This window comes from Phalacrocorax carbo, unplaced genomic scaffold (assembly GCF_963921805.1).
Source record: "Phalacrocorax carbo unplaced genomic scaffold, bPhaCar2.1 SCAFFOLD_38, whole genome shotgun sequence".
Classification (NCBI taxonomy): Eukaryota; Metazoa; Chordata; class Aves; order Suliformes; family Phalacrocoracidae; genus Phalacrocorax; species Phalacrocorax carbo.
Genome location: NW_026990518.1, coordinates 1,845,157 through 1,917,245, shown reverse-complemented (window position 1 = coordinate 1,917,245; position 72,089 = coordinate 1,845,157).

The following is a 72,089-nucleotide window of genomic DNA, read 5'->3' as shown; positions in this document are numbered from 1 at the left end:
AGGTTTCCAACGGACCGCTCATCCGCCCGCCGTGTCTATCGCCCCTTCCTCTCCACCGAGCCGCTCCGCCACCTGTCACCCTGCTCCTCCGGCGCTCCCTGGGAACTCCGCTCCCAGGCGCCTCAAAAAAGTGCCCTGCCTGCCAAAACCCCGTCCCAGAGCCTGACCTCCGCCCAAACGTTGGCGATGAACATCGCCTCGCAGAGCAGCCGGGACCGGGGGAAAAAAACCCCAGCTGGGGGAGAAAAAAAAAAAATCCCCCAGCTGGGGTTTTTTTATTCTAATTTTTTTTTTTAATCCTGTGAAAAAAGCTTGCTGTTAGCTACCACCACCAAACCCAACCCTCAAAACACCGTGAACACCCCACGCCGCACAACGTTATCAAAGGAGGTAGATGCAAAGGACTGCAACGTACCAGGGACGCACGTAGTCCCATACCTACGTTCACCCACACAACCCACGGCCTCAAAAAAGGGCCCTGCCTGCAAAAACCCCGTACCGCCAAGCCTCACGACCCTACCGAAGCACGCATTCAACCCGGCAACCTCACAAAGGTTTCCAACGGACCGCTCATCCGCCCGCCGTGTCTATCGCCCCTTCCTCTCCACCGAGCCGCTCCGCCACCTGTCACCCTGCTCCTCCGGCGCTCCCTGGGAACTCCGCTCCCAGGCGCCTCAAAAAAGTGCCCTGCCTGCCAAAACCCCGTCCCAGAGCCTGACCTCCGCCCAAACGTTGGCGATGAACATCGCCTCGCAGAGCGGCCGGGACCGGGGGAAAAAAACCCCAGCTGGGGGAGAAAAAAAAAAATCCCCCAGCTGGGGTTTTTTTATTCTAATTTTTTTTTTAATCCTGTGGAAAAAGCTTGCTGTTAGCTACCACCACCAAACCCAACCCTCAAAACACCGTGAACACCCCACGCTGCACAACGTTATCAAAGACGGTTTATACAAAATATATGTCGCTACCCGTGTCCCTGGTTTATTTCAAACTACATTCACCCATAGAACACAGGCAGCCAATATTGACTTCTGCATTCACTCAACCTCACTACACAAGGATGCGTCAATGTACATCCGACGATACCACACCGGCTCTAATCGATCGCACGCAGCAATGATGTACACGGGCGGACACTTCCGCCACACCGCAGTGGTAGATTAACTATGGACATTCACTCACCTACAACAGGCAAACAGGGTACAACAAGCACTAGATATGGGCAACCGTACAAGACAGCGGAGGTAACTGCCTAGGTACACGCACTCAACCACACGAGTCACACAGGACAGCTATACAGATACACAACGATAAAGAACTGCACGATAGAAACTACATAGATATGTTCCAACAAACAAGAGCTGGAGGAATGTGTGCAGGCATATACATACACCGATACAACAGTATGTGCACTCAACCGTACAAGTGTCGGAGGAAATTTAGTAGCGTGCAGGCACCCAAAGATGATGGTTACCAAAGGGAGGAACGTATATGCCTTCACCTAAAAAAAAAACCCACACTCGATAGCGTTGTCACCACCACATCGCTCCACGAGGACCTACCCCGCAATATCCCCCACCTCACATGCACCTGGCTTCTCCTCTCACCTGCTCCTTACCCGTGCTGGACTTGGACGATCACCATCCTTTGCGGCCCCTAGAGATAAAAGCACATAGAGTTGCCATTGCAGTTCCTAAAAAAAAACACCAGCTGCACACCCCTCTTCTCTGCAACCCAATTCACCTCAAACGCTCCTTTGCCACCTTGCCCTGACTCGAGACCCCCGGGCAGGGCGGCTCCAAGCCAAGACACCACAACCACAGACGAACCCTACACGTAACACCAACAACAACACGCCTCAAAAAACAAGGCAAGTCACTCGGCGAGACCGACGATGCACGTACAGAAAACCTCCATCCGGGAAGAGCACGCGCAGAACCCTAGCGTGCTCCTAGCGCCACGCCAGAAAACGACGAGACCTTTGTGGGCGGGGACAAGCGCTTCCTCTCAAAACTGACGAGATGGATGCGCAAGCAAGCAGCCCGCCTTCAAGACCTCAGCCCCTGAAGACGCACGGAAGAAGAGCCAGTCCCTAAAAGCGACAGCTAGCTAACAGAGCCGCTCACGCGGCCGGGAACGACACCGCCCAAGACGACCGTCCGAGACGCCAAAACGATCCACGCCTGAAGCTTGCGACGCCAAAAGAGAGGCGCCCGATGGGCGCCGAGCCCACGACTAGGGCCTCGCCGGGCACTACCAACGCTGCCGAGGCACCTGCCCGGCTCCTAAAGAACAAACAGAGCAACCGAGACCCGAGGAAGGTCGGAGACACCCAACACAAAACACAGACACGCTGCACAATAACGCACACAGCCTGGAACCGCCCTGCCCGCCACACGTTCCCGTCACGTTGAAGAGGAACCTGCTCCTTTTCCCTGCTCCCAAAGGGGACCGCTTCCCAGACAGCCCGCTCCGCCGCGCCATCCTTAAAACCCCTCCCTCCCGCAACCCCTTCCTCAGCACCGTTGCCTCAGCTTAGCTTTCAAGGGGCCCAGAGTCCCGGTCCACCCATCCTTCAGAAGAACAAGCGCACAGGCAGCCCACTGCATCGGTCCTCCAAGTCCCAGCTGCCTTTTCATCATCTAAACAAAAACAACAAAAATACACACACCGCCCCGTCAGTCAGCATCCCGTCACTCAACAAGGACCTACCCCCGCAACGTCCCCCACCTCACGCGCACCCGGCTGATCCGTGCCCATTCCGGACGAGGACGAACGCCACCCCCTGCGGCCCCTAGAGATACCACAGGACACACAAAGTTGCCGTCGCTCTGCCAAAAAAGGAAGAACGAACCACACCAGCCCCGCGCCCCTCCCCTCTGCGACCCAGCTCACCTCAAACGCGCATCCAGGCCCAAAGGCAGCCGGCGCACAACCTGCAGAACCAGAGACAAACGCTTCCATTGAGCGGCCGTACGACAGACACCTTGCTCTCAAACAACAGCCTGGCCTTCAACCCCCTCACCTCTCGGACCTCTCGTCGGCACGCGGCGTCTCCCCTCCGAAGCCTGCGGGCGGCACCTGCAAGAACCCAAGCAAAAAAGGACCCGCTCAGGTGCTGCGGGACTCTCAGGACACCCGCACCAACCCCCCCCATCTCAGACACGCACCTTTCCCTCGACAGCTCACCTGCCTGGCCTCCATCAGATACGGTCGCCACCTTGAGGCTCGCCCACCACCTGCAAGAGCCAAACGCACGTTGCTCACAACCACCTGCAACGCGGCACCTCAGGACGAATCGCTACGCTTCAGCCCACCCGTCACCGCTCACCCTGTGCGATTCCCCTCCGGTGCCCAGATCCCGCTCGGCTCCTCGCATGCGCCCAAAGAAAAATTACCACAATGGGCTCGTAGAGCCAACAGCCACACCTTCCCTCTAGCTACACCACACACCAACTCACCTGCTGACAGCGCCGCCCTCCATCACCCTGCACGACTCCTCCCTCGGCACCTGCCAAACCGATGTCAAACAAGTCACCTGCATGCACGGCCACAGCTGAACCACGACACGGGTCTCGATCGCATGTAGGAACACCCCCTTGAGAGCCCAACTAGGGCGGCTCCTAAACATAAGCACAATACATCAAACATTAAGCCCAGCACACAGACAAACCACAACACCCTTGACATGCTACCTGCTCAGCTAAGACTCCAGCTCCCTCTCCCAGACACCTACGGTTCTTCCCTGGGGGCCCAGCCCACAAAACCCAACAGGAATTACTTCCCTCACCCACCGACAACAGCCACTTGATCCAAGACGGCTGCAAAACTCCTCCCCGCTCAAAGCCTGGGCGCATCCCTAGATGCCAGCACCACCCACCTTGCCCTGACTCTACATCCCCGGGCAGGGCGGCTCCAAGACACACACAGAACAACGCTACACAGAACGCTACAAGCAACGCACCCCGAAGGATGAGAGGCAGCTCTCGGAGAGAACGACGACACCCAGACGGAAACCCCCGTCCGGCAAGACCGCCTGCGGGACCCCGACGGTGACGTCGGCAGGCCCTACGGCAACACCAGAGAACGCCGACAGCTTCGCGGCCCGTGACAAGAGCTTCCTCTCACAACCGAGACGACAGACGCGCAACCAGCCCAGCTTCAAGACCTAACCGCCTACGGATGCAAGGAAGAAACGCCAGTCCCCAAAAAACCCACAGCCACAGAGCGGCGCCGCTCACGCGGCCGGGAACGACGACGCCCAAGACGGCCGTCCGAGACGCCAAAACGATCCACGCCTGAAGCTTGCGACGCCAAAAGAGAGGCGCCCGATGGGCGCCGAGCCCACGACTAGGGCCTCGCCGGGCACTACCAACGCTGCCGAGGCACCTGCCCGGCTCCTAAAGAACAAACAGAGCAACCGAGACCCGAGGAAGGTCGGAGACACCCAACACAAAACACAGACACGCTGCACAATAACGCACACAGCCTGGAACCGCCCTGCCCGCCACACGTTCCCGTCACGTTGAAGAGGAACCTGCTCCTTTTCCCTGCTCCCAAAGGGGACCGCTTCCCAGACAGCCCGCTCCGCCGCGCCATCCTTAAAACCCCTCCCTCCCCCAACCCCTTCCTCAGCACCGTTGCCTCAGCTTAGCTTTCAAGGGGCCCAGAGTCCCGGTCCACCCATCCTTCAGAAGAACAAGCGCACAGGCAGCCCACTGCATCGGTCCTCCAAGTCCCAGGTGCCTTTTCATCATCTAAACAAAAACAACAAAAATACACACACCGCCCTGGCAGTCAGCATCCCGTCACTCAACAAGGACCTACCCCCGCAACGTCCCCCACCTCACGTGCACCCGGCTGATCCGTGCCCATTCCGGACGAGGACGAACGCCACCCCCTGCGGCCCCTAGAGATACCACAGGACACACAAAGTTGCCGTCGCTCTGCCAAAAAAGGAAGAACGAACCACACCAGCCCCGCGCCCCTCCCCTCTGCGACCCAGCTCACCTCAAACGCGCATCCAGGCCCAAGGGCAGCCGCCGCACAACCTGCAGAACCAGAGACAAACGCTTCCATTGAGTGGCCGTACGACAGACACCTTGCTCTCAAACAACAGCCTGGCCTTCAACCCCCTCACCTCTCGGACCTCTCGTCGGCACGCGGCGTCTCCCCTCCGAAGCCTGCGGGCGGCACCTGCAAGAACCCAAGCAAAAAAGGACCCGCTCAGGTGCTGCGGGACTCTCAGGACACCCGCACCAACCGCCCCCATCTCAGACACGCACCTTTCCCTCGACAGCTCACCTGCCTGGCCTCCAGCAGATACGGTCGCCACCTTGAGGCTCGCCCACCACCTGCAAGAGCCAAACGCACGTTGCTCACAACCACCTGCAACGCGGCACCTCAGGACGAATCGCTACGCTTCAGCCCACCCGTCACCGCTCACCCTGTGCGATTCCCCTCCGGTGCCCAGATCCCGCTCGGCTCCTCGCATGCGCCCAAAGAAAAATTACCACAATGGGCTCGTAGAGCCAACAGCCACATCTTCCCTCTAGCTACACCACACACCCACTCACCTGCTGACAGCGCCGCCCTCCATCACCCTGCACGACTCCTCCCTCGGCACCTGCCAAACCGATGTCAAACAAGTCACCTGCATGCACGGCCACAGCTGAACCACGACACGGGTCTCGATCGCATGTAGGAACACCCCCTTGAGAGCCCAACTAGGGCGGCTCCTAAACATAAGCACAATACATCAAACATTAGGCCCAGCACACAGACAAACCACAACACCCTTGACATGCTACCTGCTCAGCTAAGACTCCAGCTCCCTCTCCCAGACACCTACGGTTCTTCCCTGGGGGCCCAGCCCACAAAACCCAACAGGAATTACTTCCCTCACCCACCGACAACAGCCACTTGATCCAAGACGGCTGCAAAACTCCTCCCCGCTCAAAGCCTGGGCGCATCCCTAGATGCCAGCACCACCCACCTTGCCCTGACTCTCCATCCCCGGGCAGGGCGGCTCCAAGACACACACAGAACAACGCTACACAGAACGCTACAAGCAATGCACCCCGAAGGATGAGAGGCAGCTCTCGGAGAGAACGACGACACCCAGACGGAAACCCCCGTCCGGCAAGACCGCCTGCGGGACCCCGACGGTGACGTCGGCAGGCCCTACGGCAACACCAGAGAACGCCGACAGCTTCGCGGCCCGTGACAAGAGCTTCCTCTCACAACCGAGACGACAGACGCGCAACCAGCCCAGCTTCAAGACCTAACCGCCTACGGATGCAAGGAAGAAACGCCAGTCCCCAAAAAACCCACAGCCACAGAGCGGCGCCGCTCACGCGGCCGGGAACGACGCCGCCCAAGACGGCCGTCCGAGACGCCAAAACGATCCACGCCTGAAGCTTGCGACGCCAAAAGAGAGGCGCCCGATGGGCGCCGAGCCCACGACTAGGGCCTCGCCGGGCACTACCAACGCTGCCGAGGCACCTGCCCGGCTCCTAAAGAACAAACAGAGCAACCGAGACCCGAGGAAGGTCGGAGACACCCAACACAAAACACAGACACGCTGCACAATAACGCACACAGCCTGGAACCGCCCTGCCCGCCACACGTTCCCGTCACGTTGAAGAGGAACCTGCTCCTTTTCCCTGCTCCCAAAGGGGACCGCTTCCCAGACAGCCCGCTCCGCCGCGCCATCCTTAAAACCCCTCCCTCCCCCAACCCCTTCCTCAGCACCGTTGCCTCAGCTTAGCTTTCAAGGGGCCCAGAGTCCCGGTCCACCCATCCTTCAGAAGAACAAGCGCACAGGCAGCCCACTGCATCGGTCCTCCAAGTCCCAGGTGCCTTTTCATCATCTAAACAAAAACAACAAAAATACACACACCGCCCTGGCAGTCAGCATCCCGTCACTCAACAAGGACCTACCCCCGCAACGTCCCCCACCTCACGCGCACCCGGCTGATCCGTGCCCATTCCGGACGAGGACGAACGCCACCCCCTGCGGCCCCTAGAGATACCACAGGACACACGAAGTTGCCGTCGCTCTGCCAAAAAAGGAAGAACGAACCACACCAGCCCCGCGCCCCTCCCCTCTGCGACCCAGCTCACCTCAAACGCGCATCCAGGCCCAAAGGCAGCCGGCGCACAACCTGCAGAACCAGAGACAAACGCTTCCATTGAGCGGCCGTACGACAGACACCTTGCTCTCAAACAACAGCCTGGCCTTCAACCCCCTCACCTCTCGGACCTCTCGTCGGCACGCGGCGTCTCCCCTCCGAAGCCTGCGGGCGGCACCTGCAAGAACCCAAGCAAAAAAGGACCCGCTCAGGTGCTGCGGGACTCTCAGGACACCCGCACCAACCCCCCCCATCTCAGACACGCACCTTTCCCTCGACAGCTCACCTGCCTGGCCTCCATCAGATACGGTCGCCACCTTGAGGCTCGCCCACCACCTGCAAGAGCCAAACGCACGTTGCTCACAACCACCTGCAACGCGACACCTCAGGACGAATCGCTACGCTTCAGCCCACCCGTCACCGCTCACCCTGTGCGATTCCCCTCCTGTGCCCAGATCCCGCTCGGCTCCTCGCATGCGCCCAAAGAAAAATTACCACAATGGGCTCGTAGAGCCAACAGCCACATCTTCCCTCTAGCTACACCACACACCCACTCACCTGCTGACAGCGCCGCCCTCCATCACCCTGCACGACTCCTCCCTCGGCACCTGCCAAACCGATGTCAAACAAGTCACCTGCATGCACGGCCACAGCTGAACCATGACACGGGTCTCGATCGCATGTAGGAACACCCCCTTGAGAGCCCAACTAGGGCGGCTCCTAAACATAAGCACAATACATCAAACATTAGGCCCAGCACACAGACAAACCACAACACCCTTGACATGCTACCTGCTCAGCTAAGACTCCAGCTCCCTCTCCCAGACACCTACGGTTCTTCCCTGGGGGCCCAGCCCACAAAACCCAACAGGAATTACTTCCCTCACCCACCGACAACAGCCACTTGATCCAAGACGGCTGCAAAACTCCTCCCCGCTCAAAGCCTGGGCGCATCCCTAGATGCCAGCACCACCCACCTTGCCCTGACTCTACATCCCCGGGCAGGGCGGCTCCAAGACAAACACAGAACAACGCTACGCAGAACGCTACAGGCAACGCACCCCGAAGGATGAGAGGCAGCTCTCGGAGAGAACGGCGACACCCAGACGGAAACCCCCGTCCGGCAAGACCGCCTGCGGGACCCCGACGGTGACGTCGGCAGGCCCTACGGCAACACCAGAGAACGCCAACAGCTTCGTGGCCCGTGACAAGAGCTTCCTCTCACAACCGAGACGACAGAGGCGCAACCAGCCCAGCTTCAAGACCTAACCGCCTACGGATGCAAGGAAGAAACGCCAGTCCCCAAAAAACTCACAGCCACAGAGCGGCGCCGCTCACGCAGCCGGGAACGACGACGCCCAAGACGACCGTCCGAGACGCCAAAACGATCCACGCCTGAAGCTTGCGACGCCAAAAGAGAAGCGCCCGATGGGCGCCGAGCCCACGACTAGGGCCTCGCCGGGCACTACCAACGCTGCCGAGGCACCTGCCCGGCTCCTAAAGAACAAAGAGAGCAACCGAGACCCGAGGAAGGTCGGAGACACCCAACACAAAACAGACACGCTGCACAGTAACACACACAGCCTGGAGCCGCCCTGCCCGCCACACGTTCCCGTCACGTTGAAGAGGAACCTGCTCCTTTTCCCCGCTCCCAAAGGGGACCACTTCCCGGACAGCCCGCTCCGCTGCACCATCTTTAAAACCCCTCCCTCCCGCAACCCCTTCCTCAGCACCGTTGCCTCAACCTAGCTTTCAAGGGGCCGAGAGTTACAGTCCACCCATCCTTCAGAAGAATACGGCTCGCCCACCACCTGCAAGAGCCAAACGCACGTTGCTCACAACCACCTGCAACGCGACCCCTCAGGACGAATCGCTACACTTCAGCCCACCCATCACCACTCACCGTAGCCTTCGCTGAGGTCTCATCACCACACTGTGTCTCTCCCACAAAGCCTACATGGAGCATGTGCAAGAACTTAAGGAAGAAGATACATGCTACGATATTACCCACAACAGCAACCTACCCATGCCGAATACCGTTCTCACACATCTTTTCTTTGACAGCTTGCCTGCCCAGCCTCTGTCAGTTCCAGCTGCCACTTTGAGGCTCACCCATCACCTGTAACACACAAGTAACACAGGTCACTTTTACCTTCGCTATCAGCACAACACCTCAGAAAGAACCGCTACTTCAGCACACCAATCACCTCTCACCTTGATCCACTCCCCTCCCGTGTCCAGCTCACACTTGGCTCATTCCTTACTGCCTTCTAACCCCCCAAAACACACTGCAGAGTCATTCAGCCATCAGTCACATCTTCCTTCTATATACCACACACCGTCCTACCTTCTTACAGCATTTCCCCAGCTTTCCTCTGTCACCCTGAAGAACTCCTCCGCCGCCTCTGGAAAAAAAGGACATGGTGGAAGTCACCTGGATGCACAGCAATAGCTTAAACGATCCATAGGTCTTGCTCCCATGTAGGAATACCATGTAGAGCCCAACTACCACCTGCCATTAAAGGACATACGTTAACTCAAGCATTACACCCTATACACGTACAAACCTGAAGACCGTTAGGATGTACTCTCAGCTAGCACTCTAGCTGCCAGCTACAGTCATCCCCTTAACATCTACAAAATACTACTAAAGTTACTGACCGTTCCCATTGCTTTTGGCTCTCGGCTCTGCACAAGCCTACAGAGGGTTTTACAGAAGTCTATGGATATTAACTATCCACTTGTATTGCTCTTCTTTTCTTAAAGAAACAGCATATATAAATTCCCATACATAAATGCATACAGAACACTCACCCTAACCCCTACCGCATCTTATCAATACCCTTAACAGTTAATGTCAACACCTTCTAGATTACACAAGAGCGTTAATGAAAATAATTTTAAGATTCAATAAAGTTGAGAATACCAATAATAAAAAGAAACATACTCAAAACTAAAAAGAAAAAAATAACAGAACAACATACTATCAAGCCATCTTACCACACCTGAACCTCCAATGCAGTATTAGATAAGGAAAAACATATAAGTTTAGACACAAATGATCTTTCAAATTTAAATGCCACCAACCCTTATTGAGTTCTAAAAGCCTTACCTCTCACAAGCATCTGCATGTCTTTAAATATCAAAACATACCTATCCAAAAATATTTAAACAGCTCAAAACTTACAATTAAGTGCAGGAACACTAAAGCACCCACACTGGAGAAACCCAGGAGGAAAGTGAGCTCCCTCACCAGAGGCTGTGGCTCATATACCCCGGGCCCTGCCCACCACCCTTCCCACAATCACCTGGGAAAGGGGAGGGGTGAACCACCACAGGGTATAAAGGCAGCTGAAGGAACAGCAGGGAGTTTTCTCGAGTGCTTTATGTTAACAGCATGGAAGAAGACAAAAAGAGTGGTTCTTACTGTAATTGTACTACTATTTGTTTTTCTTCACCTACGTGTATTGCATCAGCAATGTGGCCAGGTAAGAAATTAAACTTCATTTTCCTGGGATGTATACAGGGAAAAACCATGTCTGTCTTAATAATTTATATAGAAGAGCAGCTCCTGGATTATAACAGCACTATTATGACCATTAGTTGTATGTTTTACTTTTCTGTAAAACAGAAGAGTTATACAATTATGGTTCATTTCTAGCAAAACCACACATACTATCTATATACTAGCAGAGCTATAGTCTAGATATGACTGAATGGCAAAGTGAATTAAATCTCTGGCTCAAATGAGATTATTTTCTATAAATCACTGATAATTCAGAGTAATTTTGACACTCTGATTTCCTTAAGACACTGATAGCAGTCTCAAAGGACAAAAATTACAAAAGGGAAATACAGGAATGGTATCAAAAGTTATATGAAGTGTCCTAATGAGCATATAAGCAGCTAAATAAAGAATAAATGGGGAAGTGCAATAAAAACTCATTGAGACGTGTGTTGCTAAAAATAGATCCAGGCTATTGATTCTCCAAGAACCTCGAGAGAAGGTCAGAGCCACCCGTAGACGTTTTTGGGGTACCAGATACCAAAGAGAAACATACTATAAGACAGAAAACAAATTAATTACTGTGGAGTACAAAGATGGCTTTAGGAAAGGTCCTGGCAGAACAAGAGGCGTTGTCACAGGGATAGGAATAGTTTCTAATGGACCAGAGAAACTAAAGCAGTGGTGAGAATGCAGGAAGCTCAAAAGGGAATTGACCAAACTAACAGATATTCTCGGGGGAGCCGGAACAGGGGGGCGGCAAAGAATTAAGAAAAAAGTGATCGGGGTAACAGATACCGACTCAGGAATAGAGCTGGAGGGTAAAGAGGGGTGAAAAGTGCCCTTCTGAGCTAGAACAGGGTCCTGGGCTATCTCTATGAGGGGATGTCTCGTGGGAACTCAGCAAACGGAGCAGAGGAGTCCCGAGGGAGCCCAAGACACCAAAGCAGCCTTGGAGCTGGAGCCTGAGGAGAGTCTAGGAAAGGACTGTGACTAGGATAGAAGATGTCCTGAGGAAGGCAGAGAGACAGAAAAGTATTTGGGGATGTGACAATTACATCCAGAGGGCATCTGAGCTCAGTAAACGCAACGTGAGAAAGCCAGGGAACAAATGGAGGCACAAACAGAAGGAAGAAAGGACAGAATGACTGCTGTGCGCAGCATATACAGACTCGGGAAATCTTCAGATGGTGAGAGAGGGGCGCGAGTACCGCGGCAAAGCTAAAAGTGCGCAGAATGCGACCTCAAAGGGACCGATAGGTGTGGCGGCACCCTGAGGGGTCGTGGATGAGGCGCAGAGACAAAAGAATGCTCTGGGAAATGAGGATACGGTCTGGAGGGGTGTGACCAAATTACAGATCTCCTCAGGAGCCGGGGACCGGCTGGAGGTACCGTAGTCAGCAGACGGTATGCTAAGAGTGCTCCGAGGCACAAGCAAACCCAACGACTGGGTTCAGAGATAACAAGGGAAGACCAAAGTCCGCTACTGAGCTAAAACAGGGTTGTGGGACGCAAAGGGGCTCTCTGGACGCACGGTGACTGGGAGCAGAAGGGTCACGAAAGGCTTGCGGGGTAAGAGATTGAAAAGGAGAGTAAATGCTACCAAAATGCTGTGGAGCACAGGGAAGGTCTCGGGAGGCATCCTAGATGGCATAGAAAAGAAAAAGATTGCTCTTTTTTGGGAACAGATGTCTTGGAGAGGTGCGATTGCGACAACAATGTGCTGCTGGGGAACGTCTAAGACGGTGAGGTAAAAGGCCTATGAGGTAAAAGAAGACATTTTAAAAGCTGCGACACTATCAAAAGACAAGAAATTATTCAAGTGTTAATACAGCCAATGGATAACATTAGGCAGAGGAGTTAAAAACTGATAGTAAAGAAATAGGGAAAAACATAAAACACCAAAGGCCAAGTGACTTGGAGATGTAGGGGAAAAAAAAAATCAAGTGCGGGATGTTAGAAAAACAAAGAGAAAAATGAAAAGACGGACAGGAAACTGAAACGGGAGCGGAAAGAAAGTTAAAATGCAGCGGTACTAATGAAAGACAAGAAATAATTCTGAGAAACAGCAAAGGGAATAAAAGTAGACAGAACATTTAGGAAGCAAGAGATTAGGAAAAGGAAGGGCAAAAATAGATAGGGACAGCCATCTAAAAGAGACAGCAAATTTTAAAAGCTGTGACACTAAGGGAAGAGAAGAAATAATTTTAAAAAGACAGCAAAGGGAGAAAAATTGGCACAGAAAAGGTTTAAAAAGCAAGGGGGATTATGGAAATAAAGATAAAATTTAAAACATAGGGACAGCAAACGGATGAAGAAAACTGGTGAAGTGATGGTGTTAAGGGAAGACATATACTTGAAAGAAAACAGAGCAAAATAAGCACAGGAAACTGGCTAAAGAAGGAATCTAAAAAGTGACAGGGATTAGGGAAACCTAGAGCAAACTATTAATAATAGGGATGGAAAATAGAAAAATATTATAAAAGCAAAGGTACTGCTACTAAGGACAAGAAATAACTAAAACATAAAGACACCAGATAAAATTGTACAAAATTTTAGAGGAAAATACGATTCAAGAAATGAGGGAAAAAAATTACTAGCAGCAACGGTCAAGTAAAATGGAAATGTAGAAAGTAAGTGGAAAAAGCAAGGTCATTAGTGAAATAGAAGAAATAACTTTTTTTAAACTTCCAAAGGAATGAGAGTTAACTTATAAATAACATTTAAAAAGGAAGGACTTATAGGAAAATACAAGAAAAAATTAAAATTAAAACAGAGACGGTAACCTAGAAGGGAGGTAGAAAGGAAATGGAAAAAGCCAGGGCGCTAAAGAGAGATGAGAAATAATTTTGCAAAGACAGCAAAGAGAACTGAGGTTGCTGTAGAAAGAAAGCCTAGGCAGCAGTGCGTATTAGGAAATAAAGACAATCTTATGCAATAAGGACAGTGACCCAAAACAGACGTGCAAAGGAAATGTAAAAAGCGAGAGCGCTATGAAAAACAATTGAGAAGTAACACCGGCGAACGAGACAAAAGTAGGAAAGTTTAAAAGCCGAGGGATTAAGAGACAATAACAACTAAAAAATAGTAATAGAAATAAAAGACAGACATAAAATTTTAAAAGCGATGGTGCTAAGGAAAGAGCTGAAAATGAACAAATGACCACAGTAAAGGTGATAATAGTACACAAAAAGAACAAAAAGAACAAAAAGGGTGGTTAGGGTACCACTGGAAAAAAATTAAAAGGGATTGAATAAGGAGTTCAGCTATCTCAAAGGGGGAAAAGCATTCTTCCTTGGGAATTTGCAGGGCTCGGGGAGGCGGCTTTAAGGGAGACTTGGAGGGGAAGGGATATAGCCAGGCTCACTAAAGAAGAGCCTAGGGGCGGCGTGCCGAGCTCGAGGGTGAAATCAATATCCCACCTTGAGCAGGTCTACCCCGATGCACGCAGCATAGATGCCGTAAGGCGGGAGATAGAAGCTGTTGTGCAGCGGGATAGCTTTGGTTTTCTTGCCGTCGCAGACATCGCAGAATCATAGAACGTTCTGGGTCAGAAGGGACCCACGAGGATTAGAGTCCAACTCCTTTCCCTGCACAGGACAACCCCAAATTCACCCCATGCCTCTGATGGTGTTGCCCTAGTGCTACTTGATTATTGTCAGGCTTGGCGCTGTGCCTGCTTCCCTGGGGAGCCTGTTCCGTGGCCCTCTGAGTGAAAAACCTTTTCCTGATACCCACCCTAAACCTCCCCTGGACCATCCTCCTGCCGTTCCCTCAGGTCCTATTGTTGGTCACCAGAGAAAAATGATCGGCACCTGCGCCTCCTCCACCCCTTGTGAGGAAGCTGCAGAGGGAGATGAGGTCTCCCTGTCTCTAGGCTTAATAAACCAAGTGACTTTAGCTGCTCCTAGTACGGTTTCTCACCAGATGCGGTGGGATGCCTCGTACAATTCGAGTGCTGCGATGGATGGCTCTAATCTCTTACGAAGGGTTAGGCAAGGAAGGAGATGTGGTGGGGTGGCTCTGTATGTTAGGTAGTGTTTTGGCTGTAGAGAGCTCAATGATTGGGAGGATGAGGTTGACGGCTTATGGGTAAGGATGAGGGGAAAGGCCAACGAGGCAGGTATCCAGCTGGGGGTCTGCTGTAGACCACCTGACTGCAATGAAGAAGTAGCTGAAGAATTCTACAGGCAGCTGGCAGAACTCTCCCAGTTGCTACCCCTTATTCTCATGGGGCACTTGAACTTACCAGATGTCTGCTGGAAAGAAAACGCAGCAGAGGAAACTGTCTAGGAGGTTCATGGAGCACGTGGAAGGTAACTTCCTGATGCAGCTGGTAAATGAGCCTACTGGGGAGGTGCCTCGACTGACCTGCTCTTTAGAAACAGAAGGACTGGTGGGAGATGGGGGGGTTGGAAGCCATTTTGCGCCTAGCGACTGCACCCTGATGGAATTCCTGATGCCTGGCAAAATAAGGAAGGGGGGCTGGCAAAATCTATACCGTGGACTTGTGGAGGGCAGGCTTTGGACTCTTCGGGACACTGGTTGAAAGGGTTGCTTGGGAAGAAGTCCTGAAGGGCTAAGGGGTCCTGGAAGGCTGGACGTTGAAGAAGGAAATCTGGAAGGTGCAGAACCAGGTTGTCCCCGTGTGCAGTAAGACAAACGGGCAGGAAGATGACAGGCCTGGCTGAACAGAGAGCTTTTGCGGTGGCTCGGGGGCGGGGGCGAAAGGAGAGTTTACTGCTTTTGAAGAATGGGTAGGCAAGTCAAGAACAGAACACAGAGCTTGTTATGCCAATCGGAGAGCAAACCAGGAAGGCAAAAGCCCAGCTAGAACTCAACTGGCCACTGTTATTAGAGATGACAAAACATGCTTTTACATATATGCTAACAGAAAGAGAGCCAAAGAGAATCTCCAGCCTCTACTGGGGCCGGGGTGGGGAATGCTGCCACTGAGGACTAGACTGAGGTACTTGATGCCTTCTTGGCCTCAGTCTCTAGTAGACTGGCTGTTTATCACCAGGGTAGTAATGGTTCACCTTCAGTGTGCTCACCAGGCATATACAGGATGAGCAGGGGATCAGGCCCAGACACTGCAGGTTCTGCCTGACCAACCCAGTCTCCTTCTATGACCAGGTGACCCACCTAGTGGATGAGGGAAGGGCCGTGGATGTTAGCTACCTGTACTTCAGTAAAGCCTTTGACACTGTCTCCCACAGCATTATCCTGGAGAAGCTGGTGGTTCCTAGCTTGGACAGGTGTACTCCTTGAGTACAAAACCAGCTGGATGGCTGAGCCCAAAGAGTAGTGGTGACAGAGGTTAAACCAAATTTGTGGCTGGTCATGAGCGCTGTTCCCCAGGGGTCACCTTTAGGACTAGCCTTGTTCCATGTCTTTATCAATGACCTGAATGAGGGGACAGTGTGCCTTCAGTAAGTTTGCAGATGATACCAAGTTGGGCGGGAGTGTTCATCTGCTTGAGGGTAGGAAGGCTCTGCAGAGGGATCTGGACAGGCTGGACCCATGGCCTGACGTCAACTCTATGAGAATTAACAAGGCTGAGTGCCGGGTCCTGTGCTCGGGTCACAACGACGCCATGCAATGCTACAGGCTTGGGGAAGAGCGGCTGGAAAACTGTGCGGCAGAGAAGGACCCGGGGGTGCTGGTTGACAGCCGGCTGAACGTGAGGCGGTGGTCTGCCTGGGTTGGCAGGGAGGCCGATGGGGTCCTGCCTTGTATCAGAAATAGCGTGGCCAGCAGGAGTAGGGAAGTGATCCTACCCCCGACTTGGCACTGGTGAGGCCGTACCTTGAGTATCGTGTTCCCTTTCAGGCCCTTCAGTACAAAAAGGACATTGAGTAGTTGGAGTATGTCCAGAGAAGGGCAACAAAGCTTGGGGAAGGGTCTGGAAAACAAGCCTTATGAAGAGCGGCTGAGGGAACTGGGGTGGTTTAAGTCTGCAGAAGAGAAGGCTCAAAGGAGGTTGTAGTGAACTGGGTGTAGGTTCCTTTTCCCAATGAGCTGGCGATTGGACAAGAGGAAATGGTGTCGAGTTCCATCAGGGATTGATCAGATAGGGTATTAGGAAAAATTTCTTTACCTGAAGAGTCACCAGGTATTGGAACAGGCTGTCCAGAGAGGTGGGGCAGTTGCCCTCCCTGGAGGTGTTCAAAAGATGCGTATACGTGGCACTTTAGGATGTGCTGTAGGAGGCACGGTAGTGTTGGGTTGATGATTGGACTCGATACCACAGGCCTTTTCCAACCTTATTAACTCTATTAAAAAAAGTCACCTTGATAAAATATTTTAAAAGCAATGGGGTGCATGACCAACAAATGACCCTTAAAATTAGGGATTGGCAGCTTCGTAAAACTAAACCTAGAAAGAGAATTTTAAAAGCAACGGAGTAAGGGTCAGACAGGAAAAAGTAAGAAATAGGGTCCGCAAACTAAATCAAAATTGAAAAAGTGATTTAGTTGAGGACAGGCAGGAAGAAACAAACATGGATGCGGAACTGAACGTAGACAGACAGCGCAAATGTAAAAATCAACGGGGTTCTGGCCATGTGGGTAGAAGTTAAATATCAAGAGAGGGAGATGGATAGATGGCCACAGAGAAAGGATGTAGGAAGAGCAAGCCGGGGCAGAGCAGAGGGAGTCACTGAAATGGAGATAGGTCGCTGGGTAGAGGCAGACTAAGAAATGCAATTTTTACAAGTAATAGGGAAGAAAGAAATAATAGCAGGTGTGGAGCCAGAAAAGGAGAGGTATAGAAAGGACACTTAGAAGGTGATGGGGTGCAGGGCAGTGTTGGCAGAGGACCAAAAAGCTTTGGTGAGCTGTGCAGCCTGAGAAGGAGACAGAGGCAGGGACAGGCAAGGAGGCAGACAGACACTGGGAAAAGCATAGCAGGGATAGGCCCAGATGCATGGGAGGAGCTGTGCGACTCACTGCAGCTCCTGTCGTGGGCAGGACACCTTCACAGCCCTGAGGTTTCTCTCTCTCCCTCTGCCCCTTCCCCCTCCACAGTGCTGGCTGCCCAAACCATGCCCCTCCCGGAGCAGGAGGCGGGTGCCCCGACACTCCTCTCCGACCATGTTTCCTGGACACACGGGGGCCAACGCACATAGCCAACAGAGCTGCTGATATCCTGTTACCTTGTGCTGGTGGCGTGCTCTGGCTGGGATGGATCCTTCCTTGCTCAACGACACGCTGTTCCTGGCTGGAGGCACCTGCCTGTGGAACACCCTTCCTTTCACTCCTCAGCCAGCTCCTGCAGGCAGGAGTGTCCAGGCAGCCCTCTCCCCAGCTAGAGCCCCTTGGCACAGCAGGGCCAGCCCTGTCCTCGGACTCACCGGCTGCATCCAACAGCACATCATCTTCTCCCTTGGACCCAGCTGCAGCCACTCACCCCAAAGCCCAGGGGCTGCAAACGCATCTGGGAATGCGCAGGAGGCAGCGAAGCCTCGTCCCTTCACGCGCGTCAGATATGGCTGCAGTGAGCTGGCTACCAGGGTCTGCACCCAAAAGCAGTGTGACAGAGGAAAAAGAATAAATAGGGAGGAAGGACAGAGGAAGGAGCTGGAACAAGGCACATGGGAACAAGAAACAACGAGGTGAAGCGTACAGGGCAGAACTGGCAAAAGAGCAACAACTTTTGGGGCACCAGAGAGGTAGGTGGACCAGAATCGGGGATTTGGGGGTGCATTAGTGCTGTGGCAGCAGCTCTCGCTCTGCGAGCGCAGCCCTGCAGGAGCAAGTCACCAACTGGGAGGATGGGCCCTGACTTGGAGAGGAAAAGGAAAAGGGATAAGGGGCAGCTTTAGAAAGCGCTTTTATAACTTCAGTACGTATGAAGGGGGGTTGAGCTTCTGAAACCATTCTATAAATAGTGTTGTAAAAACCCTATATAGCAGAGATATTTACACTGAAGTATCTACTTAAATAGATATTAAGTTATCAAACATCTATGTATTCCCTAAATATACATATGTTTACACTATCCATTGTGACTATATCTATATACATCTATAGAACATTTATACATCTATTTAGACATACCGATCAACACTTTAAACAGATAGCTAAATAGAAGTTCTGATAAAACTTACATATATTATCACTAATTTTACACTTCTCTATTTAGACTGAGATATCTACTTATCTCTATACCTGTTTACGCTTATTTTATTATCTTTATTTAGATTACATAGGATATCTAACAGAAGGGTTGGACTAGATGATCCCTGAGAACCTTCCAACCTGTGACCCTGCGGTAGGCTTATTATAGAACACACACTAAATTCAGATAGCTTTATCCAGGCAGACGACTTCTTATAAATAAAGAAAAAACTTATATATTTTGAAAACCAATATTAACTTTAAAAGTTCTTTGTACTATGCAGTAGGTAAAAGGTTTTTTTAAATTTTTTATATTCCAATTAGAAACGTGTACAGGCTCTTAAAATATAAAAAACTTGTATAGACATAAATTAATTTTTTTGTGCATTTTAAAATCTATATAGAGGAAGGAATTCAAAACAGGAAAAAAACCCTTTTCCTTTATTGCAATGTCACACACCCATACTTATAGTTTATAATATTTAATAATCCCCCCATTAGCAGGATTCCTACGCACAAAATTCACCCAACACATGATATTTCAAAAGCACAACAGTATTTATTGCTCTGTTAGAGCCTTGCAGAAGCAGTTACTAGCATATTGTTTTCCCCTCAGAGTCTGACCAACCCGACTATGCCCGAGACACCGCCGAGCAGGAGGGTGACCGTGAGCAAGGTCATCGCGGAGAAGGGAGGTAGGCGTGGCACCTTCAGGGTGTCCCCTGTGGTTCCCAGAGTGTGCTCTGTCTCCCCCCCCTCTCTGCTTTGAGACGCCCCTTTTTATACCCTCAGCAGATTCAAGGCAAAAGAACTGCCTAGACGTTGCCGCACGCGTGGCCGGCACATGCAACAAGGCCTGCCGGGTACGTGCTCTGCCAGCTAACGGCGGTTCTGGGGTTGCAACAACATATTGTGCAATGACAATCCTCCGCTTCCCCCCTTCGAGGTTGCGTTCTCACAGCTGTGTTCAGCTTGTGATTCTTCCACTGTGGCCCTACACTGACCACCATCTAAAATCCCTCACGCACCATCCCCCCTCACCTGCTCCTCTGCTGCATCATTTCCCCCACACATAGTTGACATTAGTGTGCCCCAAGTAACAGGAAGCAAGCATGGGTGGGGACGTATTTACTGAGCATACCGAGATGCTTTCATCAAGATGTTGGAAAAACAAAAATCTAACTATATGTCACCATATTAAAAAAATTGGAGCAGATGAAAATACAAACTGTTGTCAGCCTAAGGCATAGTATATCAGTTCAGTCAAAGGAGGTTTCTAAGTAAATGGATCAGCTTGAAACACAACATATCCTTTACAGCTTAAGTGAGTAGAACACTTGAAAACACTATTAACAGCTATTGATACTAAAAATCTGATCAAAATGGTACCACACTAAACATTCTTGCTGGTGTTAGAAAAAGCCTCATCCCTTCCTTATGGCACTGCTGCAGGGAGATAACCCTATGAGACTGCAGGGCAATGCTATAGCGTAACAAGAATCTATGCTTACCGATTCACCACCACAGCTACAGCCCTTTCGCTGCTGCTGCACATCATGCTTACGCAATGAAGCCCAAAGTGTCAAACCTAAAGGAATAAAATCAGGGGAACACAGCTGCCCTTCTGAAGGCAGGCTGCCCGGGGTGAGGGGGGCAGCTGTGCGTCGGGGCACAGGGCAGCCAGGCAGACCAGATGCCAGCGGCTGCCCTGCAAAGGAGTTGTGCGCTGCTGAGCCTTGGGCTTCGTTGGCTTGGCAGCGCCTCGCCTCTGCACTGCCAGGACCCTGCTCTGCTCATCCTGCACAAGCACAAGGCTTCAGCGAGCACGCAACAGGAGAGCAGGGTAAGTGAGGGCATGTCACCAAGAAAAAACCCACACAGGAGAAAACCTCATGCAGGAGGCCCATTTCAGTGGAAGGGAGGTCACAGACACACGCAGAGGGAGGGCGGGGGAGGAGGCGGACACTGCCGGACAGGGGCATGTCTGGGCAGACATGCCATGGGGAACGTGCATGGGGATGACTGACACCAGGGGGTCCCCCCAGGATAATCCACAACAGGCAACTCACCTGGGATAACCTGCAGATGATGATCTGCTCCAGATAACTGACGCACTGCAGAAAACCCGTTCCAGACAAGCCCCAGAAATGCCCTTCCAAATGCAGGTGTTTCACACCTAGTAATCTCCAAATTAGGATTTTCATGTTTTTTTTTTTTTAATAGGGTTGGGTTGGTCAATTATTGCTTTGGGTTTTTTTTTTTTTTGTTATCTTTGGGTTGTGTTGTTTTCCATTTTGCTGGGTTTCTTGGGGATTTCTGTTTTGGGTCCTTTTTTTTTTCCCCATAATATAAAACTTGGGGTTGTTCTTCAAAAATACTGTATAAAGTGGGGGGGGGGGTGTTTTTGAACCACAAAAATAGGTGATTTTCAGTTTGTTTTGTCGATGAGAGTGGCTGGTCCATGGGTTTCTTCATGTGGAGTCCGCTTTCCGCACATCAGGTAGGGGGCTGGGGAGTGACAAAACAATCTGTAAGATTGTGAAGTAGGTATGTTTGTTCAGCACGGGGGGTAGTCCCACCAAAGTCATGCATGCCTGTGTGATAGTTTGTCTTCCATTTCTATAGTAAAGCATTACAGATACATACAATTTCCCAATACGCCTATAGATATGCATGACCTTTCCCCACGTCATATTAAAATTAGCCAAAAAAGTAGTTTCCATAAATCTTTCCCAACTGAGCTTGCACAGTGCCTCCTCGTGGTGGTGATCGGGGGTAGTAAAGATGAAGGCTGCTGGCTCCTCTTCATCACCGCTAGTAACCTTTTGGTTTTGCGCAGACTCAGTTATCTCTTGACACTTGTCCAAACTACTGTTTTATCTGGTTCTTTAGACAATTTTCTATCCTTGTCAGGAATTTGTCCTTCGCAGGTGGATTCCAGGCCTCCTTGCTAATTATTTTACACAGCGGCTAGATAAGCGTTCCGCAACAATTAACTTTCAGCTGGATAAGCATTCAGAGATAGAACAGTTAACTTCTGGTTTTGCATCTTAAGAGCCCCTTCCCCCTTTCATACCCCCCAGCCATTTTCTTGCTTTCCAGCTGCACAAATCCACCTGGAGTTGACTCTTCCAGTTTTCTTTCCCCCAAAACTGTTTGGGTTTTTGTTTAGTGTTTTTCTCTTTGCTTTGGTTCCACCACCCCCCCACCACTGCAGACCCAGACTCAAAAGGTTTGGGATTCTTTTGTGCCCTGGCAGCAGCTCCCACTCCGCATATGCGGCCCCATAGGGGAAAATCCCCATTTGGGCGAATCAGGCCCACACTGGGATAGGAAAAGGCGAAGGCGAGAGGGGCAGCATTTGAAAGCGCATTTGTATCTTCACTTGATGGGGGGAGTTGAGGGGGGTTGTCAAATTTATAAATCCTGTGTATAAATAGGGTTTCTTTGCATTTTAAAAACCTTATATAGCATAGACATTTACTTTTCTGACACTTTCATCTTTTTCAACTTCTCTATTTAGACATCTACTTACAATTACATGTATTTAGACTTATTTATTTCACTATATATATATAGTCTAAGTAGATGTCTAATCTAAATAGAGATTATGTAACACACAGTAAGTGTAGATGCTCACTCTAGTCAGACTTCCTTCTATTTTTAATTCCTTCATAAAGGAGTTTAAAATAAAAAATAAATCCTTTTTCTTCATTTTAAATATATGTAGACAGGCGAGTTACGTTTGTATTTTAAAATCCTGTATCTCAATGTAGAATTCTTTCTATCCTAAAATCCCTTTATACATCTATAAAGTAATAATACTTTTCAATATATATAAAATAAGAAAAATATTTTAAGCCAACGTGGGTGTGAGGCACTGAATTAGAGAAAACCTCTTAATAGACCCCTGAATTTTCAGGCGTTTTTGGGCTGCAACCCCCCTTTTTGAGGGGGGAACCCCTAGATGACCCACACACACTGACCTGCTCCTCTGATGCATTATCAGCTCCCCCAGTGACACTGGGGTGCCCTGCATGACATCATCACCCCCCCAGGACTCCCCCTATTTTATGATAGTAAGGTTGGACTAGGGGATCCCTGAGGTCCCCTCCAACCTGAGATTCTGTGATTCACCCCCAAGAAGGGCACTAAACAAGGGAATCTGCTCCAACCTGCAGCTCATTAATAGTGTCATTTACAAAGGTACACACACCCACCCCCCAGAAAAGGGGGAGCTCTGCTAAAATCTAAAAGGTGGGGCAGCCCCCCAAACAGCTGCAGCCCCACCAGCCCCTGTCCGCAGGCTAGCGGCCGCCCCACGGCGGAGCGGGAGCGTGCCAGAGGACGGTGTCACGTCTCTCTCGGGCTCTGCTCGGACATGTTCCCGCGCTGGGACGGGCTCCCCGGGGCGACAAACAGCCCCGGCCCCTGGGGGCCCCGACTCTCCCCACCAGGCAGCCCTCGCGGCCGCACCTGCGGGGCACCCGCTGGAGACAGAGCCGGGAGCCCCCAGGCAGAGGGATGGCCCCTTACCTTCACCACGCTTAACGACCGGCAGGCAAACCCGGGCCGGGGGGCATCTCTTGAGCATCACGAGACACTGAGAAGACATCTGAAAAACAGAAATCCCAAACTATATTTCAGCACGTGAATAAAATAGCACAGAAGAAAATGGAGGAACTCAGTCAGCACAAGGGATAGGAAGGAAATTGAGCCGCAGCAAGATTCTGGGCAAACGGGTCATGTCAAAACACAACACCTCCTTTAAAAGCTAGAGGGACTGGAACACTTGAAAACGGTATTAAGACTAACCGATACCATTTTGAACAGATTCTTCGCGTAACACTGAACGCTCTGGCTGGTGCTGGAAAACGTCTCATCCCTTCCTTACGGCACCGCTGCGGGGAGATAACCCCGTGAGGCTGCGGGGCAAAGTTGTACCGGAACCGGAACCTCCGCTTACAGATGACCGCAGCAGCTACAGCCCTCGCCCTGCCGCCGCACGTCTTGCTGCCTGGCTCCATGAAGCCTGAAGCGAAGCGTGTCAAACTTGAAAGAGTAACGTAAAAAATTAAGAATAAATCTCAGTAATTCACTTTGTGCTGAGAAGGCGGGCGCGTGTTTACGCACATCCAATATGAGCGTCTACGCTATAAAAGCTTTCCATTTTCCTTCTGCGTTCATTTAACTCACACAGCCGTTCACACCCGCCATAAGATTATCTATCTCCAAAATACACAGCAGCAACGTGACTGGGGGGTTTTGGCGTGTTATGGAGTCGGGAGGGATGTCCGCCCAGCTGTCCTGCCCAAGAGATGCTGCTGAACTGCCAGGGAAACGCGCATCGAAAGCGAGACTGAAATAAAATACTTAAGAGCGCTCCCTCAAAATACCGGCAGGAAACCACCACCCCCCCAACATTCATTCGCCCCTCACTAAATATTTACAACAAATACCTACCTGCTTAAGTACACCTAATAAATCGTACCCTACATCTGCTTGGCAGTTACAGCTGAAACAGCGCAAGTCACATTGTCTGATTTACGATGTTAGCTTTTTTTAAACTTTCATTTATGATAGAAGAATCAGTGAGTGAAGAGATCCCAGATACAGTTTTACTTTTTTGGGGAAAAAAATAATACCACAACAAAAAACCACGCAAATCAAATCCCCAGTGTTGCAATACATGGGGCTACCAAGAAGGACCGGCAGATATGCTAATGCGTTTGGCTGTACCGAAGCATGCAGGGGAACCGTATTTTTATGGTATCTCGACTGTTACAACTGAGAACCCAAGCACTACCAATGCCATCAACATTTGGAGTATGTGGTGTGCTTGGACCTCCGCAAGGACCATTGATTTTTTTATCTTAAAAAAAAAAAAAAGCAGTACTTCGCAAGTCTTGTGCTGATGAGTTCTACTGACAAAGACATTGTCTCTAAGATGCACTCTGAGATATTTCTTATTCAGTGAGGTTGCATTCTATGAACTTGCCATCAATTTTTCAAAATCTCTTCCTAACAAAAGTCACACTGTGGGGCTTTCAGATGGGCCAGATTATGAATCCTTTCACAACAAGAAACACACCAGCTAACCAGGATATTCTTGCAGTGTCCAGGTGCCTCTTCATCATGTGAAAAAGAAAAAAACCCAGAGCCAGCAATAAGTATCACACGGGTCAACACAGATCTCTTCCAGAGCACCCCCCTCATCAAAACGAACATGCCCATCGGCTCACCTGCTCTGCACAGATTCCAGCATCACCCCCCGCTTCCGTCATCGCTTGTGGCACCAAATGTATCAACACACAGTAAACTACCGTTACGCTCGTGAGAAATCACCGCCCCGTGACTTCCTCGTTACTACCCAGCTCGCTTCTAATGCTCATACGCCGTTCCAAAGACGGCCCACGTGTTACCTACAAAACTGAAGAGCTCGACGACGGACCACAGCATTCTCTGATCTTAGATGCTGGCTACTGCCCCACCTTCTCAGACCTCTCATACGCATGCGGCACCTGCAAAAAGCCAAGTGAAAAGGCACCTCCCGAGATGCTGCCCGATGCCACAGCCTGCCCGCACCAATCCCCGTCTTGCACTCCTTTCCCTCGACAGCCTCCCACCCGGCCTACGTCACTTCCAGGTGCCGTGTCCAGCTCGCCCGCCGTCCGTAACACCCATATGACACGCGTTGCTTATAACTTCCCCAGCAACACAACACCTCAGAAAAGAGCTGCTACTTCAGCCCACCAATCACCACTTGCCTTGCTCGACTTGCCTCCTTTGCTCATTGCTACGCTACTTCAAACCCAAAACAAAAGACAAACGCAAGGAGCAACGGAGTCATAGAGCCATCGGTCACACCTTCCCTCTAGCTACACCGCACACCAACTCACCTGCTGACAGCGCCGCCCTCCATCACCCTGCACGACTCCTCCCTCGGCACCTGCCAAACCGATGTCAAACAAGTCACCTGCATGCACGGCCACAGCTGAACCACGACACGGGTCTCGATCGCATGTAGGAACACCCCCTTGAGAGCCCAACTAGGGCGGCTCCTAAACATAAGCACAATACATCAAACATTAAGCCCAGCACACAGACAAACCACAACACCCTTGACATGCTACCTGCTCAGCTAAGACTCCAGCTCCCTCTCCCAGACACCTACGGTTCTTCCCTGGGGGCCCAGCCCACAAAACCCAACAGGAATTACTTCCCTCACCCACCGACAACAGCCACTTGATCCAAGACGGCTGCAAAACTCCTCCCCGCTCAAAGCCTGGGCGCATCCCTAGATGCCAGCACCACCCACCTTGCCCTGACTCTCCATCCCCGGGCAGGGCGGCTCCAAGACACACACAGAACAACGCTACACAGAACGCTACAGGCAACGCACCCCGAAGGATGAGAGGCAGCTCTCGGAGAGAACGACGACACCCAGATGGAACCCCCCGTCCGGCAAGACCGCCTGCGGGACCCCGACGGTGACGTCGGCAGGCCCTACGGCAACACCAGAGAACGCCAACAGCTTCGTGGCCCGTGACAAGAGCTTCCTCTCACAACCGAGACGACAGACGCGCAACCAGCCCAGCTTCAAGACCTAACCGCCTACGGATGCAAGGAAGAAACGCCAGTCCCCAAAAAACCCACAGCGACAGAGCGGCGCCGCTCACGCGGCCGGGAACGACGCCGCCCAAGACGGCCGTCCGAGACGCCAAAACGATCCACGCCTGAAGCTTGCGACGCCAAAAGAGAAGCGCCCGATGGGCGCCGAGCCCACGACTAGGGCCTCGCCGAGCCCTAGTAACGCTGCCGAGGCACCTGCCCGGCTCCTAAAGAACAAACAGAGCAACCGAGACCCGAGGAAGGTCGGAGACACCCAACACAAAACACAGACACGCTGCACAATAACGCACACAGCCTGGAACCGCCCTGCCCGCCACACGTTCCCGTCACGTTGAAGAGGAACCTGCTCCTTTTCCCTGCTCCCAAAGGGGACCGCTTCCCAGACAGCCCGCTCCGCTGCACCATCCTTAAAACCCCTCCCTCCCCCAACCCCTTCCTCAGCACCGTTGCCTCAACTTAGCTTTCAAGGGGCCCAGAGTCCCGGTCCACCCATCCTTCAGAAGAACAAGCGCACAGGCAGCCCACTGCATCGGTCCTCCAAGTCCCAGGTGCCTTTTCATCATCTAAACAAAAACAACAAAAATACACACACCGCCCCGTCAGTCAGCATCCCGTCACTCAACAAGGACCTACCCCCGCAACGTCCCCCCACCTCACGCGCACCCGGCTGATCCGTGCCCATTCCGGACGAGGACGAACGCCATCCCCTGCGGCCCCTAGAGATACCACAGGATACACAAAGTTACCGTCGCTCTGCCAAAAAAGGAAGAACGAACCACACCAGCCCCGCGCCCCTCCCCTCTGCGACCCAGCTCACCTCAAACGCGCATCCAGGCCCAAGGGCAGCCGCCGCACAACCTGCAGAACCAGAGACAAACGCTTCCATTGAGTGGCCGTACGACAGACACCTTGCTCTCAAACAACAGCCTGGCCTTCAACCCCCTCACCTCTCGGACCTCTCGTCGGCACGCGGCGTCTCCCCTCCGAAGCCTGCGGGCGGCACCTGCAAGAACCCAAGCAAAAAAGGACCCGCTCAGGTGCTGCGGGACTCTCAGGACACCCGCACCAACCGCCCCCATCTCAGACACGCACCTTTCCCTCGACAGCTCACCTGCCTGGCCTCCAGCAGATACGGTTGCCATCTTGAGGCTCGCCCACCACCTGCAAGAGCCAAACGCACGTTGCTCACAACCACCTGCAACGCGGCACCTCAGGACGAATCGCTACGCTTCAGCCCACCCATCACCGCTCACCCTGTGCGATTCCCGTCCGGTGCCCAGATCCCGCTCGGCTCCTCGCATGCGCCCAAAGAAAAATTACCACAATGGGCTCGTAGAGCCAACAGCCACATCTTCCCTCTAGCTACACCGCACACCAACTCACCTGCTGACAGCGCCGCCCTCCATCACCCTGCACGACTCCTCCCTCGGCACCTGCCAAACCGATGTCAAACAAGTCACCTGCATGCACGGCCACAGCTGAACCACGACACAGGTCTCGATCGCATGTAGGAACACCCCCTTGAGAGCCCAACTAGGGCGGCTCCTAAACATAAGCACAATACATCAAACATTAAGCCCAGCACACAGACAAACCACAACACCCTTGACATGCTACCTGCTCAGCTAAGACTCCAGCTCCCTCTCCCAGACACCTACGGTTCTTCCCTGGGGGCCCAGCCCACAAAACCCAACAGGAATTACTTCCCTCACCCACCGACAACAGCCACTTGATCCAAGACGGCTGCAAAACTCCTCCCCGCTCAAAGCCTGGGCGCATCCCTAGATGCCAGCACCACCCACCTTGCCCTGACTCTACATCCCCGGGCAGGGCGGCTCCAAGACACACACAGAACAACGCTACACAGAACGCTACAAGCAATGCACCCCGAAGGATGAGAGGCAGCTCTCGGAGAGAACGACGACACCCAGATGGAACCCCCCGTCCGGCAAGACCGCCTGCGGGACCCTGACGGTGACGTCGGCAGGCCCTACGGCAACGCCAGAGAACGCCAACAGCTTCGCGGCCCGTGACAAGAGCTTCCTCTCACAACCGAGACGACAGACGCGCAACCAGCCCAGCTTCAAGACCTAACCGCCTACGGATGCAAGGAAGAAACGCCAGTCCCCAAAAAACTCACAGCCACAGAGCGGCGCCGCTCACGCGGCCGGGAACGACGCCGCCCAAGACGACCGTCCGAGACGCCAAAACGATCCACGCCTGAAGCTTGCGACGCCAAAAGAGAAGCGCCCGATGGGCGCCGAGCCCACGACTAGGGCCTCGCCGAGCCCTAGTAACGCTGCCGAGGCACCTGCCCGGCTCCTAAAGAACAAAGAGAGCAACCGAGACCCGAGGAAGGTCGGAGACACCCAACACAAAACACACACGCTGCACAATAACGCACACAGCCTGGAACCCCCCTGCCCGCCACACGTTCCCGTCACGTTGAAGAGGAACCTGCTCCTTTTCCCTGCTCCCAAAGGGGACCGCTTCCCAGACAGCCCGCTCCGCTGCACCATCCTTAAAACCCCTCCCTCCCCCAACCCCTTCCTCAGCACCGTTGCCTCAACTTAGCTTTCAAGGGGCCCAGAGTCCCGGTCCACCCATCCTTCAGAAGAACAAGCGCACAGGCAGCCCACTGCATCGGTCCTCCAAGTCCCAGGTGCCTTTTCATCATCTAAACAAAAACAACAAAAATACACACACCGCCCCGTCAGTCAGCATCCCGTCACTCAACAAGGACCTACCCCCGCAACGTCCCCCACCTCACGCGCACCCGGCTGATCCGTGCCCATTCCGGACGAGGACGAACGCCATCCCCTGCGGCCCCTAGAGATACCACAGGATACACAAAGTTACCGTCGCTCTGCCAAAAAAGGAAGAACGAACCACACCAGCCCCGCGCCCCTCCCCTCTGCGACCCAGCTCACCTCAAACGCGCATCCAGGCCCAAAGGCAGCCGGCGCACAACCTGCAGAACCAGAGACAAACGCTTCCATTGAGTGGCCGTACGACAGACACCTTGCTCTCAAACAACAGCTTGGCCTTCAACCCCCTCACCTCTCGGACCTCTCGTCGGCACGCGGCGTCTCCCCTCCGAAGCCTGCGGGCGGCACCTGCAAGAACCCAAGCAAGAAAGGACCTGCTCAGGTGCTGCGGGACTCTCAGGACACCCGCACCAACCGCCCCCATCTCAGACACGCACCTTTCCCTCGACAGCTCACCTGCCTGGCCTCCAGCAGATACGGTCGCCACCTTGAGGCTCGCCCACCACCTGCAAGAGCCAAACGCACGTTGCTCACAACCACCTGCAACGCGACACCTCAGGACGAATCGCTACGCTTCAGCCCACCCGTCACCGCTCACCCTGTGCGATTCCCCTCCGGTGCCCAGATCCCACTCGGCTCCTCGCATGCGCCCAAAGAAAAATTACCACAATGGGCTCATAGAGCCAACAGCCACATCTTCCCTCTAGCTACACCACACACCAACTCACCTGCTGACAGCGCCGCCCTCCATCACCCTGCACGACTCCTCCCTCGGCACCTGCCAAACCGATGTCAAACAAGTCACCTGCACGCACGGCCACAGCTGAACCACGACACAGGTCTCGATCGCATGTAGGAACACCCCCTTGAGAGCCCAACTAGGGCGGCTCCTAAACATAAGCACAATACATCAAACATTAAGCCCAGCACACAGACAAGCCAGAACACCCTTGACATGCTACCTGCTCAGCTAAGACTCCAGCTCCCTCCCCCAGACACCTACGGTTCTTCCCTGGGGGCCCAGCCCACAAAACCCAACAGGATTTCCTCCCCTCACCCACCGACAACAGCCAGTCGATCCAAGACGGCTGCAAAATTCCTTCCCCCCCTCCACCCCCCCCAAAAGCCTGGGCGCATCCCTAGATGCCAGCACCACCCACCTTGCCCTGACTCTCCATCCCCGGGCAGGGCGGCTCCAAGACACACACAGAACAACGCTACGCAGAACGCTACGGGCAACGCACCCCGAAGGATGAGAGGCAGCTCTCGGAGAGAACGGCGACACCCAGACGGAAACCCCCGTCCGGCAAGACCGCCTGCGGGACCCCGACGGTGACGTCGGCAGGCCCTACGGCAACACCAGAGAACGCCAACAGCTTCGTGGCCCGTGACAAGAGCTTCCTCTCACAACCGAGACGACAGACGCGCAACCAGCCCAGCTTCAAGACCTAACCGCCTACGGATGCAAGGAAGAAACGCCAGTCCCCAAAAAACCCACAGCGACAGAGCGGCGCCGCTCACGCGGCCGGGAACGACGCCGCCCAAGACGGCCGTCCGAGACGCCAAAACGATCCACGCCTGAAGCTTGCGACGCCAAAAGAGAAGCGCCCGATGGGCGCCGAGCCCACGACTAGGGCCTCGCCGGGCACTACCAACGCTGCCGAGGCACCTGCCCGGCTCCTAAAGAACAAACAGAGCAACCGAGACCCGAGGAAGGTCGGAGACACCCAACACAAAACACAGACACGCTGCACAATAACGCACACAGCCTGGAACCGCCCTGCCCGCCACACGTTCCCGTCACGTTGAAGAGGAACCTGCTCCTTTTCCCTGCTCCCAAAGGGGACCGCTTCCCAGACAGCCCGCTCCGCTGCACCATCCTTAAAACCCCTCCCTCCCCCAACCCCTTCCTCAGCACCGTTGCCTCAGCTTAGCTTTCAAGGGGCCCAGAGTCCCGGTCCACCCATCCTTCAGAAGAACAAGCGCACAGGCAGCCCACTGCATCGGTCCTCCAAGTCCCAGGTGCCTTTTCATCATCTAAACAAAAACAACAAAAATACACACACCGCCCCGTCAGTCAGCATCCCATCACTCAACAAGGACCTACCCCCGCAACGTCCCCCACCTCACGCGCACCCGGCTGATCCGTGCCCATTCCGGACGAGGACGAACGCCATCCCCTGCGGCCCCTAGAGATACCACAGGATACACAAAGTTACCGTCACTCTGCCAAAAAAGGAAGAACGAACCACACCAGCCCCGCGCCCCTCCCCTCTGCGACCCAGCTCACCTCAAACGCGCATCCAGGCCCAAAGGCAGCCGCCGCACAACCTGCAGAACCAGAGACAAACGCTTCCATTGAGTGGCCGTACGACAGACACCTTGCTCTCAAACAACAGCCTGGCCTTCAACCCCCTCACCTCTCGGACCTCTCGTCGGCATGCGGCGTCTCCCCTCCGAAGCCTGCGGGCGGCACCTGCAAGAACCCAAGCAAAAAAGGACCCGCTCAGGTGCTGCGGGAGTCTCAGGACACCCGCACCAACCGCCCCCATCTCAGACACGCACCTTTCCCTCGACAGCTCACCTGCCTGGCCTCCAGCAGATACGGTCGCCACCTTGAGGCTCGCCCACCACCTGCAAGAGCCAAACGCATGTTGCTCACAACCACCTGCAACGCGGCACCTCAGGACGAATCGCTACGCTTCAGCCCACCCGTCACCGCTCACCCTGTGCGATTCCCCTCCGGTGCCCAGATCCCGCTCGGCTCCTCGCATGCGCCCAAAGAAAAATTACCACAATGGGCTCATAGAGCCAACAGCCACATCTTCCCTCTAGCTACACCACACACCAACTCACCTGCTGACAGCGCCGCCCTCCATCACCCTGCACGACTCCTCCCTCGGCACCTGCCAAACCGATGTCAAACAAGTCACCTGCACGCACGGCCACAGCTGAACCACGACACAGGTCTCGATCGCATGTAGGAACACCCCCTTGAGAGCCCAACTAGGGCAGCTCCTAAACATAAGCACAATACATCAAACATTAAGCCCAGCACACAGACAAGCCAGAACACCCTTGACATGCTACCTGCTCAGCTAAGACTCCAGCTCCCTCCCCCAGACACCTACGGTTCTTCCCTGGGGGCCCACAAAACCCAACAGGATTTCCTCCCCTCACCCACCGACAACAGCCAGTCGATCCAAGACGGCTGCAAAATTCCTTCCCCCCCTCCACCCCCCCCAAAAGCCTGGGCGCATCCCTAGATGCCAGCACCACCCACCTTGCCCTGACTCTCCATCCCCGGGCAGGGCGGCTCCAAGACAAACACAGAACAACGCTACACAGAACGCTACAAGCAATGCACCCCGAAGGATGAGAGGCAGCTCTCGGAGAGAACGACGACACCCAGATGGAACCCCCCGTCCGGCAAGACCGCCTGCGGGACCCCGACGGTGACGTCGGCAGGCCCTACGGCAACACCAGAGAACGCCAACAGCTTCGCGGCCCGTTACAAGAGCTTCCTCTCACAACCGAGACGACAGACGCACAACCAGCCCAGCTTCAAGACCTAACCGCCTACGGATGCAAGGAAGAAACGCCAGTCCCCAAAAAACTCACAGCCACAGAGCGGCGCCGCTCACGCGGCCGGGAACGACGACGCCCAAGACGCCAAAACGATCCACGCCTGAAGCTTGCGACGCCAAAAGAGAAGCGCCCGATGGGCGCCGAGCCCATGACTAGGGCCTCGCCGGGCACTACCAACGCTGCCGAGGCACCTACCCGGCTCCTAAAGAACAAAGAGAACAACCGAGACCCGAGGAAGGTCGGAGACACCCAACACAAAACACACACACGCTGCACAATAACGCACACAGCCTGGAACCCCCCTGCCCGCCACACGTTCCCGTCACGTTGAAGAGGAACCTGCTCCTTTTCCCTGCTCCCAAAGGGGACCGCTTCCCAGACAGCCCGCTCCGCTGCACCATCCTTAAAACCCCTCCCTCCCCCAACCCCTTCCTCAGCACCGTTGCCTCAACTTAGCTTTCAAGGGGCCCAGAGTCCCGGTCCACCCATCCTTCAGAAGAACAAGCGCACAGGCAGCCCACTGCATCGGTCCTCCAAGTCCCAGGTGCCTTTTCATCATCTAAACAAAAACAACAAAAATACACACACCGCCCCGTCAGTCAGCATCCCATCACTCAACAAGGACCTACCCCCGCAACGTCCCCCACCTCACGCGCACCCGGCTGATCCGTGCCCATTCCGGACGAGGACGAACGCCACCCCCTGCGGCCCCTAGAGATACCACAGGATACACAAAGTTACCGTCACTCTGCCAAAAAAGGAAGAACGAACCACACCAGCCCCGCGCCCCTCCCCTCTGCGACCCAGCTCACCTCAAACGCGCATCCAGGCCCAAGGGCAGCCGCCGCACAACCTGCAGAACCAGAGACAAACGCTTCCATTGAGTGGCCGTACGACAGACACCTTGCTCTCAAACAACAGCCTGGCCTTCAACCCCCTCACCTCTCGGACCTCTCGTCGGCACGTGGCGTCTCCCCTCCGAAGCCTGCGGGCGGCACCTGCAAGAACCCAAGCAAAAAAGGACCCGCTCAGGTGCTGCGGGACTCTCAGGACACCCGCACCAACCCCCCCCATCTCAGACACGCACCTTTCCCTCGACAGCTCACCTGCCTGGCCCCCATCAGATACGGTTGCCATCTTGAGGCTCGCCCACCACCTGCAAGAGCCAAACGCACGTTGCTCACAACCACCTGCAACGCGGCACCTCAGGACGAATCGCTACGCTTCAGCCCACCCGTCACCGCTCACCCTGTGCGATTCCCCTCCGGTGCCCAGATCCCGCTCGGCTCCTCGCACGCGCCCAAAGAAAAATTACCACAATGGGCTCGTAGAGCCAACAGCCACATCTTCCCTCTAGCTACACCACACACCCACTCACCTGCTGACAGCGCCGCCCTCCATCACCCTGCACGACTCCTCCCTCGGCACCTGCCAAACCGATGTCAAACAAGTCACCTGCACGCACGGCCACAGCTGAACCACGACACGGGTCTCGATCGCATGTAGGAACACCCCCTTGAGAGCCCAACTAGGGCGGCTCCTAAACATAAGCACAATACATCAAACATTAAGCCCAGCACACAGACAAACCACAACACCCTTGACATGCTACCTGCTCAGCTAAGACTCCAGCTCCCTCTCCCAGACACCTACGGTTCTTCCCTGGGGGCCCAGCCCACAAAACCCAACAGGAATTACTTCCCTCACCCACCGACAACAGCCACTTGATCCAAGACGGCTGCAAAACTCCTCCCCGCTCAAAGCCTGGGCGCATCCCTAGATGCCAGCACCACCCACCTTGCCCTGACTCTACATCCCCGGGCAGGGCGGCTCCAAGACAAACACAGAACAACGCTACAAGCAATGCACCCCGAAGGATGAGAGGCAGCTCTCGGAGAGAACGGCGACACCCAGACGGAAACCCCCGTCCGGCAAGACCGCCTGCGGGACCCCGACGGTGACGTCGGCAGGCCCTACGGCAACACCAGAGAACGCCAACAGCTTCGTGGCCCGTGACAAGAGCTTCCTCTCACAACCGAGACGACAGACGCGCAACCAGCCCAGCTTCAAGACCTAACCGCCTACGGATGCAAGGAAGAAACGCCAGTCCCCAAAAAACTCACAGCCACAGAGCGGCGCCGCTCACGCGGCCGGGAACGACGACGCCCAAGACGACCGTCCGAGACGCCAAAACGATCCACGCCTGAAGCTTGCGACGCCAAAAGAGAAGCGCCCGATGGGCGCCGAGCCCACGACTAGGGCCTCGCCGAGCCCTAGTAACGCTGCCGAGGCACCTGCCCGGCTCCTAAAGAACAAAGAGAGCAACCGAGACCCGAGGAAGGTCGGAGACACCCAACACAAAACACACACGCTGCACAATAACGCACACAGCCTGGAACCGCCCTGCCCGCCACACGTTCCCGTCACGTTGAAGAGGAACCTGCTCCTTTTCCCTGCTCCCAAAGGGGACCGCTTCCCAGACAGCCCGCTCCGCTGCACCATCCTTAAAACCCCTCCCTCCCCCAACCCCTTCCTCAGCACCGTTGCCTCAACTTAGCTTTCAAGGGGCCCAGAGTCCCGGTCCACCCATCCTTCAGAAGAACAAGCGCACAGGCAGCCCACTGCATCGGTCCTCCAAGTCCCAGGTGCCTTTTCATCATCTAAACAAAAACAACAAAAATACACACACCGCCCTGTCAGTCAGCATCCCATCACTCAACAAGGACCTACCCCCGCAACGTCCCCCACCTCACGCGCACCCGGCTGATCCGTGCCCATTCCGGACGAGGACGAACGCCACCCCCTGCGGCCCCTAGAGATACCACAGGATACACAAAGTTACCGTCACTCTGCCAAAAAAGGAAGAACGAACCACACCAGCCCCGCGCCCCTCCCCTCTGCGACCCAGCTCACCTCAAACGCGCATCCAGGCCCAAGGGCAGCCGCCGCACAACCTGCAGAACCAGAGACAAACGCTTCCATTGAGTGGCCGTACGACAGACACCTTGCTCTCAAACAACAGCCTGGCCTTCAACCCCCTCACCTCTCGGACCTCTCGTCGGCACGCGGCGTCTCCCCTCCGAAGCCTGCGGGCGGCACCTGCAAGAACCCAAGCAAAAAAGGACCCGCTCAGGTGCTGCGGGACTCTCAGGACACCCGCACCAACCCCCCCCATCTCAGACACGCACCTTTCCCTCGACAGCTCACCTGCCTGGCCCCCATCAGATACGGTTGCCATCTTGAGGCTCGCCCACCACCTGCAAGAGCCAAACGCACGTTGCTCACAACCACCTGCAACGCGGCACCTCAGGACGAATCGCTACGCTTCAGCCCACCCGTCACCGCTCACCCTGTGCGATTCCCCTCCGGTGCCCAGATCCCGCTCGGCTCCTCGCACGCGCCCAAAGAAAAATTACCACAATGGGCTCGTAGAGCCAACAGCCACATCTTCCCTCTAGCTACACCACACACCAACTCACCTGCTGACAGCGCCGCCCTCCATCACCCTGCACGACTCCTCCCTCGGCACCTGCCAAACCGATGTCAAACAAGTCACCTGCACGCACGGCCACAGCTGAACCACGACACGGGTCTCGATCGCATGTAGGAACACCCCCTTGAGAGCCCAACTAGGGCGGCTCCTAAACATAAGCACAATACATCAAACATTAAGCCCAGCACACAGACAAACCACAACACCCTTGACATGCTACCTGCTCAGCTAAGACTCCAGCTCCCTCTCCCAGACACCTACGGTTCTTCCCTGGGGGCCCAGCCCACAAAACCCAACAGGAATTACTTCCCTCACCCACCGACAACAGCCACTTGATCCAAGACGGCTGCAAAACTCCTCCCCGCTCAAAGCCTGGGCGCATCCCTAGATGCCAGCACCACCCACCTTGCCCTGACTCTACATCCCCGGGCAGGGCGGCTCCAAGACACACACAGAACAACGCTACAAGCAATGCACCCCGAAGGATGAGAGGCAGCTCTCGGAGAGAACGGCGACACCCAGACGGAAACCCCCGTCCGGCAAGACCGCCTGCGGGACCCCGACGGTGACGTCGGCAGGCCCTACGGCAACACCAGAGAACGCCAACAGCTTCGTGGCCCGTGACAAGAGCTTCCTCTCACAACCGAGACGACAGACGCGCAACCAGCCCAGCTTCAAGACCTAACCGCCTACGGATGCAAGGAAGAAACGCCAGTCCCCAAAAAACTCACAGCCACAGAGCAGTGCCGCTCACGCGGCCGGGAACGACGCCGCCCAAGACGACCGTCCGAGACGCCAAAACGATCCACGCCTGAAGCTTGCGACGCCAAAAGAGAAGCGCCCGATGGGCGCCGAGCCCACGACTAGGGCCTCGCCGGGCACTACCAACGCTGCCGAGGCACCTGCCCGGCTCCTAAGGAACAAAGAGAGCAACCGAGACCCGAGGAAGGTCGGAGACACCCAACACAAAACACACACGCTGCACAATAACGCACACAGCCTGGAACCGCCCTGCCCGCCACACGTTCCCGTCACGTTGAAGAGGAACCTGCTCCTTTTCCCTGCTCCCAAAGGGGACCGCTTCCCAGACAGCCCGCTCCGCTGCACCATCCTTAAAACCCCTCCCTCCCCCAACCCCTTCCTCAGCACCGTTGCCTCAACTTAGCTTTCAAGGGGCCCAGAGTCCCGGTCCACCCATCCTTCAGAAGAACAAGCGCACAGGCAGCCCACTGCATCGGTCCTCCAAGTCCCAGGTGCCTTTTCATCATCTAAACAAAAACAACAAAAATACACACACCGCCCCGTCAGTCAGCATCCCGTCACTCAACAAGGACCTACCCCCGCAACGTCCCCCACCTCACGCGCACCCGGCTGATCCGTGCCCATTCCGGACGAGGACGAACGCCACCCCCTGCGGCCCCTAGAGATACCACAGGATACACAAAGTTACCGTCACTCTGCCAAAAAAGGAAGAACGAACCACACCAGCCCCGCGCCCCTCCCCTCTGCGACCCAGCTCACCTCAAACGCGCACCCAGGCCCAAGGGCAGCCGGCGCACAACCTGCAGAACCAGAGACAAACGCTTCCATTGAGTGGCCGTACGACAGACACCTTGCTCTCAAACAACAGCCTGGCCTTCAACCCCCTCACCTCTCGGACCTCTCGTCGGCATGCGGCGTCTCCCCTCCGAAGCCTGCGGGCGGCACCTGCAAGAACCCAAGCAAAAAAGGACCCGCTCAGGTGCTGCGGGACTCTCAGGATACCCGCACCAACCCCCCCCATCTCAGACACGCACCTTTCCCTCGACAGCTCACCTGCCTGGCCTCCATCAGATGCGGTCGCCATCTTGAGGCTCGCCCACCACCTGCAAGAGCCAAACGCACGTTGCTCACAACCACCTGCAACGCGACCCCTCAGGACGAATCGCTACGCTTCAGCCCACCCGTCACCGCTCGCCCTGTGCGATTCCCCTCCGGTGCCCAGATCCCGCTCGGCTCCTCGCACGCGCCCAAAGAAAAATTACCACAATGGGCTCGTAGAGCCAACAGCCACATCTTCCCTCTAGCTACACCGCACACCAACTCACCTGCTGACAGCGCCGCCCTCCATCACCCTGCACGACTCCTCCCTCGGCACCTGCCAAACCGATACCAAACAAGTCACCTGCACGCACGGCCACAGCTGAACCACGACACGGGTCTCGATCGCATGTAGGAACACCCCCTTGAGAGCCCAACTAGGGCGGCTCCTAAACATAAGCACAATACATCAAACATTAAGCCCAGCACACAGACAAACCACAACACCCTTGACATGCTACCTGCTCAGCTAAGACTCCAGCTCCCTCTCCCAGACACCTACGGTTCTTCCCTGGGGGCCCAGCCCACAAAACCCAACAGGAATTACTTCCCTCACCCACCGACAACAGCCACTTGATCCAAGACGGCTGCAAAACTCCTCCCCGCTCAAAGCCTGGGCGCATCCCTAGATGCCAGCACCACCCACCTTGCCCTGACTCTACATCCCCGGGCAGGGCGGCTCCAAGACACACACAGAACAACGCTACACAGAACGCTACAAGCAATGCACCCCGAAGGATGAGAGGCAGCTCTCGGAGAGAACGACGACACCCAGATGGAACCCCCCGTCCGGCAAGACCGCCTGCGGGACCCCGACGGTGACGTCGGCAGGCCCTACGGCAACACCAGAGAACGCCAACAGCTTCGCGGCCCGTGACAAGGGCTTCCTCTCACAACCGAGACGACAGACGCGCAACCAGCCCAGCTTCAAGACCTAACCGCCTACGGATGCAAGGAAGAAACGCCAGTCCCCAAAAAACTCACAGCCACAGAGCAGTGCCGCTCACGCGGCCGGGAACGACGCCGCCCAAGACGACCGTCCGAGACGCCAAAACGATCCACGCCTGAAGCTTGCGACGCCAAAAGAGAGGCGCCCGATGGGCGCCGAGCCCACGACTAGGGCCTCGCCGGGCACTACCAACGCTGCCGAGGCACCTGCCCGGCTCCTAAAGAACAAAGAGAGCAACTGAGACCCGAGGAAGGTCGGAGACACCCAACACAAAACACACACGCTGCACAATAACACGCACAGCCTGGAACCCCCCTGCCCGCCACACGTTCCCGTCACGTTGAAGAGGAACCTGCTCCTTTTCCCTGCTCCCAAAGGGGACCGCTTCCCAGACAGCCCGCTCCGCTGCACCATCCTTAAAACCCCTCCCTCCCGCAACCCCTTCCTCAGCACCGTTGCCTCAACTTAGCTTTCAAGGGGCCCAGAGTCCCGGTCCACCCATCCTTCAGAAGAACAAGCGCACAGGCAGCCCACTGCATCGGTCCTCCAAGTCCCAGGTGCCTTTTCATCATCTAAACAAAAACAACAAAAATACACACACCGCCCCGTCAGTCAGCATCCCGTCACTCAACAAGGACCTACCCCCGCAACGTCCCCCACCTCACGCGCACCCGGCTGATCCGTGCCCATTCCGGACGAGGACGAACGCCATCCCCTGCGGCCCCTAGAGATACCACAGGATACACAAAGTTACCGTCGCTCTGCCAAAAAAGGAAGAACGAACCACACCAGCCCCGCGCCCCTCCCCTCTGCGACCCAGCTCACCTCAAACGCGCATCCAGGCCCAAAGGCAGCCGGCGCACAACCTGCAGAACCAGAGACAAACGCTTCCATTGAGTGGCCGTACGACAGACACCTTGCTCTCAAACAACAGCTTGGCCTTCAACCCCCTCACCTCTCGGACCTCTCGTCGGCACGCGACGTCTCCCCTCTGAAGCCTGCGGGCGGCACCTGCAAGAACCCAAGCAAGAAAGGACCCGCTCAGGTGCTGCGGGACTCTCAGGACACCCGCACCAACCGCCCCCATCTCAGACACGCACCTTTCCCTCGACAGCTCACCTGCCTGGCCTCCAGCAGATACGGTCGCCACCTTGAGGCTCGCCCACCACCTGCAAGAGCCAAACGCACGTTGCTCACAACCACCTGCAACGCGGCACCTCAGGACGAATCGCTACGCTTCAGCCCACCCGTCACCGCTCACCCTGTGCGATTCCCCTCCGGTGCCCAGATCCCACTCGGCTCCTCGCATGCGCCCAAAGAAAAATTACCACAATGGGCTCGTAGAGCCAACAGCCACATCTTCCCTCTAGCTACACCACACACCAACTCACCTGCTGACAGCGCCGCCCTCCATCACCCTGCACGACTCCTCCCTCGGCACCTGCCAAACCGATGTCAAACAAGTCACCTGCACGCACGGCCACAGCTGAACCACGACACAGGTCTCGATCGCATGTAGGAACACCCCCTTGAGAGCCCAACTAGGGCGGCTCCTAAACATAAGCACAATACATCAAACATTAAGCCCAGCACACAGACAAGCCAGAACACCCTTGACATGCTACCTGCTCAGCTAAGACTCCAGCTCCCTCCCCCAGACACCTACGGTTCTTCCCTGGGGGCCCAGCCCACAAAACCCAACAGGATTTCCTCCCCTCACCCACCGACAACAGCCAGTCGATCCAAGACGGCTGCAAAATTCCTTCCCCCCCTCCACCCCCCCCAAAAGCCTGGGCGCATCCCTAGATGCCAGCACCACCCACCTTGCCCTGACTCTCCATCCCCGGGCAGGGCGGCTCCAAGACAAACACAGAACAACGCTACGCAGAACGCTACAGGCAACGCACCCCGAAGGATGAGAGGCAGCTCTCGGAGAGAACGGCGACACCCAGATGGAACCCCCCGTCCGGCAAGACCGCCTGCGGGACCCCGACGGTGACGTCGGCAGGCCCTACGGCAACACCAGAGAACGCCAACAGCTTCGTGGCCCGTGACAAGAGCTTCCTCTCACAACCGAGACGACAGACGCGCAACCAGCCCAGCTTCAAGACCTAACCGCCTACGGATGCAAGGAAGAAACGCCAGTCCCCAAAAAACCCACAGCGACAGAGCGGCGCCGCTCACGCGGCCGGGAACGACGCCGCCCAAGACGACCGTCCGAGACGCCAAAACGATCCACGCCTGAAGCTTGCGACGCCAAAAGAGAGGCGCCCGATGGGCGCCGAGCCCACGACTAGGGCCTCGCCGGGCACTACCAACGCTGCCGAGGCACCTGCCCGGCTCCTAAAGAACAAAGAGAGCAACCGAGACCCGAGGAAGGTCGGAGACACCCAACACAAAACACAGACACGCTGCACAATAACGCACACAGCCTGGAACCGCCCTGCCCGCCACACGTTCCCGTCACGTTGAAGAGGAACCTGCTCCTTTTCCCTGCTCCCAAAGGGGACCGCTTCCCAGACAGCCCGCTCCGCTGCACCATCCTTAAAACCCCTCCCTCCCCCAACCCCTTCCTCAGCACCGTTGCCTCAGCTTAGCTTTCAAGGGGCCCAGAGTCCCGGTCCACCCATCCTTCAGAAGAACAAGCGCACAGGCAGCCCACTGCATCGGTCCTCCAAGTCCCAGGTGCCTTTTCATCATCTAAACAAAAACAACAAAAATACACACACCGCCCCGTCAGTCAGCATCCCGTCACTCAACAAGGACCTACCCCCGCAACGTCCCCCACCTCACGCGCACCCGGCTGATCCGTGCCCATTCCGGACGAGGACGAACGCCATCCCCTGCGGCCCCTAGAGATACCACAGGATACACAAAGTTACCGTCACTCTGCCAAAAAAGGAAGAACGAACCACACCAGCCCCGCGCCCCTCCCCTCTGCGACCCAGCTCACCTCAAACGCGCATCCAGGCCCAAGGGCAGCCGCCGCACAACCTGCAGAACCAGAGACAAACGCTTCCATTGAGTGGCCGTACGACAGACACCTTGCTCTCAAACAACAGCCTGGCCTTCAACCCCCTCACCTCTCGGACCTCTCGTCGGCACGCGGCGTCTCCCCTCCGAAGCCTGCGGGCAGCACCTGCAAGAACCCAAGCAAAAAAGGACCCGCTCAGGTGCTGCGGGACTCTCAGGACACCCGCACCAACCGCCCCCATCTCAGACACGCACCTTTCCCTCGACAGCTCACCTGCCTGGCCCCCATCAGATACGGTCGCCATCTTGAGGCTCGCCCACCACCTGCAAGAGCCAAACGCACGTTGCTCACAACCACCTGCAACGCGGCACCTCAGGACGAATCGCTACGCTTCAGCCCACCCGTCACCGCTCACCCTGTGCGATTCCCCTCCGGTGCCCAGATCCCGCTCGGCTCCTCGCATGCGCCCAAAGAAAAATTACCACAATGGGCTCGTAGAGCCAACAGCCACATCTTCCCTCTAGCTACACCGCACACCAACTCACCTGCTGACAGCGCCGCCCTCCATCACCCTGCACGACTCCTCCCTCGGCACCTGCCAAACCGATGTCAAACAAGTCACCTGCATGCACGGCCACAGCTGAACCACGACACAGGTCTCGATCGCATGTAGGAACACCCCCTTGAGAGCCCAACTAGGGCGGCTCCTAAACATAAGCACAATACATCAAACATTAGGCCCAGCACACAGACAAACCACAACACCCTTGACATGCTACCTGCTCAGCTAAGACTCCAGCTCCCTCTCCCAGACACCTACGGTTCTTCCCTGGGGGCCCAGCCCACAAAACCCAACAGGAATTACTTCCCTCACCCACCGACAACAGCCACTTGATCCAAGACGGCTGCAAAACTCCTCCCCGCTCAAAGCCTGGGCGCATCCCTAGATGCCAGCACCACCCACCTTGCCCTGACTCTACATCCCCGGGCAGGGCGGCTCCAAGACACACACAGAACAACGCTACACAGAACGCTACAAGCAATGCACCCCGAAGGATGAGAGGCAGCTCTCGGAGAGAACGACGACACCCAGATGGAACCCCCCGTCCGGCAAGACCGCCTGCGGGACCCCGACGGTGACGTCGGAAGGCCCTACGGCAACACCAGAGAACGCCAACAGCTTCGCGGCCCGTGACAAGGGCTTCCTCTCACAACCGAGACGACAGACGCGCAACCAGCCCAGCTTCAAGACCTAACCGCCTACGGATGCAAGGAAGAAACGCCAGTCCCCAAAAAACTCACAGCCACAGAGCAGTGCCGCTCACGCGGCCGGGAACGACGCCGCCCAAGACGACCGTCCGAGACGCCAAAACGATCCACGCCTGAAGCTTGCGACGCCAAAAGAGAGGCGCCCGATGGGCGCCGAGCCCACGACTAGGGCCTCGCCGAGCCCTAGTAACGCTGCCGAGGCACCTGCCCGGCTCCTAAAGAACAAAGAGAGCAACCGAGACCCGAGGAAGGTCGGAGACACCCAACACAAAACACACACACTGCACAATAACACGCACAGCCTGGAACCCCCCTGCCCGCCACACGTTCCCGTCACGTTGAAGAGGAACCTGCTCCTTTTCCCTGCTCCCAAAGGGGACCGCTTCCCAGACAGCCCGCTCCGCTGCACCATCCTTAAAACCCCTCCCTCCCCCAACCCCTTCCTCAGCACCGTTGCCTCAACTTAGCTTTCAAGGGGCCCAGAGTCCCGGTCCACCCATCCTTCAGAAGAACAAGCGCACAGGCAGCCCACTGCATCGGTCCTCCAAGTCCCAGGTGCCTTTTCATCATCTAAACAAAAACAACAAAAATACACACACCGCCCCGTCAGTCAGCATCCCGTCACTCAACAAGGACCTACCCCCGCAACGTCCCCCACCTCACGCGCACCCGGCTGATCCGTGCCCATTCCGGACGAGGACGAACGCCATCCCCTGCGGCCCCTAGAGATACCACAGGATACACAAAGTTACCGTCACTCTGCCAAAAAAGGAAGAACGAACCACACCAGCCCCGCGCCCCTCCCCTCTGCGACCCAGCTCACCTCAAACGCGCATCCAGGCCCAAGGGCAGCCGCCGCACAACCTGCAGAACCAGAGACAAACGCTTCCATTGAGTGGCCGTACGACAGACACCTTGCTCTCAAACAACAGCCTGGCCTTCAACCCCCTCACCTCTCGGACCTCTCGTCGGCACGCGGCGTCTCCCCTCCGAAGCCTGCGGGCAGCACCTGCAAGAACCCAAGCAAAAAAGGACCCGCTCAGGTGCTGCGGGACTCTCAGGACACCCGCACCAACCGCCCCCATCTCAGACACGCACCTTTCCCTCGACAGCTCACCTGCCTGGCCCCCATCAGATACGGTCGCCATCTTGAGGCTCGCCCACCACCTGCAAGAGCCAAACGCACGTTGCTCACAACCACCTGCAACGCGGCACCTCAGGACGAATCGCTACGCTTCAGCCCACCCGTCACCGCTCACCCTGTGCGATTCCCCTCCGGTGCCCAGATCCCGCTCGGCTCCTCGCATGCGCCCAAAGAAAAATTACCACAATGGGCTCGTAGAGCCAACAGCCACATCTTCCCTCTAGCTACACCACACACCAACTCACCTGCTGACAGCGCCGCCCTCCATCACCCTGCACGACTCCTCCCTCGGCACCTGCCAAACCGATGTCAAACAAGTCACCTGCATGCACGGCCACAGCTGAACCACGACACAGGTCTCGATCGCATGTAGGAACACCCCCTTGAGAGCCCAACTAGGGCGGCTCCTAAACATAAGCACAATACATCAAACATTAAGCCCAGCACACAGACAAACCACAACACCCTTGACATGCTACCTGCTCAGCTAAGACTCCAGCTCCCTCTCCCAGACACCTACGGTTCTTCCCTGGGGGCCCAGCCCACAAAACCCAACAGGAATTACTTCCCTCACCCACCGACAACAGCCACTTGATCCAAGACGGCTGCAAAACTCCTCCCCGCTCAAAGCCTGGGCGCATCCCTAGATGCCAGCACCACCCACCTTGCCCTGACTCTACATCCCCGGGCAGGGCGGCTCCAAGACACACACAGAACAACGCTACACAGAACGCTACAAGCAATGCACCCCGAAGGATGAGAGGCAGCTCTCGGAGAGAACGACGACACCCAGACGGAAACCCCCGTCCGGCAAGACCGCCTGCGGGACCCCGACGGTGACGTCGGAAGGCCCTACGGCAACACCAGAGAACGCCAACAGCTTCGCGGCCCGTGACAAGGGCTTCCTCTCACAACCGAGACGACAGACGCGCAACCAGCCCAGCTTCAAGACCTAACCGCCTACGGATGCAAGGAAGAAACGCCAGTCCCCAAAAAACTCACAGCCACAGAGCAGTGCCGCTCACGCGGCCGGGAACGACGCCGCCCAAGACGACCGTCCGAGACGCCAAAACGATCCACGCCTGAAGCTTGCGACGCCAAAAGAGAGGCGCCCGATGGGCGCCGAGCCCACGACTAGGGCCTCGCCGAGCCCTAGTAACGCTGCCGAGGCACCTGCCCGGCTCCTAAAGAACAAAGAGAGCAACCGAGACCCGAGGAAGGTCGGAGACACCCAACACAAAACACACACACTGCACAATAACACGCACAGCCTGGAACCCCCCTGCCCGCCACACGTTCCCGTCACGTTGAAGAGGAACCTGCTCCTTTTCCCTGCTCCCAAAGGGGACCGCTTCCCAGACAGCCCGCTCCGCTGCACCATCCTTAAAACCCCTCCCTCCCCCAACCCCTTCCTCAGCACCGTTGCCTCAACTTAGCTTTCAAGGGGCCCAGAGTCCCGGTCCACCCATCCTTCAGAAGAACAAGCGCACAGGCAGCCCACTGCATCGGTCCTCCAAGTCCCAGGTGCCTTTTCATCATCTAAACAAAAACAACAAAAATACACACACCGCCCCGTCAGTCAGCATCCCGTCACTCAACAAGGACCTACCCCCGCAACGTCCCCCACCTCACGCGCACCCGGCTGATCCGTGCCCATTCCGGACGAGGACGAACGCCACCCCCTGCGGCCCCTAGAGATACCACAGGACACACAAAGTTACCGTCGCTCTGCCAAAAAAGGAAGAACGAACCACACCAGCCCCGCGCCCCTCCCCTCTGCGACCCAGCTCACCTCAAACGCGCATCCAGGCCCAAGGGCAGCCGCCGCACAACCTGCAGAACCAGAGACAAACGCTTCCATTGAGTGGCCGTACGACAGACACCTTGCTCTCAAACAACAGCCTGGCCTTCAACCCCCTCACCTCTCGGACCTCTCGTCGGCACGCGGCGTCTCCCCTCCGAAGCCTGCGGGCGGCACCTGCAAGAACCCAAGCAAAAAAGGACCCGCTCAGGTGCTGCGGGACTCTCAGGACACCCGCACCAACCGCCCCCATCTCAGACACGCACCTTTCCCTCGACAGCTCACCTGCCTGGCCTCCAGCAGATACGGTTGCCATCTTGAGGCTCGCCCACCACCTGCAAGAGCCAAACGCACGTTGCTCACAACCACCTGCAACGCGACACCTCAGGACGAATCGCTACGCTTCAGCCCACCCGTCACCGCTCACCCTGTGCGATTCCCCTCCGGTGCCCAGATCCCACTCGGCTCCTCGCATGCGCCCAAAGAAAAATTACCACAATGGGCTCGTAGAGCCAACAGCCACATCTTCCCTCTAGCTACACCACACACCAACTCACCTGCTGACAGCGCCGCCCTCCATCACCCTGCACGACTCCTCCCTCGGCACCTGCCAAACCGATGTCAAACAAGTCACCTGCACGCACGGCCACAGCTGAACCACGACACAGGTCTCGATCGCATGTAGGAACACCCCCTTGAGAGCCCAACTAGGGCGGCTCCTAAACATAAGCACAATACATCAAACATTAAGCCCAGCACACAGACAAGCCAGAACACCCTTGACATGCTACCTGCTCAGCTAAGACTCCAGCTCCCTCCCCCAGACACCTACGGTTCTTCCCTGGGGGCCCAGCCCACAAAACCCAACAGGATTTCCTCCCCTCACCCACAGACAACAGCCAGTCGATCCAAGACGGCTGCAAAATTCCTTCCCCCCCTCCACCCCCCCCAAAAGCCTGGGCGCATCCCTAGATGCCAGCACCACCCACCTTGCCCTGACTCTCCATCCCCGGGCAGGGCGGCTCCAAGACAAACACAGAACAACGCTACGCAGAACGCTACAAGCAATGCACCCCGAAGGATGAGAGGCAGCTCTCGGAGAGAACGGCGACACCCAGATGGAACCCCCCGTCCGGCAAGACCGCCTGCGGGACCCTGACGGTGACGTCGGCAGGCCCTACGGCAACACCAGAGAACGCCAACAGCTTCGCGGCCCGTGACAAGAGCTTCCTCTCACAACCGAGACGACAGACGCGCAACCAGCCCAGCTTCAAGACCTAACCGCCTACGGATGCAAGGAAGAAACGCCAGTCCCCAAAAAACTCACAGCCACAGAGCGGCGCCGCTCACGCGGCCGGGAACGACGACGCCCAAGACGACCGTCCGAGACGCCAAAACGATCCACGCCTGAAGCTTGCGACGCCAAAAGAGAAGCGCCCGATGGGCGCCGAGCCCACGACTAGGGCCTCGCCGAGCCCTAGTAACGCTGCCGAGGCACCTGCCCGGCTCCTAAAGAACAAAGAGAGCAACCGAGACCCGAGGAAGGTCGGAGACACCCAACACAAAACACACACACTGCACAATAACGCACACAGCCTGGAACCCCCCTGCCCGCCACACGTTCCCGTCACGTTGAAGAGGAACCTGCTCCTTTTCCCTGCTCCCAAAGGGGACCGCTTCCCAGACAGCCCGCTCCGCTGCACCATCCTTAAAACCCCTCCCTCCCCCAACCCCTTCCTCAGCACCGTTGCCTCAACTTAGCTTTCAAGGGGCCCAGAGTCCCGGTCCACCCATCCTTCAGAAGAACAAGCGCACAGGCAGCCCACTGCATCGGTCCTCCAAGTCCCAGGTGCCTTTTCATCATCTAAACAAAAACAACAAAAATACACACACCGCCCCGTCAGTCAGCATCCCGTCACTCAACAAGGACCTACCCCCGCAACGTCCCCCACCTCACGCGCACCCGGCTGATCCGTGCCCATTCCGGACGAGGACGAACGCCATCCCCTGCGGCCCCTAGAGATACCACAGGATACACAAAGTTACCGTCACTCTGCCAAAAAAGGAAGAACGAACCACACCAGCCCCGCGCCCCTCCCCTCTGCGACCCAGCTCACCTCAAACGCGCATCCAGGCCCAAGGGCAGCCGGCGCACAACCTGCAGAACCAGAGACAAACGCTTCCATTGAGTGGCCGTACGACAGACACCTTGCTCTCAAACAACAGCCTGGCCTTCAACCCCCTCACCTCTCGGACCTCTCGTCGGCACGCGGCGTCTCCCCTCCGAAGCCTGCGGGCAGCACCTGCAAGAACCCAAGCAAAAAAGGACCCGCTCAGGTGCTGCGGGACTCTCAGGACACCCGCACCAACCGCCCCCATCTCAGACACGCACCTTTCCCTCGACAGCTCACCTGCCTGGCCTCCAGCAGATACGGTCGCCATCTTGAGGCTCGCCCACCACCTGCAAGAGCCAAACGCACGTTGCTCACAACCACCTGCAACGCGGCACCTCAGGACGAATCGCTACGCTTCAGCCCACCCGTCACCGCTCACCCTGTGCGATTCCCCTCCGGTGCCCAGATCCCGCTCGGCTCCTCGCATGCGCCCAAAGAAAAATTACCACAATGGGCTCGTAGAGCCAACAGCCACATCTTCCCTCTAGCTACACCGCACACCAACTCACCTGCTGACAGCGCCGCCCTCCATCACCCTGCACGACTCCTCCCTCGGCACCTGCCAAACCGATACCAAACAAGTCACCTGCACGCACGGCCACAGCTGAACCACGACACAGGTCTCGATCGCATGTAGGAACACCCCCTTGAGAGCCCAACTAGGGCGGCTCCTAAACATAAGCACAATACATCAAACATTAAGCCCAGCACACAGACAAGCCAGAACACCCTTGACATGCTACCTGCTCAGCTAAGACTCCAGCTCCCTCCCCCAGACACCTACGGTTCTTCCCTGGGGGCCCAGCCCACAAAACCCAACAGGATTTCCTCCCCTCACCCACCGACAACAGCCAGTCGATCCAAGACGGCTGCAAAATTCCTTCCCCCCCTCCACCCCCCCCAAAAGCCTGGGCGCATCCCTAGATGCCAGCACCACCCACCTTGCCCTGACTCTCCATCCCCGGGCAGGGCGGCTCCAAGACACACACAGAACAACGCTATGCAGAACGCTACAGGCAACGCACCCCGAAGGATGAGAGGCAGCTCTCGGAGAGAACGGCGACACCCAGACGGAAACCCCCGTCCGGCAAGACCGCCTGCGGGACCCCGACAGTGACGTCGGCAGGCCCTACGGCAACACCAGAGAACGCCAACAGCTTCGTGGCCCGTGACAAGAGCTTCCTCTCACAACCGAGACGACAGACGCGCAACCAGCCCAGCTTCAAGACCTAACCGCCTACGGATGCAAGGAAGAAACGCCAGTCCCCAAAAAACCCACAGCGACAGAGCGGCGCCGCTCACGCGGCCGGGAACGACGACGCCCAAGACGACCGTCCGAGACGCCAAAACGATCCACGCCTGAAGCTTGCGACGCCAAAAGAGAAGCGCCCGATGGGCGCCGAGCCCACGACTAGGGCCTCGCCGGGCACTACCAACGCTGCCGAGGCACCTGCCCGGCTCCTAAAGAACAAAGAGAGCAACCGAGACCCGAGGAAGGTCGGAGACACCCAACACAAAACACAGACACGCTGCACAATAACGCACACAGCCTGGAACCGCCCTGCCCGCCACACGTTCCCGTCACGTTGAAGAGGAACCTGCTCCTTTTCCCTGCTCCCAAAGGGGACCGCTTCCCAGACAGCCCGCTCCGCTGCACCATCCTTAAAACCCCTCCCTCCCCCAACCCCTTCCTCAGCACCGTTGCCTCAGCTTAGCTTTCAAGGGGCCCAGAGTCCCGGTCCACCCATCCTTCAGAAGAACAAGCGCACAGGCAGCCCACTGCATCGGTCCTCCAAGTCCCAGGTGCCTTTTCATCATCTAAACAAAAACAACAAAAATACACACACCGCCCCGTCAGTCAGCATCCCGTCACTCAACAAGGACCTACCCCCGCAACGTCCCCCACCTCACGCGCACCCGGCTGATCCGTGCCCATTCCGGACGAGGACGAACGCCATCCCCTGCGGCCCCTAGAGATACCACAGGATACACAAAGTTACCGTCACTCTGCCAAAAAAGGAAGAACGAACCACACCAGCCCCGCGCCCCTCCCCTCTGCGACCCAGCTCACCTCAAACGCGCATCCAGGCCCAAGGGCAGCCGGCGCACAACCTGCAGAACCAGAGACAAACGCTTCCATTGAGTGGCCGTACGACAGACACCTTGCTCTCAAACAACAGCCTGGCCTTCAACCCCCTCACCTCTCGGACCTCTCGTCGGCACGCGGCGTCTCCCCTCTGAAGCCTGCGGGCGGCACCTGCAAGAACCCAAGCAAAAAAGGACCCGCTCAGGTGCTGCGGGACTCTCAGGACACCCGCACCAACCCCCCCCATCTCAGACACGCACCTTTCCCTCGACAGCTCACCTGCCTGGCCTCCAGCAGATACGGTTGCCATCTTGAGGCTCGCCCACCACCTGCAAGAGCCAAACGCACGTTGCTCACAACCACCTGCAACGCGGCACCTCAGGACGAATCGCTACGCTTCAGCCCACCCATCACCGCTCACCCTGTGCGATTCCCCTCCGGTGCCCAGATCCCGCTCGGCTCCTCGCATGCGCCCAAAGAAAAATTACCACAATGGGCTCGTAGAGCCAACAGCCACATCTTCCCTCTAGCTACACCGCACACCAACTCACCTGCTGACAGCGCCGCCCTCCATCACCCTGCACGACTCCTCCCTCGGCACCTGCCAAACCGATGTCAAACAAGTCACCTGCATGCACGGCCACAGCTGAACCACGACACAGGTCTCGATCGCATGTAGGAACACCCCCTTGAGAGCCCAACTAGGGCGGCTCCTAAACATAAGCACAATACATCAAACATTAAGCCCAGCACACAGACAAACCACAACACCCTTGACATGCTACCTGCTCAGCTAAGACTCCAGCTCCCTCTCCCAGACACCTACGGTTCTTCCCTGGGGGCCCAGCCCACAAAACCCAACAGGAATTACTTCCCTCACCCACCGACAACAGCCACTTGATCCAAGACGGCTGCAAAACTCCTCCCCGCTCAAAGCCTGGGCGCATCCCTAGATGCCAGCACCACCCACCTTGCCCTGACTCTACATCCCCGGGCAGGGCGGCTCCAAGACACACACAGAACAACGCTACGCAGAACGCTACAAGCAATGCACCCCGAAGGATGAGAGGCAGCTCTCGGAGAGAACGGCGACACCCAGACGGAACCCCCCGTCCGGCAAGACCGCCTGCGGGACCCCGACGGTGACGTCGGAAGGCCCTACGGCAACACCAGAGAACGCCAACAGCTTCGCGGCCCGTGACAAGGGCTTCCTCTCACAACCGAGACGACAGACGCGCAACCAGCCCAGCTTCAAGACCTAACCGCCTACGGATGCAAGGAAGAAACGCCAGTCCCCAAAAAACTCACAGCCACAGAGCAGTGCCGCTCACGCGGCCGGGAACGACGCCGCCCAAGACGACCGTCCGAGACGCCAAAACGATCCACGCCTGAAGCTTGCGACGCCAAAAGAGAGGCGCCCGATGGGCGCCGAGCCCACGACTAGGGCCTCGCCGGGCACTACCAACGCTGCCGAGGCACCTGCCCGGCTCCTAAAGAACAAACAGAGCAACCGAGACCCGAGGAAGGTCGGAGACACCCAACACAAAACACACACGCTGCACAATAACGCACACAGCCTGGAACCCCCCTGCCCGCCACACGTTCCCGTCACGTTGAAGAGGAACCTGCTCCTTTTCCCTGCTCCCAAAGGGGACCGCTTCCCAGACAGCCCGCTCCGCTGCACCATCCTTAAAACCCCTCCCTCCCCCAACCCCTTCCTCAGCACCGTTGCCTCAACTTAGCTTTCAAGGGGCCCAGAGTCCCGGTCCACCCATCCTTCAGAAGAACAAGCGCACAGGCAGCCCACTGCATCGGTCCTCCAAGTCCCAGGTGCCTTTTCATCATCTAAACAAAAACAACAAAAATACACACACCGCCCTGTCAGTCAGCATCCCATCACTCAACAAGGACCTACCCCCGCAACGTCCCCCACCTCACGCGCACCCGGCTGATCCGTGCCCATTCCAGACGAGGACGAACGCCACCCCCTGCGGCCCCTAGAGATACCACAGGACACACAAAGTTACCGTCACTCTGCCAAAAAAGGAAGAACGAACCACACCAGCCCCGCGCCCCTCCCCTCTGCGACCCAGCTCACCTCAAACGCGCATCCAGGCCCAAAGGCAGCCGGCGCACAACCTGCAGAACCAGAGACAAACGCTTCCATTGAGTGGCCGTACGACAGACACCTTGCTCTCAAACAACAGCCTGGCCTTCAACCCCCTCACCTCTCGGACCTCTCGTCGGCATGCGGCGTCTCCCCTCCGAAGCCTGCGGGCGGCACCTGCAAGAACCCAAGCAAAAAAGGACCCGCTCAGGTGCTGCGGGAGTCTCAGGACACCCGCACCAACCGCCCCCATCTCAGACACACACCTTTCCCTCGACAGCTCACCTGCCTGGCCTCCAGCAGATACGGTCGCCACCTTGAGGCTCGCCCACCACCTGCAAGAGCCAAACGCATGTTGCTCACAACCACCTGCAACGCGGCACCTCAGGACGAATCGCTACGCTTCAGCCCACCCGTCACCGCTCACCCTGTGCGATTCCCCTCCGGTGCCCAGATCCCGCTCGGCTCCTCGCATGCGCCCAAAGAAAAATTACCACAATGGGCTCGTAGAGCCAACAGCCACATCTTCCCTCTAGCTACACCACACACCAACTCACCTGCTGACAGCGCCGCCCTCCATCACCCTGCACGACTCCTCCCTCGGCACCTGCCAAACCGATGTCAAACAAGTCACCTGCACGCACGGCCACAGCTGAACCACGACACAGGTCTCGATCGCATGTAGGAACACCCCCTTGAGAGCCCAACTAGGGCAGCTCCTAAACATAAGCACAATACATCAAACATTAAGCCCAGCACACAGACAAGCCAGAACACCCTTGACATGCTACCTGCTCAGCTAAGACTCCAGCTCCCTCCCCCAGACACCTACGGTTCTTCCCTGGGGGCCCACAAAACCCAACAGGATTTCCTCCCCTCACCCACCGACAACAGCCAGTCGATCCAAGACGGCTGCAAAATTCCTTCCCCCCCTCCACCCCCCCCAAAAGCCTGGGCGCATCCCTAGATGCCAGCACCACCCACCTTGCCCTGACTCTACATCCCCGGGCAGGGCGGCTCCAAGACAAACACAGAACAACGCTACACAGAACGCTACAAGCAATGCACCCCGAAGGATGAGAGGCAGCTCTCGGAGAGAACGACGACACCCAGATGGAACCCCCCGTCCGGCAAGACCGCCTGCGGGACCCCGACGGTGACGTCGGAAGGCCCTACGGCAACACCAGAGAACGCCAACAGCTTCGCGGCCCGTGACAAGAGCTTCCTCTCACAACCGAGACGACAGACGCGCAACCAGCCCAGCTTCAAGACCTAACCGCCTACGGATGCAAGGAAGAAACGCCAGTCCCCAAAAAACTCACAGCCACAGAGCGGCGCCGCTCACGCGGCCGGGAACGACGACGCCCAAGACGACCGTCCGAGACGCCAAAACGATCCACGCCTGAAGCTTGCGACGCCAAAAGAGAAGCGCCCGATGGGCGCCGAGCCCATGACTAGGGCCTCGCCGGGCACTACCAACGCTGCCGAGGCACCTGCCCGGCTCCTAAAGAACAAAGAGAACAACCGAGACCCGAGGAAGGTCGGAGACACCCAACACAAAACACACACGCTGCAGAATAACGCGCACAGCCTGGAACCGCCCTGCCCGCCACACGTTCCCGTCACGTTGAAGAGGAACCTGCTCCTTTTCCCTGCTCCCAAAGGGGACCGCTTCCCAGACAGCCCGCTCCGCTGCACCATCCTTAAAACCCCTCCCTCCCCCAACCCCTTCCTCAGCACCGTTGCCTCAACTTAGCTTTCAAGGGGCCCAGAGTCCCGGTCCACCCATCCTTCAGAAGAACAAGCGCACAGGCAGCCCACTGCATCGGTCCTCCAAGTCCCAGGTGCCTTTTCATCATCTAAACAAAAACAACAAAAATACACACACCGCCCCGTCAGTCAGCATCCCATCACTCAACAAGGACCTACCCCGCAACGTCCCCCACCTCACGCGCACCCGGCTGATCCGTGCCCATTCCGGACGAGGACGAACGCCACCCCCTGCGGCCCCTAGAGATACCACAGGATACACAAAGTTACCGTCACTCTGCCAAAAAAGGAAGAACGAACCACACCAGCCCCGCGCCCCTCCCCTCTGCGACCCAGCTCACCTCAAACGCGCATCCAGGCCCAAGGGCAGCCGCCGCACAACCTGCAGAACCAGAGACAAACGCTTCCATTGAGTGGCCGTACGACAGACACCTTGCTCTCAAACAACAGCCTGGCCTTCAACCCCCTCACCTCTCGGACCTCTCGTCGGCACGCGGCGTCTCCCCTCCGAAGCCTGCGGGCGGCACCTGCAAGAACCCAAGCAAAAAAGGACCCGCTCAGGTGCTGCGGGACTCTCAGGACACCCGCACCAACCCCCCCCATCTCAGACACGCACCTTTCCCTCGACAGCTCACCTGCCTGGCCTCCAGCAGATACGGTTGCCATCTTGAGGCTCGCCCACCACCTGCAAGAGCCAAACGCACGTTGCTCACAACCACCTGCAACGCGGCACCTCAGGACGAATCGCTACGCTTCAGCCCACCCGTCACCGCTCACCCTGTGCGATTCCCCTCCGGTGCCCAGATCCCGCTCGGCTCCTCGCACGCGCCCAAAGAAAAATTACCACAATGGGCTCGTAGAGCCAACAGCCACATCTTCCCTCTAGCTACACCACACACCAACTCACCTGCTGACAGCGCCGCCCTCCATCACCCTGCACGACTCCTCCCTCGGCACCTGCCAAACCGATGTCAAACAAGTCACCTGCACGCACGGCCACAGCTGAACCACGACACGGGTCTCGATCGCATGTAGGAACACCCCCTTGAGAGCCCAACTAGGGCGGCTCCTAAACATAAGCACAATACATCAAACATTAAGCCCAGCACACAGACAAACCACAACACCCTTGACATGCTACCTGCTCAGCTAAGACTCCAGCTCCCTCTCCCAGACACCTACGGTTCTTCCCTGGGGGCCCAGCCCACAAAACCCAACAGGAATTACTTCCCTCACCCACCGACAACAGCCACTTGATCCAAGACGGCTGCAAAACTCCTCCCCGCTCAAAGCCTGGGCGCATCCCTAGATGCCAGCACCACCCACCTTGCCCTGACTCTACATCCCCGGGCAGGGCGGCTCCAAGACAAACACAGAACAACGCTACAAGCAATGCACCCCGAAGGATGAGAGGCAGCTCTCGGAGAGAACGGCGACACCCAGACGGAAACCCCCGTCCGGCAAGACCGCCTGCGGGACCCCGACGGTGACGTCGGCAGGCCCTACGGCAACACCAGAGAACGCCAACAGCTTCGCGGCCCGTGACAAGAGCTTCCTCTCACAACCGAGACGACAGACGCGCAACCAGCCCAGCTTCAAGACCTAACCGCCTACGGATGCAAGGAAGAAACGCCAGTCCCCAAAAAACTCACAGCCACAGAGCAGTGCCGCTCACGCGGCCGGGAACGACGCCGCCCAAGACGACCGTCCGAGACGCCAAAACGATCCACGCCTGAAGTTTGCGACGCCAAAAGAGAAGCGCCCGATGGGCGCCGAGCCCACGACTAGGGCCTCGCCGGGCACTACCAACGCTGCCGAGGCACCTGCCCGGCTCCTAAGGAACAAAGAGAGCAACCGAGACCCGAGGAAGGTCGGAGACACCCAACACAAAACACACACGCTGCACAATAACGCACACAGCCTGGAACCGCCCTGCCCGCCACACGTTCCCGTCACGTTGAAGAGGAACCTGCTCCTTTTCCCTGCTCCCAAAGGGGACCGCTTCCCAGACAGCCCGCTCCGCTGCACCATCCTTAAAACCCCTCCCTCCCCCAACCCCTTCCTCAGCACCGTTGCCTCAACTTAGCTTTCAAGGGGCCCAGAGTCCCGGTCCACCCATCCTTCAGAAGAACAAGCGCACAGGCAGCCCACTGCATCGGTCCTCCAAGTCCCAGGTGCCTTTTCATCATCTAAACAAAAACAACAAAAATACACACACCGCCCCGTCAGTCAGCATCCCGTCACTCAACAAGGACCTACCCCCGCAACGTCCCCCACCTCACGCGCACCCGGCTGATCCGTGCCCATTCCGGACGAGGACGAACGCCACCCCCTGCGGCCCCTAGAGATACCACAGGATACACAAAGTTACCGTCGCTCTGCCAAAAAAGGAAGAACGAACCACACCAGCCCCGCGCCCCTCCCCTCTGCGACCCAGCTCACCTCAAACGCGCACCCAGGCCCAAGGGCAGCCGGCGCACAACCTGCAGAACCAGAGACAAACGCTTCCATTGAGTGGCCGTACGACAGACACCTTGCTCTCAAACAACAGCCTGGCCTTCAACCCCCTCACCTCTCGGACCTCTCGTCGGCACGCGGCGTCTCCCCTCCGAAGCCTGCGGGCGGCACCTGCAAGAACCCAAGCAAAAAAGGACCCGCTCAGGTGCTGCGGGACTCTCAGGACACCCGCACCAACCCTCCCCATCTCAGACACGCACCTTTCCCTCGACAGCTCACCTGCCTGGCCTCCAGCAGATACGGTCGCCACCTTGAGGCTCGCCCACCACCTGCAAGAGCCAAACGCATGTTGCTCACAACCACCTGCAACGCGGCACCTCAGGACGAATCGCTACGCTTCAGCCCACCCGTCACCGCTCACCCTGTGCGATTCCCCTCCGGTGCCCAGATCCCGCTCGGCTCCTCGCATGCGCCCAAAGAAAAATTACCACAATGGGCTCATAGAGCCAACAGCCACATCTTCCCTCTAGCTACACCACACACCAACTCACCTGCTGACAGCGCCGCCCTCCATCACCCTGCACGACTCCTCCCTCGGCACCTGCCAAACCGATGTCAAACAAGTCACCTGCACGCACGGCCACAGCTGAACCACGACACAGGTCTCGATCGCATGTAGGAACACCCCCTTGAGAGCCCAACTAGGGCAGCTCCTAAACATAAGCACAATACATCAAACATTAAGCCCAGCACACAGACAAGCCAGAACACCCTTGACATGCTACCTGCTCAGCTAAGACTCCAGCTCCCTCCCCCAGACACCTACGGTTCTTCCCTGGGGGCCCACAAAACCCAACAGGATTTCCTCCCCTCACCCACCGACAACAGCCAGTCGATCCAAGACGGCTGCAAAATTCCTTCCCCCCCTCCACCCCCCCCAAAAGCCTGGGCGCATCCCTAGATGCCAGCACCACCCACCTTGCCCTGACTCTCCATCCCCGGGCAGGGCGGCTCCAAGACAAACACAGAACAACGCTACACAGAACGCTACAAGCAATGCACCCCGAAGGATGAGAGGCAGCTCTCGGAGAGAACGACGACACCCAGATGGAACCCCCCGTCCGGCAAGACCGCCTGCGGGACCCCGACGGTGACGTCGGCAGGCCCTACGGCAACACCAGAGAACGCCAACAGCTTCGCGGCCCGTTACAAGAGCTTCCTCTCACAACCGAGACGACAGACGCACAACCAGCCCAGCTTCAAGACCTAACCGCCTACGGATGCAAGGAAGAAACGCCAGTCCCCAAAAAACTCACAGCCACAGAGCGGCGCCGCTCACGCGGCCGGGAACGACGACGCCCAAGACGCCAAAACGATCCACGCCTGAAGCTTGCGACGCCAAAAGAGAAGCGCCCGATGGGCGCCGAGCCCATGACTAGGGCCTCGCCGGGCACTACCAACGCTGCCGAGGCACCTACCCGGCTCCTAAAGAACAAAGAGAACAACCGAGACCCGAGGAAGGTCGGAGACACCCAACACAAAACACACACACGCTGCACAATAACGCACACAGCCTGGAACCCCCCTGCCCGCCACACGTTCCCGTCACGTTGAAGAGGAACCTGCTCCTTTTCCCTGCTCCCAAAGGGGACCGCTTCCCAGACAGCCCGCTCCGCTGCACCATCCTTAAAACCCCTCCCTCCCCCAACCCCTTCCTCAGCACCGTTGCCTCAACTTAGCTTTCAAGGGGCCCAGAGTCCCGGTCCACCCATCCTTCAGAAGAACAAGCGCACAGGCAGCCCACTGCATCGGTCCTCCAAGTCCCAGGTGCCTTTTCATCATCTAAACAAAAACAACAAAAATACACACACCGCCCCGTCAGTCAGCATCCCATCACTCAACAAGGACCTACCCCCGCAACGTCCCCCACCTCACGCGCACCCGGCTGATCCGTGCCCATTCCGGACGAGGACGAACGCCACCCCCTGCGGCCCCTAGAGATACCACAGGATACACAAAGTTACCGTCACTCTGCCAAAAAAGGAAGAACGAACCACACCAGCCCCGCGCCCCTCCCCTCTGCGACCCAGCTCACCTCAAACGCGCATCCAGGCCCAAGGGCAGCCGCCGCACAACCTGCAGAACCAGAGACAAACGCTTCCATTGAGTGGCCGTACGACAGACACCTTGCTCTCAAACAACAGCCTGGCCTTCAACCCCCTCACCTCTCGGACCTCTCGTCGGCACGTGGCGTCTCCCCTCCGAAGCCTGCGGGCGGCACCTGCAAGAACCCAAGCAAAAAAGGACCCGCTCAGGTGCTGCGGGACTCTCAGGACACCCGCACCAACCCCCCCCATCTCAGACACGCACCTTTCCCTCGACAGCTCACCTGCCTGGCCCCCATCAGATACGGTTGCCATCTTGAGGCTCGCCCACCACCTGCAAGAGCCAAACGCACGTTGCTCACAACCACCTGCAACGCGGCACCTCAGGACGAATCGCTACGCTTCAGCCCACCCGTCACCGCTCACCCTGTGCGATTCCCCTCCGGTGCCCAGATCCCGCTCGGCTCCTCGCACGCGCCCAAAGAAAAATTACCACAATGGGCTCGTAGAGCCAACAGCCACATCTTCCCTCTAGCTACACCACACACCCACTCACCTGCTGACAGCGCCGCCCTCCATCACCCTGCACGACTCCTCCCTCGGCACCTGCCAAACCGATGTCAAACAAGTCACCTGCACGCACGGCCACAGCTGAACCACGACACGGGTCTCGATCGCATGTAGGAACACCCCCTTGAGAGCCCAACTAGGGCGGCTCCTAAACATAAGCACAATACATCAAACATTAAGCCCAGCACACAGACAAACCACAACACCCTTGACATGCTACCTGCTCAGCTAAGACTCCAGCTCCCTCTCCCAGACACCTACGGTTCTTCCCTGGGGGCCCAGCCCACAAAACCCAACAGGAATTACTTCCCTCACCCACCGACAACAGCCACTTGATCCAAGACGGCTGCAAAACTCCTCCCCGCTCAAAGCCTGGGCGCATCCCTAGATGCCAGCACCACCCACCTTGCCCTGACTCTACATCCCCGGGCAGGGCGGCTCCAAGACAAACACAGAACAACGCTACAAGCAATGCACCCCGAAGGATGAGAGGCAGCTCTCGGAGAGAACGGCGACACCCAGACGGAAACCCCCGTCCGGCAAGACCGCCTGCGGGACCCCGACGGTGACGTCGGCAGGCCCTACGGCAACACCAGAGAACGCCAACAGCTTCGTGGCCCGTGACAAGAGCTTCCTCTCACAACCGAGACGACAGACGCGCAACCAGCCCAGCTTCAAGACCTAACCGCCTACGGATGCAAGGAAGAAACGCCAGTCCCCAAAAAACTCACAGCCACAGAGCGGCGCCGCTCACGCGGCCGGGAACGACGACGCCCAAGACGACCGTCCGAGACGCCAAAACGATCCACGCCTGAAGCTTGCGACGCCAAAAGAGAAGCGCCCGATGGGCGCCGAGCCCACGACTAGGGCCTCGCCGAGCCCTAGTAACGCTGCCGAGGCACCTGCCCGGCTCCTAAAGAACAAAGAGAGCAACCGAGACCCGAGGAAGGTCGGAGACACCCAACACAAAACACACACGCTGCACAATAACGCACACAGCCTGGAACCGCCCTGCCCGCCACACGTTCCCGTCACGTTGAAGAGGAACCTGCTCCTTTTCCCTGCTCCCAAAGGGGACCGCTTCCCAGACAGCCCGCTCCGCTGCACCATCCTTAAAACCCCTCCCTCCCCCAACCCCTTCCTCAGCACCGTTGCCTCAACTTAGCTTTCAAGGGGCCCAGAGTCCCGGTCCACCCATCCTTCAGAAGAACAAGCGCACAGGCAGCCCACTGCATCGGTCCTCCAAGTCCCAGGTGCCTTTTCATCATCTAAACAAAAACAACAAAAATACACACACCGCCCTGTCAGTCAGCATCCCATCACTCAACAAGGACCTACCCCCGCAACGTCCCCCACCTCACGCGCACCCGGCTGATCCGTGCCCATTCCGGACGAGGACGAACGCCACCCCCTGCGGCCCCTAGAGATACCACAGGATACACAAAGTTACCGTCACTCTGCCAAAAAAGGAAGAACGAACCACACCAGCCCCGCGCCCCTCCCCTCTGCGACCCAGCTCACCTCAAACGCGCATCCAGGCCCAAGGGCAGCCGCCGCACAACCTGCAGAACCAGAGACAAACGCTTCCATTGAGTGGCCGTACGACAGACACCTTGCTCTCAAACAACAGCCTGGCCTTCAACCCCCTCACCTCTCGGACCTCTCGTCGGCACGCGGCGTCTCCCCTCCGAAGCCTGCGGGCGGCACCTGCAAGAACCCAAGCAAAAAAGGACCCGCTCAGGTGCTGCGGGACTCTCAGGACACCCGCACCAACCCCCCCCATCTCAGACACGCACCTTTCCCTCGACAGCTCACCTGCCTGGCCCCCATCAGATACGGTTGCCATCTTGAGGCTCGCCCACCACCTGCAAGAGCCAAACGCACGTTGCTCACAACCACCTGCAACGCGGCACCTCAGGACGAATCGCTACGCTTCAGCCCACCCGTCACCGCTCACCCTGTGCGATTCCCCTCCGGTGCCCAGATCCCGCTCGGCTCCTCGCACGCGCCCAAAGAAAAATTACCACAATGGGCTCGTAGAGCCAACAGCCACATCTTCCCTCTAGCTACACCACACACCAACTCACCTGCTGACAGCGCCGCCCTCCATCACCCTGCACGACTCCTCCCTCGGCACCTGCCAAACCGATGTCAAACAAGTCACCTGCACGCACGGCCACAGCTGAACCACGACACGGGTCTCGATCGCATGTAGGAACACCCCCTTGAGAGCCCAACTAGGGCGGCTCCTAAACATAAGCACAATACATCAAACATTAAGCCCAGCACACAGACAAACCACAACACCCTTGACATGCTACCTGCTCAGCTAAGACTCCAGCTCCCTCTCCCAGACACCTACGGTTCTTCCCTGGGGGCCCAGCCCACAAAACCCAACAGGAATTACTTCCCTCACCCACCGACAACAGCCACTTGATCCAAGACGGCTGCAAAACTCCTCCCCGCTCAAAGCCTGGGCGCATCCCTAGATGCCAGCACCACCCACCTTGCCCTGACTCTACATCCCCGGGCAGGGCGGCTCCAAGACACACACAGAACAACGCTACAAGCAATGCACCCCGAAGGATGAGAGGCAGCTCTCGGAGAGAACGGCGACACCCAGACGGAAACCCCCGTCCGGCAAGACCGCCTGCGGGACCCCGACGGTGACGTCGGCAGGCCCTACGGCAACACCAGAGAACGCCAACAGCTTCGTGGCCCGTGACAAGAGCTTCCTCTCACAACCGAGACGACAGACGCGCAACCAGCCCAGCTTCAAGACCTAACCGCCTACGGATGCAAGGAAGAAACGCCAGTCCCCAAAAAACTCACAGCCACAGAGCAGTGCCGCTCACGCGGCCGGGAACGACGCCGCCCAAGACGACCGTCCGAGACGCCAAAACGATCCACGCCTGAAGCTTGCGACGCCAAAAGAGAAGCGCCCGATGGGCGCCGAGCCCACGACTAGGGCCTCGCCGGGCACTACCAACGCTGCCGAGGCACCTGCCCGGCTCCTAAGGAACAAAGAGAGCAACCGAGACCCGAGGAAGGTCGGAGACACCCAACACAAAACACACACGCTGCACAATAACGCACACAGCCTGGAACCGCCCTGCCCGCCACACGTTCCCGTCACGTTGAAGAGGAACCTGCTCCTTTTCCCTGCTCCCAAAGGGGACCGCTTCCCAGACAGCCCGCTCCGCTGCACCATCCTTAAAACCCCTCCCTCCCCCAACCCCTTCCTCAGCACCGTTGCCTCAACTTAGCTTTCAAGGGGCCCAGAGTCCCGGTCCACCCATCCTTCAGAAGAACAAGCGCACAGGCAGCCCACTGCATCGGTCCTCCAAGTCCCAGGTGCCTTTTCATCATCTAAACAAAAACAACAAAAATACACACACCGCCCCGTCAGTCAGCATCCCGTCACTCAACAAGGACCTACCCCCGCAACGTCCCCCACCTCACGCGCACCCGGCTGATCCGTGCCCATTCCGGACGAGGACGAACGCCACCCCCTGCGGCCCCTAGAGATACCACAGGATACACAAAGTTACCGTCACTCTGCCAAAAAAGGAAGAACGAACCACACCAGCCCCGCGCCCCTCCCCTCTGCGACCCAGCTCACCTCAAACGCGCACCCAGGCCCAAGGGCAGCCGGCGCACAACCTGCAGAACCAGAGACAAACGCTTCCATTGAGTGGCCGTACGACAGACACCTTGCTCTCAAACAACAGCCTGGCCTTCAACCCCCTCACCTCTCGGACCTCTCGTCGGCATGCGGCGTCTCCCCTCCGAAGCCTGCGGGCGGCACCTGCAAGAACCCAAGCAAAAAAGGACCCGCTCAGGTGCTGCGGGACTCTCAGGATACCCGCACCAACCCCCCCCATCTCAGACACGCACCTTTCCCTCGACAGCTCACCTGCCTGGCCTCCATCAGATGCGGTCGCCATCTTGAGGCTCGCCCACCACCTGCAAGAGCCAAACGCACGTTGCTCACAACCACCTGCAACGCGACCCCTCAGGACGAATCGCTACGCTTCAGCCCACCCGTCACCGCTCGCCCTGTGCGATTCCCCTCCGGTGCCCAGATCCCGCTCGGCTCCTCGCACGCGCCCAAAGAAAAATTACCACAATGGGCTCGTAGAGCCAACAGCCACATCTTCCCTCTAGCTACACCGCACACCAACTCACCTGCTGACAGCGCCGCCCTCCATCACCCTGCACGACTCCTCCCTCGGCACCTGCCAAACCGATACCAAACAAGTCACCTGCACGCACGGCCACAGCTGAACCACGACACGGGTCTCGATCGCATGTAGGAACACCCCCTTGAGAGCCCAACTAGGGCGGCTCCTAAACATAAGCACAATACATCAAACATTAAGCCCAGCACACAGACAAACCACAACACCCTTGACATGCTACCTGCTCAGCTAAGACTCCAGCTCCCTCTCCCAGACACCTACGGTTCTTCCCTGGGGGCCCAGCCCACAAAACCCAACAGGAATTACTTCCCTCACCCACCGACAACAGCCACTTGATCCAAGACGGCTGCAAAACTCCTCCCCGCTCAAAGCCTGGGCGCATCCCTAGATGCCAGCACCACCCACCTTGCCCTGACTCTACATCCCCGGGCAGGGCGGCTCCAAGACACACACAGAACAACGCTACACAGAACGCTACAAGCAATGCACCCCGAAGGATGAGAGGCAGCTCTCGGAGAGAACGACGACACCCAGATGGAACCCCCCGTCCGGCAAGACCGCCTGCGGGACCCCGACGGTGACGTCGGCAGGCCCTACGGCAACACCAGAGAACGCCAACAGCTTCGCGGCCCGTGACAAGGGCTTCCTCTCACAACCGAGACGACAGACGCGCAACCAGCCCAGCTTCAAGACCTAACCGCCTACGGATGCAAGGAAGAAACGCCAGTCCCCAAAAAACTCACAGCCACAGAGCAGTGCCGCTCACGCGGCCGGGAACGACGCCGCCCAAGACGACCGTCCGAGACGCCAAAACGATCCACGCCTGAAGCTTGCGACGCCAAAAGAGAGGCGCCCGATGGGCGCCGAGCCCACGACTAGGGCCTCGCCGGGCACTACCAACGCTGCCGAGGCACCTGCCCGGCTCCTAAAGAACAAAGAGAGCAACTGAGACCCGAGGAAGGTCGGAGACACCCAACACAAAACACACACGCTGCACAATAACACGCACAGCCTGGAACCCCCCTGCCCGCCACACGTTCCCGTCACGTTGAAGAGGAACCTGCTCCTTTTCCCTGCTCCCAAAGGGGACCGCTTCCCAGACAGCCCGCTCCGCTGCACCATCCTTAAAACCCCTCCCTCCCGCAACCCCTTCCTCAGCACCGTTGCCTCAACTTAGCTTTCAAGGGGCCCAGAGTCCCGGTCCACCCATCCTTCAGAAGAACAAGCGCACAGGCAGCCCACTGCATCGGTCCTCCAAGTCCCAGGTGCCTTTTCATCATCTAAACAAAAACAACAAAAATACACACACCGCCCCGTCAGTCAGCATCCCGTCACTCAACAAGGACCTACCCCCGCAACGTCCCCCACCTCACGCGCACCCGGCTGATCCGTGCCCATTCCGGACGAGGACGAACGCCATCCCCTGCGGCCCCTAGAGATACCACAGGATACACAAAGTTACCGTCGCTCTGCCAAAAAAGGAAGAACGAACCACACCAGCCCCGCGCCCCTCCCCTCTGCGACCCAGCTCACCTCAAACGCGCATCCAGGCCCAAAGGCAGCCGGCGCACAACCTGCAGAACCAGAGACAAACGCTTCCATTGAGTGGCCGTACGACAGACACCTTGCTCTCAAACAACAGCTTGGCCTTCAACCCCCTCACCTCTCGGACCTCTCGTCGGCACGCGACGTCTCCCCTCTGAAGCCTGCGGGCGGCACCTGCAAGAACCCAAGCAAGAAAGGACCCGCTCAGGTGCTGCGGGACTCTCAGGACACCCGCACCAACCGCCCCCATCTCAGACACGCACCTTTCCCTCGACAGCTCACCTGCCTGGCCTCCAGCAGATACGGTCGCCACCTTGAGGCTCGCCCACCACCTGCAAGAGCCAAACGCACGTTGCTCACAACCACCTGCAACGCGGCACCTCAGGACGAATCGCTACGCTTCAGCCCACCCGTCACCGCTCACCCTGTGCGATTCCCCTCCGGTGCCCAGATCCCACTCGGCTCCTCGCATGCGCCCAAAGAAAAATTACCACAATGGGCTCGTAGAGCCAACAGCCACATCTTCCCTCTAGCTACACCACACACCAACTCACCTGCTGACAGCGCCGCCCTCCATCACCCTGCACGACTCCTCCCTCGGCACCTGCCAAACCGATGTCAAACAAGTCACCTGCACGCACGGCCACAGCTGAACCACGACACAGGTCTCGATCGCATGTAGGAACACCCCCTTGAGAGCCCAACTAGGGCGGCTCCTAAACATAAGCACAATACATCAAACATTAAGCCCAGCACACAGACAAGCCAGAACACCCTTGACATGCTACCTGCTCAGCTAAGACTCCAGCTCCCTCCCCCAGACACCTACGGTTCTTCCCTGGGGGCCCAGCCCACAAAACCCAACAGGATTTCCTCCCCTCACCCACCGACAACAGCCAGTCGATCCAAGACGGCTGCAAAATTCCTTCCCCCCCTCCACCCCCCCCAAAAGCCTGGGCGCATCCCTAGATGCCAGCACCACCCACCTTGCCCTGACTCTCCATCCCCGGGCAGGGCGGCTCCAAGACAAACACAGAACAACGCTACGCAGAACGCTACAGGCAACGCACCCCGAAGGATGAGAGGCAGCTCTCGGAGAGAACGGCGACACCCAGATGGAACCCCCCGTCCGGCAAGACCGCCTGCGGGACCCCGACGGTGACGTCGGCAGGCCCTACGGCAACACCAGAGAACGCCAACAGCTTCGTGGCCCGTGACAAGAGCTTCCTCTCACAACCGAGACGACAGACGCGCAACCAGCCCAGCTTCAAGACCTAACCGCCTACGGATGCAAGGAAGAAACGCCAGTCCCCAAAAAACCCACAGCGACAGAGCGGCGCCGCTCACGCGGCCGGGAACGACGCCGCCCAAGACGACCGTCCGAGACGCCAAAACGATCCACGCCTGAAGCTTGCGACGCCAAAAGAGAGGCGCCCGATGGGCGCCGAGCCCACGACTAGGGCCTCGCCGGGCACTACCAACGCTGCCGAGGCACCTGCCCGGCTCCTAAAGAACAAAGAGAGCAACCGAGACCCGAGGAAGGTCGGAGACACCCAACACAAAACACAGACACGCTGCACAATAACGCACACAGCCTGGAACCGCCCTGCCCGCCACACGTTCCCGTCACGTTGAAGAGGAACCTGCTCCTTTTCCCTGCTCCCAAAGGGGACCGCTTCCCAGACAGCCCGCTCCGCTGCACCATCCTTAAAACCCCTCCCTCCCCCAACCCCTTCCTCAGCACCGTTGCCTCAGCTTAGCTTTCAAGGGGCCCAGAGTCCCGGTCCACCCATCCTTCAGAAGAACAAGCGCACAGGCAGCCCACTGCATCGGTCCTCCAAGTCCCAGGTGCCTTTTCATCATCTAAACAAAAACAACAAAAATACACACACCGCCCCGTCAGTCAGCATCCCGTCACTCAACAAGGACCTACCCCCGCAACGTCCCCCACCTCACGCGCACCCGGCTGATCCGTGCCCATTCCGGACGAGGACGAACGCCATCCCCTGCGGCCCCTAGAGATACCACAGGATACACAAAGTTACCGTCACTCTGCCAAAAAAGGAAGAACGAACCACACCAGCCCCGCGCCCCTCCCCTCTGCGACCCAGCTCACCTCAAACGCGCATCCAGGCCCAAGGGCAGCCGCCGCACAACCTGCAGAACCAGAGACAAACGCTTCCATTGAGTGGCCGTACGACAGACACCTTGCTCTCAAACAACAGCCTGGCCTTCAACCCCCTCACCTCTCGGACCTCTCGTCGGCACGCGGCGTCTCCCCTCCGAAGCCTGCGGGCAGCACCTGCAAGAACCCAAGCAAAAAAGGACCCGCTCAGGTGCTGCGGGACTCTCAGGACACCCGCACCAACCGCCCCCATCTCAGACACGCACCTTTCCCTCGACAGCTCACCTGCCTGGCCCCCATCAGATACGGTCGCCATCTTGAGGCTCGCCCACCACCTGCAAGAGCCAAACGCACGTTGCTCACAACCACCTGCAACGCGGCACCTCAGGACGAATCGCTACGCTTCAGCCCACCCGTCACCGCTCACCCTGTGCGATTCCCCTCCGGTGCCCAGATCCCGCTCGGCTCCTCGCATGCGCCCAAAGAAAAATTACCACAATGGGCTCGTAGAGCCAACAGCCACATCTTCCCTCTAGCTACACCGCACACCAACTCACCTGCTGACAGCGCCGCCCTCCATCACCCTGCACGACTCCTCCCTCGGCACCTGCCAAACCGATGTCAAACAAGTCACCTGCATGCACGGCCACAGCTGAACCACGACACAGGTCTCGATCGCATGTAGGAACACCCCCTTGAGAGCCCAACTAGGGCGGCTCCTAAACATAAGCACAATACATCAAACATTAGGCCCAGCACACAGACAAACCACAACACCCTTGACATGCTACCTGCTCAGCTAAGACTCCAGCTCCCTCTCCCAGACACCTACGGTTCTTCCCTGGGGGCCCAGCCCACAAAACCCAACAGGAATTACTTCCCTCACCCACCGACAACAGCCACTTGATCCAAGACGGCTGCAAAACTCCTCCCCGCTCAAAGCCTGGGCGCATCCCTAGATGCCAGCACCACCCACCTTGCCCTGACTCTACATCCCCGGGCAGGGCGGCTCCAAGACACACACAGAACAACGCTACACAGAACGCTACAAGCAATGCACCCCGAAGGATGAGAGGCAGCTCTCGGAGAGAACGACGACACCCAGATGGAACCCCCCGTCCGGCAAGACCGCCTGCGGGACCCCGACGGTGACGTCGGAAGGCCCTACGGCAACACCAGAGAACGCCAACAGCTTCGCGGCCCGTGACAAGGGCTTCCTCTCACAACCGAGACGACAGACGCGCAACCAGCCCAGCTTCAAGACCTAACCGCCTACGGATGCAAGGAAGAAACGCCAGTCCCCAAAAAACTCACAGCCACAGAGCAGTGCCGCTCACGCGGCCGGGAACGACGCCGCCCAAGACGACCGTCCGAGACGCCAAAACGATCCACGCCTGAAGCTTGCGACGCCAAAAGAGAGGCGCCCGATGGGCGCCGAGCCCACGACTAGGGCCTCGCCGAGCCCTAGTAACGCTGCCGAGGCACCTGCCCGGCTCCTAAAGAACAAAGAGAGCAACCGAGACCCGAGGAAGGTCGGAGACACCCAACACAAAACACACACACTGCACAATAACACGCACAGCCTGGAACCCCCCTGCCCGCCACACGTTCCCGTCACGTTGAAGAGGAACCTGCTCCTTTTCCCTGCTCCCAAAGGGGACCGCTTCCCAGACAGCCCGCTCCGCTGCACCATCCTTAAAACCCCTCCCTCCCCCAACCCCTTCCTCAGCACCGTTGCCTCAACTTAGCTTTCAAGGGGCCCAGAGTCCCGGTCCACCCATCCTTCAGAAGAACAAGCGCACAGGCAGCCCACTGCATCGGTCCTCCAAGTCCCAGGTGCCTTTTCATCATCTAAACAAAAACAACAAAAATACACACACCGCCCCGTCAGTCAGCATCCCGTCACTCAACAAGGACCTACCCCCGCAACGTCCCCCACCTCACGCGCACCCGGCTGATCCGTGCCCATTCCGGACGAGGACGAACGCCATCCCCTGCGGCCCCTAGAGATACCACAGGATACACAAAGTTACCGTCACTCTGCCAAAAAAGGAAGAACGAACCACACCAGCCCCGCGCCCCTCCCCTCTGCGACCCAGCTCACCTCAAACGCGCATCCAGGCCCAAGGGCAGCCGCCGCACAACCTGCAGAACCAGAGACAAACGCTTCCATTGAGTGGCCGTACGACAGACACCTTGCTCTCAAACAACAGCCTGGCCTTCAACCCCCTCACCTCTCGGACCTCTCGTCGGCACGCGGCGTCTCCCCTCCGAAGCCTGCGGGCAGCACCTGCAAGAACCCAAGCAAAAAAGGACCCGCTCAGGTGCTGCGGGACTCTCAGGACACCCGCACCAACCGCCCCCATCTCAGACACGCACCTTTCCCTCGACAGCTCACCTGCCTGGCCCCCATCAGATACGGTCGCCATCTTGAGGCTCGCCCACCACCTGCAAGAGCCAAACGCACGTTGCTCACAACCACCTGCAACGCGGCACCTCAGGACGAATCGCTACGCTTCAGCCCACCCGTCACCGCTCACCCTGTGCGATTCCCCTCCGGTGCCCAGATCCCGCTCGGCTCCTCGCATGCGCCCAAAGAAAAATTACCACAATGGGCTCGTAGAGCCAACAGCCACATCTTCCCTCTAGCTACACCACACACCAACTCACCTGCTGACAGCGCCGCCCTCCATCACCCTGCACGACTCCTCCCTCGGCACCTGCCAAACCGATGTCAAACAAGTCACCTGCATGCACGGCCACAGCTGAACCACGACACAGGTCTCGATCGCATGTAGGAACACCCCCTTGAGAGCCCAACTAGGGCGGCTCCTAAACATAAGCACAATACATCAAACATTAAGCCCAGCACACAGACAAACCACAACACCCTTGACATGCTACCTGCTCAGCTAAGACTCCAGCTCCCTCTCCCAGACACCTACGGTTCTTCCCTGGGGGCCCAGCCCACAAAACCCAACAGGAATTACTTCCCTCACCCACCGACAACAGCCACTTGATCCAAGACGGCTGCAAAACTCCTCCCCGCTCAAAGCCTGGGCGCATCCCTAGATGCCAGCACCACCCACCTTGCCCTGACTCTACATCCCCGGGCAGGGCGGCTCCAAGACACACACAGAACAACGCTACACAGAACGCTACAAGCAATGCACCCCGAAGGATGAGAGGCAGCTCTCGGAGAGAACGACGACACCCAGACGGAAACCCCCGTCCGGCAAGACCGCCTGCGGGACCCCGACGGTGACGTCGGAAGGCCCTACGGCAACACCAGAGAACGCCAACAGCTTCGCGGCCCGTGACAAGGGCTTCCTCTCACAACCGAGACGACAGACGCGCAACCAGCCCAGCTTCAAGACCTAACCGCCTACGGATGCAAGGAAGAAACGCCAGTCCCCAAAAAACTCACAGCCACAGAGCAGTGCCGCTCACGCGGCCGGGAACGACGCCGCCCAAGACGACCGTCCGAGACGCCAAAACGATCCACGCCTGAAGCTTGCGACGCCAAAAGAGAGGCGCCCGATGGGCGCCGAGCCCACGACTAGGGCCTCGCCGAGCCCTAGTAACGCTGCCGAGGCACCTGCCCGGCTCCTAAAGAACAAAGAGAGCAACCGAGACCCGAGGAAGGTCGGAGACACCCAACACAAAACACACACACTGCACAATAACACGCACAGCCTGGAACCCCCCTGCCCGCCACACGTTCCCGTCACGTTGAAGAGGAACCTGCTCCTTTTCCCTGCTCCCAAAGGGGACCGCTTCCCAGACAGCCCGCTCCGCTGCACCATCCTTAAAACCCCTCCCTCCCCCAACCCCTTCCTCAGCACCGTTGCCTCAACTTAGCTTTCAAGGGGCCCAGAGTCCCGGTCCACCCATCCTTCAGAAGAACAAGCGCACAGGCAGCCCACTGCATCGGTCCTCCAAGTCCCAGGTGCCTTTTCATCATCTAAACAAAAACAACAAAAATACACACACCGCCCCGTCAGTCAGCATCCCGTCACTCAACAAGGACCTACCCCCGCAACGTCCCCCACCTCACGCGCACCCGGCTGATCCGTGCCCATTCCGGACGAGGACGAACGCCACCCCCTGCGGCCCCTAGAGATACCACAGGACACACAAAGTTACCGTCGCTCTGCCAAAAAAGGAAGAACGAACCACACCAGCCCCGCGCCCCTCCCCTCTGCGACCCAGCTCACCTCAAACGCGCATCCAGGCCCAAGGGCAGCCGCCGCACAACCTGCAGAACCAGAGACAAACGCTTCCATTGAGTGGCCGTACGACAGACACCTTGCTCTCAAACAACAGCCTGGCCTTCAACCCCCTCACCTCTCGGACCTCTCGTCGGCACGCGGCGTCTCCCCTCCGAAGCCTGCGGGCGGCACCTGCAAGAACCCAAGCAAAAAAGGACCCGCTCAGGTGCTGCGGGACTCTCAGGACACCCGCACCAACCGCCCCCATCTCAGACACGCACCTTTCCCTCGACAGCTCACCTGCCTGGCCTCCAGCAGATACGGTTGCCATCTTGAGGCTCGCCCACCACCTGCAAGAGCCAAACGCACGTTGCTCACAACCACCTGCAACGCGACACCTCAGGACGAATCGCTACGCTTCAGCCCACCCGTCACCGCTCACCCTGTGCGATTCCCCTCCGGTGCCCAGATCCCACTCGGCTCCTCGCATGCGCCCAAAGAAAA